At 51.0% G+C, this 69,387-nt stretch overlaps 2 protein-coding genes across 3 annotated transcripts; both read right to left on the reverse strand.

Annotated features, from left to right (window-relative positions):
- On the reverse strand, positions 389-29,096 carry VANGL2 (VANGL planar cell polarity protein 2). 2 transcript variants are annotated; one of them, XM_005663204.3, is made up of 8 exons: positions 28,793-29,096; positions 11,140-11,400; positions 10,921-11,041; positions 8,457-9,064; positions 7,563-7,699; positions 6,920-7,055; positions 4,740-4,971; positions 389-3,969 (listed from the first exon to the last, which is right to left on the reverse strand). In XM_005663204.3, exons 2-8 carry the CDS (start codon positions 11,208-11,210, stop codon positions 3,709-3,711), a joined length of 1,566 nt encoding a protein of 521 aa, XP_005663261.2. In that variant the 5' UTR covers positions 11,211-11,400; positions 28,793-29,096; the 3' UTR covers positions 389-3,708. The 2 variants fall into 2 exon arrangements, with proteins under 2 accessions (XP_005663261.2, XP_020945231.1); XM_021089572.1 differs by lacking the exon at positions 28,793-29,096 and adding an exon at positions 28,399-28,736.
- NHLH1 (nescient helix-loop-helix 1) lies at positions 55,638-64,463 on the reverse strand. Its single transcript, XM_021089573.1, has 2 exons — positions 61,427-64,463; positions 55,638-58,025 (listed from the first exon to the last, which is right to left on the reverse strand). The coding sequence occupies exon 2, from the start codon at positions 57,851-57,853 to the stop codon at positions 57,452-57,454; it is 402 nt and encodes a 133-aa protein (XP_020945232.1). The 5' UTR covers positions 57,854-58,025; positions 61,427-64,463; the 3' UTR covers positions 55,638-57,451.

The raw sequence follows: 69,387 nt of genomic DNA on the forward strand, positions 1-69,387 counted from the left end.
TTGAGCTGACAGCCACCCCTAGAGAATGGCTGAGTCCCCACATTCCCCAGTGTCTCTCTTCTTAGAATCAGGGTTGAGAACACACAATGTCCTTTTTCACAAATGCCAAGGAGTGGAGCTGTGATGAGCACTCACTGCCCCCTCCTGGTCCACCCACTGCCTAACAAGGAGCACGCATTCATTCTTCCCTCCTTTGGCCTTTGGCCCTATTACTCCTGAAAAAGGAGAGGAGAGAAGAGGAGAGAGGAGAGGGGAGGGGAGGGGAGGGGAGGAGAGGAGAGGAGAGGAAAAAGGAAAGGAAAGAGGAAAGGAAAGAGGAAAGGAAAGGAAAGAGGAAAGGAAAGAGGAAAGGAAAGGAAAGGAAAGGAAAAAACAACAGGATACCCCCACAAAAGTCAAATGTCTTTATTTTATATATAAAAAAAATTTGTACAGTTTTAGTTCCTATGTTTAAGAAAAAAAAAAATCCCTAAAATTGCCATAATGTTTAGATCCACTGCAAACTGTAAAAACAAGCTTTTTATATATTAAAAAAAGAATTTACATTTTACAATTTTCTACATGCATGCACAAGGTCTCAGCTCTGTAACCCAAAAAAAGAAAAAAAAAAATCTAGATCCAACAGTGGAAAATTCTACATTTACAATCTCACTTGGAAGGAACTCAGGCCCCTTCCTTTCACGCACAGAAGAAGAGATCACAACAATCACACACCAGGACCGAATCCATCAGCAGATACTGCCCTGTGGAGAGGGCAGAGGAAAGAGAAGACAGACAGACTGACGGACACCATGGAGGGGCAAGGGAGTGCATCCGGGCTCAATCGAAGGAGACAAGCACAAACTCTGGGAGACGGATGTTGGAGAAGGGATCCCAATGTCTCATCGCAGGTATGTGTCAGGGTTTGCAACGGGACTGAGGTGGGGCTGGAGAAGGGAAAAGGCAAGGGCTGGAATGAGGGGGACTGGAAGAAAAGAGGCAGGGCTGATGGAAAATAAACAAGGATAAAAAAGGAGAGCACGAAGAGTAGCTGAAGAGAAAGGGACCAACAGGGACAGCGGCAGAGCGGCGAGGTAGGCGAAGGACTGAGGCACAGCATTCTGGTGTGGAGGGCAGGAGGACCAGCCTTCCGAGGTGGTGAAAAGGAAGGCCTGGGAGGTATGGTAGGGGTGAGCCAGGATGCTGGGGAGGCAAAAACAAGAGCCCTGGAGAGACCCGGCCATGGTATCCCTGATGGTGATGGGTGGGTCGAGGTGGCGATAGGTGGGCACAGCCCCACGAGGGAAAATGAGAACATCCAGCGTGGGATGGGACAGGCAAAGGGGGGGACGCTGCTCAGAGGGACTGAGTCAGCAGTTCACAGCATGAAGACAACTTCCCGAACAAGAGAAGCAAAGACAAACACAGCCATACACTTGACAATTCATCCTGACAGTTTAAAAAATAATAACAACAATAATCAAAGGAGACAAAGATACCACAGTTCTGACGCAAAGGACCAAAACACTACCATTCTCAGTCACAGCCCTTAGTGCTTAGAGAGAGAGTTGGGGTTTTAAAAAAAAAAAAAATTGTTGTAGGAAAAAGGAATGAAAAAATCACAGTGATTAAAAACATGGCAGGTTCTTAAAATAAACACTCCCTTGCCCCTAACCTAGGGCAGCAATTAAGATCTCAAATACTGTCCCTCTCCCCACCCCAACTCTTCCTCAACCACACCGCACCCCCCTCCTGCCCACAAAGGCAGGGACCCCCATCACCATCCAGGCCCCGTTTTCCAGGATAGTGAGGTATTTAGAAATGTGACCCAGTAGGGATTCCTCTGAAACCAGGTCTTTGAAGAAATGTGGGGAAAAAAAAATACCTTCCCAGGACCCTCAGGACAGGATGTATTTCACTCAGGCTTGTTCCAAAACCCACAGCCCCAGCCCAAGGCGGACCCCCAGGCCCTGCCTAGGTTAGCCCCATGACCGCCTATGTGCAAACAAGGTTGGCAGCGGCCGACCAGCCCTTCTCTGGTAAGTAATATGTGGACAGATGTGCTTTTTCCGAAAGGACGGCAGGGGAAACCACCCCCAGGCTTCAGCATGTCCAGGGCCACTGCCCCACAGGGCACGCCTCCCTGGCAGCAAGGCAAGAACCAGTGAGTTTTCCAGGGGAAAGACGGGGGCACTGGGAGCTGTTTTGAGGGCTGGCCCAGGGACGGCTCCAGCCCAGCCATCAGAATGCCCCCGACATGGGTGCTGGCTAGAGGTATATGAGTACTGCTTAGTTCTATTCCCCTCGGCTAAAACTCCATAATTTAAGGGGGTCTGATTTAAAGGCTCAGATTGACAATGAAATTAAGTATTAGAAGGCCAGCAAATTTTGCTCAGAATGAAACCAAAACACTCAAGAATTTAGACTGGGTGCAAAGACTGTGGAGGCTAAATGGGGTGAGAGGCTAAGTACCCATCAAAGGCAGCAATCTCGGCCCTCACCCCAATACCGAGGGAGACCAGAGCCCAGAAAACCAGGCAGGGAGGGAATGGGAATTGGGGGTGGGGTGGGGGAGGACCCTGGCCGGCCAAGGAAAAGAGACCCCTGAGGCAAAGAAGTGGACTTAAGGCAGGGGATGAGGAGAAGCTGCTGGCTTCCCCCCAAACAAGAGATGAGGCTACAGGTCTCCGGAGCTGAGAGAGGAGACAGCAGGACATCGGGTGGTTGGTGAGAGAAAGAAGAACGTTTGTCTGAGGCCGCCAGCGTGGGCTGCGGTCTGCAAGCCACTAATTCTGTCCAGGAGTCTCCGTGGCATCCTTCACAGGGAAGGGGGAGGAGACTCATCCCACCACGCAGGCGCAGAGGGTAGGGGTCAGGGACGTCCGTGGGGCTCTCTCGTGCCCGTCCGCCAGGGACCGCCTAGGAAAGACCAATGAGAAGAAAGGTACTGCGCCCCAGGGCCTAGGAAAAGGGGTCACAGAGGGTTTCCGTCTCAGTTTGCCCGTGGTCACACGTGACCACACAAAGTCGAAGTGGAAGGCGGAGACTTCAGGGTAAAGGATGGGATCTTCCCTTTGCTCTGAGTGTGTGGATGGGGGGAGAGGCTCCAGCAGCTAGAAGCAAATATTCCTGGAGGGAGACCCCTGACTCTGGGGCCGTGTGGGAGCATCCTGGCCCGAGGACGCCCGGTCGGCTGCAGGTGGGTGAGTGGGCAGAAGATCCACCTGTCACCTGGAGGGTGCGGGCAGCGCTGCCCGGGGGGAGTTTGGCATCTCGGCCCTCTCGAGTCAGGTCAGCACCCCCACCACCCCGAGGAACCCTTTTAGGGGCCACTGGAGAGAACTGCTAGGAGAACCTGGGTTCAAGAGAGTCGGGCTCGAGTGGGCCCTGTGCCCTTTCAGAAGAGACGGTCGCCCAGAGAAAGGAGAGAGAGAGAGGCACTGATTTCTGCAGGGCCTGGCGAGATACAAAAGTGAGGAGGATGGGAGCAAAGAGAGGGACTTCCCGGGGACGGCTGACAGCAGAATGGTCTCTCCAGGTTCACACGGGGTCAACAAGGAAGAGGGGAGCAGACAGGTGGGGGGGCCAGTTCATTCAAGTAAAAAAAAACACTAGCGCAAGAGGAAGAAGGGTGGCAGCGGGAAGGTGGTAGCGCCTGAGAGCCGGGCCCCCACCACCACCCTCAGGAGCCCCCCCTCCGTGTCTCCCACTCCCCCTGCTGTTGCACAGTCACACTGAAGTCTCCGACTGCAGCCTCATGACAAACTTGTGCGACTTGGGATCCACAAATTCCTCGGAGAGTTTGAAGAACGGGACCTTCTTGGTGCTGACCACCAGGCTGAAGTCCTGGCGTTTCAAGAGGAAAACGATGCCGTCCTTGAGCCCGTTGGTCACCGGCTCCTCGCTCACCAGTGTCCACTGCTTGGCCAGCCAGCGTTCCTTGTGGTACTGGATGGTGGGTCCGGCCGCCAGGTACCGCTCCAGGAAGGCCTGAGGAAGGGAGAGGGGACGTCACAGGAAGCTCTCCCGTGCACCTACCATCCTTTACCCCCTGGCAGTACAGCTTCCAAAGACCACCAAGATGTCCCCAAGCCCACCCTCTGCATCCGGTCTCAGAGGGTGAGAGTGGGAAAGGGAGCACCTGCCTCAGACCCATTTCATAAAGGCGGGAGCGGAGCCCCCAGCAAGATCAGGACTGGGGCTTGGCTCTCCGGACCCCTCAGCCTCTGCTCTTCCCTGGCACCTGCCACGGCCCGGGCAAGCCCTCCCTCATCCACCCTCCCTCTTCCTTCTGCTCATATGGGCAGTGCCCAGCAGGTCTGCACCAGCTGAAAGCTGTCACAGTTGAACTGCAACTTCTTTCGTCACCTGTTCCCTACAGGTGGCTCAGAGGTTGGGATCCTAGGAAGCTGCCCGTGGAGCTGAAGGGCAGGAGTGGCTCAAAAAGAGTACAGAGCAGAGAGCATCTGCGGAGGTGAGGGAGGTAAAGTGGGACATTGGATCTGAAAATCCCAGAACGTCTACAGGTTGAGAAAGAGGTCTCGGCCATTCTCAAAATGGTCTCCCAACTCCTTCCTCTCCTTACACCTAAGGTGGGGTGGATGGAATACGGATGAAAGGAGAGACTATAAGGAGGTAGAGATGAGAGAGAGCAGGATGGAGGGGAAGGAAGGAAGGGAGAGAAGACAGGAGAAGGATGTGGAGAGGAAGGGGCCAGAACTGGGGGCAGACGAAGGCTGCCAGGGGCAGAGCCGGCCCACCTTGGGCGTCATGTCGTGCGTGATGCAGAACTCAAGGTGCTGCAGGATGCTTTCCATGGTGTGGTACGGCTGCTGCTTGGTGGTGCGAAGGTACTTCTGCATGGCACGGGCCATGGAGGCGAAGATGGCCTGGGCTGCCTCCCGGGGGTCCATCACCTCCCTGGGGTTCTTCTGCTCCTCTTCCTGCAGCCGCTTAATGTGAGTGAAGGCCTCCTCCACCGCCACCACAAGCCTGGGGGACACGAGGGGTGTGGGCCAGATGCCCACCTCTCACCTTCCCCTGCAGCTTCACCTTCCAGCAGCCTGGTGAGGTCAGGCCTTTGTGCTGAAGCAGTACACACCTGGCCGGAGCCAAGAACCGGGCTTCGGGGGCCGTGTGTGTGTGTGTGTGTGTGTGTGTGTGTGAGAGAGCACCTGTGTGTGCAGCTGGGGGAGGGGAGGGTCTCCCTCCTCCCCCAGCTAGAGCTAGAAAATAGTTTTAGAGCTCAGTGGGCTCAACCCAGAGACCCAAAGAGGGCAATCCAGTATCAAACCCAGAGAGACACCTATGGATCAAACCCCAGAAAAATGAACACACTCCTAATGAACACCCTCAAATTGCACTTCAGCACATGAAAAATTCATATAACCACATCAAAATGACAGATGTTTATTCAACCAGGATAGCGACCTTAACTAACACCTACAGTGGGCAGAGGTACTGCAAAAAAAAAAAAAAAAAAAAAAAAAAAAGTGCTACAAATCCAGAAGAAGAAGGTAAGAACAGCATAGAAAATGGGCAAAGAAGTGACCAAACAATTCATGACAGACCTGAGTGGCTGAGAAATAGATGAAGTCATGACTGTACTTAGAGAATTAAAGTGTTAATAAAATACAACTTACGTATCCAAATGGAAAAAATTAGGAAGATGACTATCATCCACATATTGGTCAGGATGTTGGGAATATTCTTTGAGTGAATGCAGCAATAAGATGCAATAAGCCAGATACATGGACGACAGCAAATCTCAAAACTAGAGCACGAAGGGGGAAGCAGGAAAAAGAAGCCAATTGACATCCAAAGCCTAGGGACACACAGGCTAGTATCTGGAAACCCAGGAAGCTGGGACTTCAAGCGGCTTAGGATGGGATTCTGGGCTAAGAAGTCAATGTGCGGATCTGTGTACACCTACGAGCCTCTGTTGACTCTCTAGCTTCCCCTCAGTGTCTCAGTAAAGTTCCTTTTGAAAAGATCCTTTTGTCCAAGGATCTGAACCAAAGGAAAAAGTTTTCTCCTGGTTACAACCAAAGCAGTGGGGGACGAAAGGGTCCAGTGGGTTAAGGATCTGGCGTTGCAGTGGCTGTGGCCGGCAGCTGTAGCTCTGATTCAACCCCTAGCTTGGGAACCTCCATATGCCACAGGTGTGGCTCTAAAAAGCCAAAAAAAAAAAAGAAGAAGAAGAAGTATGCACCAAGATTTGGGCACTAGAACCTCCTTTTTTGCAGGTAAAAGTGTACCCTCTGCTGAGCCAGCCTATAAGATCTACTGAAAGGAGGGCTGGTCCAGCCTCGGTCTCTGCTGTTGCCAAGTCCTTTGATGGCCCCTGTGCCACCGTGTGGACAGAATTCACGTGCCCTGTCCACCTCTACCAGATCCCCATCCCCTGGTCATTCAATCATCTGGGTCCATTTTGTAGATGTAATCAAAGTACCAAGTCAGTGGACTTTAACATAAGGAGATTATCCTGGCAAGTCTGATCTCATCCCCTGAGCCCTTTAAAAGCAGAGTTTTCTCGGGCTAGAGGTGAAGTCAGAGAGACATTGGTTGCTTCCGGCCTCGAGGAAAAAGCAAACTGCCTGCGGGCCCAGGTGACCAGGTACTGATTCTGCCAACAACCAGTGAGTTTGGAAGGGGACCCAGGCTCAAGTGAGAGTCGTCTTGACTTCAGCCCATGAGAGCTGAGTGGAGAGTCCAGCTCCCCACCCCCAACCCACAGGACTACGAGTCAGTAAGTGTGGATTGCTCTGTAGCGCTGCATTCATGGTGGTTTATTAAGATGGCAACAGAAAACGAAAGCACACAGCCTGCCCCTGTCACCACTGCTGTGTTGTTCAGCAGCAACGCAAGCCGGATGGTCTTCCTCTCCCCAGCCTACCCACAACAGCCCCCCCCAGCGCCCCCTCCTTCCCCAGGGACCCACCTGGCCCTCCGCTTGCGCACCCTCCGCTCGTGCTCGGCCTCCTCGTAGTAGTACTCATTGTGGCTGTTGTCCCTTCTCCGGGCCGCAGCTGCAATCACAGCCCGGGACTGGCCCGTGGAGTTGTTGGTGCTGTTTTCTGCACAGGAGCAGAGAGCGGGTGGTCACTTCAGAGCGTGACCTCGTTTCTCACTCCAGGACGCCTGGAGCCAGCCGCATGATGTGTCCAGGGGAAGCTGGGTCCACCCCCCAGCAGTACCGCCCATTCCCAACCCTCCTGGCGGCGGCGTCTGGGAGAGGCCCGAGGAAAGCAACCAGGAAGGGCCGGAGGGCAGGAGTCCTGCACGTGCTCCTCCGCAGTGCGGGAGGCTCTGGAGCTCAGCAAGCGAGGCCTTAGGCCAGAGCTGATGAGCTGACGCAGAGAAGCCGGATTAAGGGGACACACCGTAGCGTAAAGGGACAGTAAGCAGAATCAGCAGCTAAGACCAGCCACCTGGAGTCAAGGGAAATGACAGAACAGAAGGGGCTGGGATGCGGGCTGGGAAAGGAGAAAGCGAGGGAAGAAGGGAGAAAGAGGAACGGGAGGCAGGAGCTTGGGAGTCCTGCTTGGGAAGAGAGCAGGAGGCCGAGGAGCAGGGCCGCTCACCCTCTCCGAGGGAATACACCTTGAAGCCAGACACTTTCTTGGCCAGGACGGACTTGGGCAGGTTGAGGAGGGCAGGGTTGTAGACAGGGAAGTCATGGTAATACTTCTCCAGGATCCACACTGCCACGCGCTGGATGCTGTGGGGGAGACGGCAGGAGGGGGAGGGAGAAGGGACAGACAAGGGGCGCAGGGGGAGGGACACATCAGGGCAGGTTGGCAGGGCAGGAAAGGACACGGGACAGGGACAAGCTGCTTCCAAGAAGCCTGGCTCAGGGCCTGAGGTCTACTTACCAGGCTCCCAAGCCTTCCCCAGGGCTGGGCCTGCCAGTCCTTGCCTGCCGTGCTGAAGCCCGGGGGAGAAAGGGCATTGGGCCAGGATCCCACGCAAAGGGTCACCTCCTCCCCTCCAGCACTCCCCCCACGACATCCTACACGACCAGGAGGTACTACTGATACTCTGGATGGCCTGGGGAGGGGCATCCTGGCCCCAGGTTTAGGGGGCACTCAAGAACACTCCTCATTATCTTTTCCTCTGGGGGGGGGGTCCCACCCCTGGCCAGCTCATCTCAGTGACCACTCACTGAGTATCCTCAAGAGGCCACGCCTCCAAGAAAATGATTCCAAAAAGCCCCTGTTCATGCCCCATGCCTTTCTCCTCTTTGGTCCATCCCTCTCTAAGATCCTTCATCTCTGTCTGTTCATCTGTTTACTCCTGCACCATCTGGCTCCAGGACCCTGAGCATGACCGTTCCATCAAGCACCAAATGCTGTGCAGAGCACGCAACTCCTTCCCACACTGGCCCATCCCTACCAGCCCCACCATCACATGCTCCTGCCCTCCAGTGCCCTCAGCCTCTGCCCCAGGCCCGACCACCTGCTCCCACGTGTCCGTACCTGAGATGGCCCACATTGTAGAAGCGGCTGGCCCCGTCGGTGGAGCGCACGACCTTGAGTGTGAACTGAGGCTGGAGCTGGCGCAGCTCCAGCAGGACCACGGCCAGGTAGTGCACAAAAAGCAGGGCATCCACCAGCGACACGGCAAACTGCACCACGCCTTGGTAGCTGCGCTCGCGAGCGTCCAAGATGCGCACGCCGTAGAAGAGCCAGTAGGAGACGACAAGCAGGAAGACAAGCACCATGAGCAGCGCACGTAGCACAAAGACGCGAGGCAGGGAGGCCTTGGGCCGGCGGAAGAACAGGGCCCAGCTGCCCAGCAGCAAGATGAGCAGCTTGAAAGCCACGGAGATGAAGAGGCCCTCACAGGCTGTCCCGCATGGCTCCAGCTCCTCCCGCCACAGCAGCGGGGGCAGCAGCAGGAAAGCCAGCGGTGTGAGGAAAGAGAGCAGGGCCAGCGTGGCCCCCGCTGCCACACCCAGGTGCCGGGAGCAGTCCAGCGGGACGCTGTCCTCCATGTCCTTGGCGATGCGTGTGAGGTCATCGTGGGAGATGCTGTGCTCCGAGGTGCCCGTGACGACCGTGGTCGTCTCCCCCCAGTTGTCATCCTGCAGCAGGAAGGGCCACAGACACGGGGGAGGGGGAGAAGAGGAGGCAGAGGGGGAGGAGACACAAGAGAAAAGGTGAGGGGAGAGAAGACAGCACAGCAGGGAGACGAGAAAAGAAGGTAATCAGTGAACCTGCAGCCATCAAGGTATTTACTGAGTACCACTGCCCAAACCTGACCTCTTCAGGGAGGGACGGGACATCTGAGACCTGGGCCCTCAGGGAGCTTCTCGCCATCAACGAGATAGGAAAAAACTGCACGTGCGCCCTCAGAGCAGAGGGTACAAGAGAGGTGCCAGGGAGCTGCTCAGCCAAAGCAGGCTCAAGCAAGCCGCCTGCAAGGCCAGACTAAGCAGTAGGTACCTATCCTCCAGACGTTGAGAGCCTCTCAAAGTTTCTGGTTAAGACAGTGACCTGACAAAGGCAGCATGGTGAGGAGAGGATCCCAGGAGGAAGGGACAGGGAAGGTAAGGGACCAGTGCAGGGCACGCAGACTCAGGGTCACTCTGGGTCTCCAGTCTGCATCTGCCTGGCCGGCTTTGCTGGGCCATCTGAATGCCCACAACACTGGGGCTGCCTGGTCCTGGAGGCAAGTGTGTGGACAGGCTGAGGTCCCCAGGGGCCCTTCCGAGTGTGATCCACTCAAGCTGCTTCCCTGAAGTGGCTGGACGCCATCCTACAGATGAGCGCCAAGACCACCAGTGGCCATCAGTGTCCACACCCAGGGGATGGGGAATCACATCCTGACACCCAGGGGATTCGGCTGCAGGACTGAGACATGGGATGGGGGTGTAGGAGACTGCCTGGCAGGGTCAGCAACTGGGGGTGGAGAATCTTCCCCCAGGACAGAGGAATCTGACCTAAAGATGCAAAGTAGAGGCTCTGCCTGCTCTCAGCTCAGGGAACCCTCATGTGACCTGTAGCCACTCTGCCTACCCTCTCAAGCATAAGGGGCCTGGGCACTCGTCCTCACTAAGAGATGAGCTGATCATGTCTCAGGGTCACTTCAAGAACCCAGGAGGCCAGGTCTCCAAGAGAAGACGGGATTGGGAAGGAGGGAGAAAGAACATTTCCCTCAGGCACCAATCTGCTCCCAAAACCCAGAAATCCCCAGTGTCAGTCACAGGGATGCTGTGTGAAGTTTCCAGCTCCTAGTGTGCGCCCAAGAAGAAAGAATAGGAGGGGAATGAGGTTCCGGCAACCTCAGAGTCATCCCAAATCCTGCCTCTGCCCTCCTCCTACTCAGGTTCAGACTCCTGGCCTTCCTACCAGGTGTACACAGTGGGCCAGAGAGACTAGAGTTGGAGCAACCTGGTCACCCCTGCCCGGGAGAACTCTCTTCTGGGGACCCTCTGCGTCTCCCCAGGCTAACGCCTCCCTGCCCCTTCTCCCACACCTCCTCTAAGACAAGGAGGTGCTATTCTTCAGGCCAACACCAGAGAGCGCTAGAGTGCCCATGCCCTCAGGCCGAGGGAAAACTCAGGGCTGCCACACCCCCAGGCCCCACCCACCCACCACGGCCCTCCCACTCCAGATTCCCAGCACCCTAACTGGCCCGCAGGGGCCCAGGGGAACCAGGCAATTCCCATGGCTCAGCGCGGGTCACCCCACCTCTCTGGAGATAAAGATGGAAGAGGCTGCTGCTTCCAAAAGAATCTCTGCTGAAACTCCCTGAATTTTACTGAAATGGGGTCCTTCCTTGGGATGCTTAGAAGTAGGACACAAGACGCCTCCCTGACCTGACCTATGTCGGAAGAGGCCAGGTTTCCCCGCCCTTCCCCTTTCTGATGGAGCTCCAGCTTCTCTAAGGATCAGTCTGGAAACTACCTGGCCCAGACCCCATGCCCCTGATGCTCACCCGCTCATCCCCTCGCGTGGACTCGTTGTCCAGCAGGGGCTCCCCTGGGGCCTGGATCGTCACTGACTTGTCCCCGCGGCTCCCATCTCGGCTCTTGGAGCGGTGTCGGTCCCGGCGGTCCCTGCAGCAGGAGGCCAGGGAAACAGGGGCTCAAGGTCAAGGGGAGGACCCACTCCCACCCCTCCCAGCCACTTGCGTTGGCCTTCCGCGTACACCCACCTGTGCTTGCGGGAGCTGCGCGAGTGGCCCGACTTATAGGAATAGCCCGAGTACTGGGACTCGGTGTCCATGGCGTCGGAACGCCGAGCTTTGTAGCGCTCCAGGGCCACAGGCTGGGGCCTTTTGGGGGGCCCCACTGCCACCTCCTTCAGCACCGACTTCTTCAGGCCAAGGGGCACCTTCAGGAAATCAACTGTCACCCTGAGGGACTCTATTTTGCTGGACGGGTGGGCTTATCTCAGAGAAAATCAGGCGGCACTCCTAGGGAGAGGAAGCAGCTGGTCAGAGTTGGGCTGGAGCTCCCCTGGGAGGGGGGTTGGGGCAGAGAGGAGGGCCATTCCAAAAGGCAGCCACAGGAAGCTCAGGGGAGCCTCACTACTGAGAAGATTCCACCCGAGTTCCCATTCTGTCCAGTGGGCCCAGTTCCTCCTGCCCTGCCCCCTAGAAAGAGCACCTCCAGACTTTGCCAAGGACTAGGGAGAAGGGGTGGCCTGCAAAGGCCAGCCAGAATGACTCAACCCTGGACCCCCTGCAGGAGAGAAGCAGGCAATGCTTTCCTATTCTCAGCCAGGAAAACGATGACTTGGAGAAAGCAGGTTCTGGCCAGGCCAACAGTCTGGACCAGGGGAGATTTTAGCAGGAAGCAGCTGGTTTCGGCCCAGAGGCTACCCCAGGCCTCTCCTCCCCTCCCTTCATCTTCCCCCGACTCAAAACTTCTGAGTGGGCCCACAGGGGGCTGCCTATGGCTGCTTCTCTTGGCATCACGTCCCTAGCACCTACATCAGACAGACCTATGGTTCCTGCCAGGTCAAGCTAGCGGCTCTGCTTGAGGCTGTGTGCATGTCTGGGTGAAAGCAGGTGAGGCGGGGGGTGAAGGATGGAAACTGCAGATAATGTGGTGGGAGGCAGGAAGAGAAGGTGAGTAGAGAAACCACTCTCCGAAAACCAAACATCCTGAATTAGGCAAAGGCCTGAGCGTATCTGACTCTGTGTGGACCGAGGGGCAGTATCTTCCTTCTATACTTGCACTTTCTAGTTCTTCAGAAGAGAGGAACCTCTCCTTCTCCCCTCATCCCTCTCACCCAGACCCTGCTCGGTCTTCAGAAACCAGCCTCACCCCCTCACAAAAGCCCCCACCTACCCCTGCACCCACTGTCACGACCTCCCCTCGGACCCCGACCCCACCATCATCATCCCCATGCACTGAGCGGTCATTTCCTCTCTTCATTCACTGAGGCATCGTCTTGCTTAGGCCCCTTCTAGGAACCATGTACCCGGCTAGGCCCTGGAGACACAGGAGTGAATAAATCCCGAGTTCACAGTCCAGTGGAGCAGGTGCACACTAAACAAGTAAACAGGTGAATACAAACGACTTAACTACATCAGTGATGAAAGCAGAAGAACGAGGACAGTGCGACAGACAAGTCTGGGGAGCTGGACTACTTTAGAGTGAGTGGTTCTGGAAAGTCTGAGAAAATAACAGCCAAGCCTGAAGGAGCACAGGAGTTAAGCAGGCAGAACGGAAGGGAAAGCCTGCAGAGCAGAGAATCACCCGTGAAAGGCGGCAAAGACTTCAGTGGACTTAAAGAAACCGTGGAGCCGGAGCTGAGGAAGGGAGAGGGTGGCGGAAAGTGAGGCTGAAGAGGTGGCTGGGGCTGGGTTATTTGGCAAATGCCCAAGGGTCAGGCCAAGAGCTTGGGTTTTCTTCTAAAAGCAGTGGGAAGCCTGCAAAGGGTTTTGGCTATGCCCATATGGGCTGGCGGGAGACCACTGCAGCCGTGAGGCTTGGATGGGGCAGGGCAGGGAGGCAGGAAACAGTCATCTTTGCCACATATGTTGGTGACAGGACCGACAGGACCTAAGGGCGACTGTCTGCGGGGGAGGGCAGTGTCACGATCTCTGGCCATCACCAGGCAGGAAGACTGGGAGGAAGCAAGTCTGGGGAGGAAGTTAGTGAGTTCGGGTCCCAGCGTCCAGAGCCAGGCAGTGGAACAGGCAGCTGTTGTCAAAGGAGCTGGCTTCAGGCAAGTCTGAGCTGGTGCTATGGACAGTGTGCAGGGCCAAGGGAATGGATGGGATCACCTGGCCAGAGGGTTAAAGAAGGGGTTCCTGAGAACCCCAATATGTAAATATGTCCAAGGAAAGGGAGCAGGCAAAGGCGCTGGGAAGGCGAGGCCAGAGGGGCACGGAGGCAGAGGAGCCATGAATTAGCACACTTCCGAGTTAGGAATAAAATCAGCCAGTCAAGGAGTTACCATCGTGGCCCAGTGGTTAACGAATCCGACTAGGAACCATGAGGTTGAGGGTTCGATCCCTGCCCTTGCTCAGTGGGTTAAGGATCCGGCGTTGCCGTGAGCTGTGGTGTAGGTCGCAGATGCGGCTCGGATCCTGTGTTGCTGTGGCTCTGGTGTAGGCCGGTGGCTACAGCTCCGATTCAACCCCTAGCCTGGGAATCTCTGTATGCCGTGGGAGCGGCCCAAGAAATGGCAAAAAGACAAAAATAAATAAATAAATATAATAAAATAAAATAAAATCAGCCAGTCAAGTGCTGCCGTGGTCAAGTATGCTAAGAACTAAAATGAATCTGCTTTGTGTAGTTGTTAACTTTCCTCCAATTAAACTGACGCATCAGTAACTTGAGACTAAGAATTATGATTGATTTGATTGATACATACTTGTATCCACCACCCTCTCGTGGACACCCAGCAAGTAGCTGATACCCACCCAGTAAATGAAGACGCCTCTCTGACGCTCAGGGAAACTGCAATGACTGTGCGGAGATGAAATCCATACTAAATCCACTCACGGATCCTCCTAACAGAATGGTGCGGAGGCTCTTCATGGTCCAGTAATGTCTGTTGATATCCCCACGGCAAGGCAAATGTGTGACAGAGACACACTTAGGGGACAGAGCCATGATATCTTAACCTACCTGAAACCCTTCTAACCCTTTGCCACGAATAAGGCCCCACTCATGTCCTGGTCTGAAAATTACAGGTTGGGCTCCTCTACTCCACCTCTTGAGAACATTCTAGTGGTCTGGTCCCGATGCAGTTCCAGACATGTCACCTGTATCTCTCTTGCTATGGTTCAGCTTATTCTTTCTAGTCTGCCTCCTACAAACTGAATTGCACCAGGAGGTTCAAAGAGAATAAGTGGGTTACAGAGTGAAGGAGGTAGAGAAATAAAGAGGAAAAGCGCCGCCAGAGACACCAGAACCCAGACTCTCCATCTCCCCAGCCTGAACTCTCCTGTCTGCCAGGACCACAGCACAAAAAGAGCCTGTGATTTGCACCCAAAGATGTGAGCTCAAAACCTAACTCTCCCACTGACGAGCTGTGTGGCCATGTGCAAGTTACTTAACTTCTCTGTGCTTTGCAGACTGGCAGGCTCATCGGTAATATAGGGGAAATGATACACACCTCATGGGGTTGCTGTGAGGATTCTGGGGGTAAAAGAAGTACTTTAAGAAACTGCTCAGAGTTCCCGTCGTGGCGCAGTGGTTAACGAATCCGACTAGGAACCATGAGGTCGAGGGTTCGATCCCCGCCCTTGCTCAGTGGGTTAACGATCCGGTGTTGCCGTGAGCTGTGGTGTGGGTTGCAGACGCGGCTCAGATCCCTCGTTGCTGTGGCTCTGGCGTAGGCCAGGGGCTGCAGCTCCGATTCGACCCCTAGCCTGGGAACCTCCATATGCCGCAGGAGCGGCCCAAAGAAATAGCAAAAAAGACAAAAAAAAAAAAAAGAAAGAAAGAAACTGCTCGGCAAGTAATATGTTAAGCAATTAATACACTCTTGACTCCAAGATCACTCCTACTCAAATCTGCAGACACTTCCTCTGAGACTTGGGAAGGAGGTAGTATAAATAAATCCTGCTGCTTGTACAACTAAAGTCACACACACACACACACCCCAAAGCAGAACCACCACTTCAAACATACCCAGGAGGGAAGCTGATGCCATTGTGTTTCCCCTACAGATAAATTTCAAACCAGACGAGGGTGCCGGTCCCCTCCCAACCCTTTGTTCTGAACTGCGCCAGCCTAAAGCTCCCTACCTTCCTCCTAGCTATTTATTAAAGACCCAACATCAACCTGGCTCCCTTGGCCTGCCTCTCCACCCCTCCTAACCCAATTCAAGGTGCCCAGAAAGCACCAGGATATGCTCCTCCCTCTCGTACCAAACAGCAGGATCAAACCTGAACCCGATTTCTGAAACCCTTGCCAGCTGTCCCCTCACGTACCCCAGGGAACTAATCCAAGCACTGGCGAAGCTGTGGGGAGGGATGGGAGGTGAGCAAAGAGAAGGGCAGAAGTCCCCCTTGTTTAATCAGTCTCAGGAATCAGGGGTTTGGAGGGTCTCCCGGGTGGGCAGCGTTCCCAGGGAAGAGAGTGGGGGAGGGGACCCCTGGATGAGATCAACAAGTGGAAATGTGGGAGGCATGATGGGACGGGGCGGGAAGTCGGGACTTGGTGCAGGGCAGGGAGTGCCCTGGTCTGGGGAGCGGGAAGCTGTAAAAGGGACTGTGTGCCGCTGCTTTTCACCTTGCCCCCACCCCGTCCCAGACTCACAAACACACTCACCCAATCCCCTGCTCAAACCAACCATGGATTATCTGGGGTTAAAAAAAGGCCAGAGAGGAGAGAGGGAGGGAAGAAAGAGCTCGTCACAAAAAGGAGAACCTTCTCCCCTCCAAAGGCCTTTCAGAAATAAAATTAATGGAATGTGTCTCAGTATCATCCCAAGGGGACAGGGGGGAGGGCTGGGGGGAAAAATGTGGGGGCTTTTGTCCCTGCTGCCCAGCTTCTCTCACATTGATCACCATGGCAACCAAAGCCCCCTGTTGCCTAGGTGATGGCAGCCAGGTCCTGGAACCCATACCCGGCATCCAAAGCGAGAGAGGTTATGGAGGTGGGGGGGTGGGTAGGGACAGAGGGGGAGAGAATGGGGTTTCTCCTCTGGCGGGCCCCAGCTTTTGTATGAGCTCTGGGATCGGGTTTCTTCAGGAAACAATCGGAGGTTCCTGGAAAAAAATACACTCAGAACCTGGCAACAGGCAGAGGGAGCAAGGCCATGGGTGGGGCCAGTGTTAACCAAAAGGCAGACCAAGACTAGACCTACCCCACTGCCCTGCTCAGAGGAGCAGCTCAGGTAGACAAGGTCTTGGACACAGACTCAGGCACCCCCACGTGAGGCGGGGCTAAGGACCGATGACCAGAGGGCAGCCAGCTGCGGGCACCACCTCCTCCTGCTGCTTTAGCCCAGACCACCCCACCACCCGATCCCAGCCCCTTCAGGCCTCAGGTGGGAAAGAAAGCAGAGCAGAGACAAGGGCACAGGTGGGACTCGGGGAAAGCACTGTGGGAGCAGGGCAACCAGGCCGGAGAGGATGCTAGAGAGGGGATAGAACACAAACACACACTAAGGAAGGGCACCTGTCGCTCCTCATCCCTACCAAGAACATGGCTGGGAGTTTCAGACCAGCAGTGCAGCGGAGCGCACCTGCACTGGATTTCAGAAAGGACTTCCAGGAGTTCTCGTTGTGGCTCAGAGGTAACAAGCCAAGCTAGTATACATGAGGATGTGGGTTCGACCCCTGGCCTCACTCAGTGGATTAAGGATCCAGTGTTGCTGTGAGCTGTGGTGTAGGTAGCAGATGTGGCTCAGATCCTGTGTTGCTGTGGCTGTGATTAAGCTGGCAGCTACAGCTCCAATTCGACTCCTAGCCTGGCAACCTCCATATGCCACAGGTATGGTCCTAAAAAGCAAAAAAAAAAAAAAGGACTTCCAACTTGAGGGGGGAAGAGGATGAGAAAGAGGACAGGAAGCACAAAGTTTTCCTCCGACAGGGACAGTGCTCTGACAGGACCATTTTGTAAACAAACAGCCTTCCTCTCCTCAGGCCAGGATGAGAGAAGGGTGGTCCTGTCTGGACCCAAGGAAATGGGCATGGTCACCCCCTCAGATCCCTCCTGCAGAGGAGTCTGTAGACCCTTGCCCATTAAAGGTCCTGATTCCTATAATCTGCAAAAATACTGAATCATTACGTTGCACATCTGAAACTAAGACAATACTGTGAATCAACCATATTTCAATTGAAAAAAAAAAACTCGGAGTTCCCGTCATGGCGCAGTGGTTAACGAATCCGACTAGGAACCATGAGGTTGTGGGTTCGGTCCCTGCCCTTGCTCAGTGGGTTAAGGATCCAGTGTTGCCTTGAGCTGTGGTGTAGGTTGCAGACGCGGCTTGGATCCCGTGTTGCTGTGGCTCTGGCGTGGGCCGGCAGCTACAGCTCCGATTAGACCTCTAGCCTGGGAACCTCTATATGCCGTGGGAGCAGCCCAAGAAATAGCAAAAAAAAAAAAAAACTCTACTTCCTACACAAGAGTTTTTTTTTTTTTTTTTTTTGTCTTTTCTAGGGCCACTCCCACGGCATATGGAGGTTCCCAGGCTAGGGGTCTAATAGGAGCTGTAGACGCTGGCCTACGCCAGAGCCACAGCAACGCGGGATCCAAGCCGCGTCTGCAACCTACACCACAGCTCAAGGCAACACCGGATCCTTAACCCACTGAGTGAGGCCAGAGATCGAACCTGTAACCTCATGGTTCCTAGTCAGATTCATTAACCATTGCGCCACGACGGGAACTCCCCTACACAAGAGTCTTACTGCAGGTGCCCTGCACTCTCTTCCTCACTACAACCCAGCCCAAGGCTCCCTAAGCTTCATCCACCACAGCCCCAATGTCCAAGGACACTGATGTGAGTTCCGTCCAATGTCCTGAATGTTCTCCCCTCCCAGGTGACCCCAGGAGTCCCATCTCCCAGCCCAGTATCCAAGGAGCTAGAAGTCTGTCCAGAGACCGAGCGCCTCACCGAGACATCAGTGAGCATGGGGCAGGGCCAATTCCGAGTCACAGCTGACTGTCCCGCTTGGTTTTTCCTCTCTGCCACATCACTTTCCGAGTTTCAAGGATGTGCTCCATCCAGGTGCACTGTCAGACACGGTGGAGGCAGGAGGTGTCCGATGTGGGGGACAGTGCAGCCCCTAACACAGTCCCACGGAGAAGAGGACAGTGCCAGAACCTCTGACTGTACCCACATCATTCCCCACACTCCCCCCGCCTCCGAAGGAGGAGACGGTAAACTGACCTACCCAACTCTCAGCAGGTTCCAGCACTAAGTTAGATAAGGCCTTGAGCTGTAACCCCAAATTTTACAGATAAAGGCAGGGAGAGAAGGCTGCCAGTTCATAGTAGTACATCCAAGGCAGCCCTTTCTCCCTCCATTGTTAGAAAGACCTCACTAACACTGTGACTTTGGTTTTTGTTTTGTTGTTTTTTTTTTCTTAAGGCTGCACCTGCAGCATATGGATGTTCCAGGCTAGGGATCGAATCAGACCTACAGCTGCCAGCCTACACCACAGCCACAGCAACGCAGGATCCGAGCCACATCTGCGACCTACACCACAGCTCATGGCAACGGCGGACCTATAACCCACTGAGCGAGGCCAGAGATTGAACCCACATCCTCATGGATCCTAGTCAGGTTCTTAACCCATTGAGCCACAACAGGAACTCCACTAACACTGTGACTTTGAGGCGTGATCCTCTCAGAGTGAAACCAGGTTCTTCCATGATGCTCCTTCCAGACGCTGGTTCTTAGAGTAGCCTAGACTATGAGATGGCCAGGACAGGAGAGAATTCACTGGCTCCTGCCCTACTCCGGCTTCTCACCAGTGACAAAGGGACAGAGACTAGACAGGTCTACGCCTTTTGCGACAGTTGAGACCAAACAGCCCCTTCCCCTTCCCCTACAAGGGGTGGTCTCTGCTCCCGCCTATTCACCACTCCTGGCTGAGATCTCGAAGCTCCTTCACCATTGCCATCCCGCCTTGCGCCATGGACCAGCCTCCCATCCCACACTGGGTTCTCCCTAGCACAGAAAGAACTAAGGCACAGAGTGGGCCAGGACCAGCCCCAGACCCTGGACCAAAAGTGGGATGGAGATTCTGCCCCACCCTCATTCCTATACCCTGACGGAGGCCCCAGGATCCCTGGGTGATAGTGCTGTCCAGGCCACAGAGAACAGCTGGATGTCAGCAGGCTGAGGGAGAGGAAAGGGCCGGACCCGGGAGTCCAGGAGCTGGCACCAAGCCCCACCCCCGCGCTGCTAACCAGGTGCTCTCCCAGACGTGAGCTCACCATCCTTAAGCCCCGGGGCAGGGGGCAAGATCCCTCTCCCCACTGAGCTGCGCAGCAGGGGAAGGGCTGTGCTGGGGTCACCCAGACAGTCTATGCTTCCAGAGCAGCTGTTCACCACCAGACCCCACTGCAAGGAGCTGCAGGGGAGGGCCCCGGCCTGGGATCCCAGCCAGGACACCTGAGCTTGCGTTCTAACCTAAAAGGAGCCGGGGAAGCCAGAGCCAAGCCCGTCTCCACCTACTTCCTTCATTTTCCTCTATCTAAAGCTAGGGTGAGGCTGGGCACCCTCCAAATCCACAGACACGCACACAGGTACCCCCACACTCGTATTCCCCCTCTGGAACCTGGAACGGCTCTGCCTGCCCCACCCAGCTCCACCCGCCCCAGCCAGGCAGGTTCTGTAGAGACCTGCTCTGCTTTCTCTCTAGCACCCTCACCCCCACTCCAGCTCGCAGAACGTCCCTGCCCCCAGCACACTGCACACAAGTACACGCATGTTGCACACACACCAATATGCTTCACTCCCTGCCTCCCCCAGACCCATTCCCAGTCAGTCTGGAAGGGAACACTGGGCGGGAGGAAGGAGGGAGCTGTAGAAAGGGTGAGTAATCCCCTTGGCATCTGTCCCAGGTGGAGGCCAGAGGGAGACAGGACGCTAAGCTGGTGAGAAGGTAACCAGGGCTTCTAGATGCCTGGATGCTCTGTTTAATTTTCACTAATGAGCAGGCCCTGTGATTCCCACCCACCAGGCTCTGGCTTCTTCCTCCCTTGGCTGGGGCAAAGGACTGGCCCCTACCTGCCCACCAGGGGAGCTGTGGAAGAGCCAAGAAGGCAAGCAGGCACCTTGAACTGTCCTCGGGGACAGGAGGAGCTGGACAACAGGAAGTGGGCAAGCTGTGCTGACCCAGAGGCCAACTTCCTGTGTGCGCCACACTCCCACCCTCACGGAAAACAAAAATGCCTCTCCGTCTTCACGGCCTACTGTCCTAGGTAGGCCCCAACTGTCCCTGACCCCAAGGGCCCTTCAAAACCTGCTCACCCAGGCCCTGCCTTAGAAGAGAAACAAGTAGAAAGTAGCTCCCTGGGATGGGGAGTGTGCCTGGAGGACATGGGCAACAAAGCTGGTTTGAATGGGAAAGCAGGAGGGTGGGCCTAAGGGTGCGAGATACAGGGTGATTAGGGGTGCAGGTGGCAGCTTGTGTCTCTCTGGGTCTCCCCATTCTGCAAACCTCCTCCTCCTGCTTCAGTCCATGGCCTCAGATCTGGTACCTCAGCCAGTCTTCTCTAGGAAAACTGAGCCAGCTGAAAGGCCCAGGTACCAGCCAACCTTCACCATCTGGACACACCCACCACCTGAGGTTTCCGCTCTTTCTGAGGAGCCTCAACATTCCCCAAGCCTTCTTCCGTGTTCCATCCCAGTCCTAGAGTAAAGCAGGTGACAAAACACGTGTTGCCGTTCACACTTAGTTGTTTTTTTTAAGTTCACACCTCAGGCTCTGCACCTGTTCCTGTGCAACCCCCACTCACCCTAAAAAAGCCAGAGCCCCCACCCCCCAACCACCACCCTGGCCCAGATCCACACACAAAGGCACACTCTTTCTTCTAGCCAGACTAGGAGAGCCAGGAACTCTCTGGTGAAACTCTCTGGAGTCTGAAGGATATTATTAGGGGGTTGTTGGAAAACTACAGACAATGAGGGCCAGGGCCCTTTCAATCAACACAAGACTCCAGGGACTCCCCGTCGTGGCTCAGTGGTTAACAAATCCAACTAGGAACCATGATGTTGCAGGTTCAATCCCTGGCCTTGCTCAGTGGGTTAAGGATCCAGCATTGCCATGAGCTGTCATGTAGGTCAGAGATGAGGCTTGGATCCCGAGTTGCTGTGGCTATGGTGTAGGCTGGCGGCTACAGCTCTGATTCGACCCCTAGCCTGGGAACCTCCATATGCCACAGGTGCAGCCCTAGAAGAGACAAAAAGACAAAAACAAAAACAAAGAAAAAAAACACAACCCCACGGCTTATGGTGACCAGAGGCCCCATGGGTAAAGTGACCCAGCCAAGGAAGAGGCCAGCAGCCCCCAGGGTGGTTCTGCCCAGGTGGCAGTCCTGCCCAGGCTGTGACAATGAGGTCCTCCTCTTGGGAGACCCCATTTCTCCAGTGGACTGACCCCCTTCCTCAGGGGTAGACTTCACTACTCCTCAGGCTGACTCATATCTGCTTTTTAGGAGATAGAGAATTATTCAAGTTCAAGATTAAAGGCAATGAGCAAAACCTGAACTAAATGAAATGAGTAGAGGAGTTCCCGTCGTGGCGCAGTGGTTAACGAATCCGACTAGGAACCATGAGGTTGCGGGTTCGGTCCCTGCCCCTGCTCAGTGGGTTAACAATCCGGCGTTGCCGTGAGCTGTGGTGTAGGTTGCAGACGCGGCTCGGATCCCGCGTTGCTATGGCTCTGGCGTAGGCCGGTGGCTACAGCTCCGATTCGACCCCTAGCCTGGGAACCTCCATATGCCGCGGGAGCGGCCCAAAGAAATAGCAAAAAGACATAAATAAATAAATAAATAAATGAATGAATGAATGAATGAATGAAAGAAATGAGTAGGAAAAGATGGAAAGAGCACTTTGGGAAACAGAAGAGCAATCACCTCAGACAGACCTGGCACAGCCTCTCAGGAGCTATGTAATCTTAGATGAGTCGCTTGCTTTCTCTAAACCTCAGTTTTCTTATCTGCAAAATGGGGATAATGGAAATGAACTGAACTGCAGAACAGAAACAGACTCACAGACTTTGAAAAACTTATGGTTACCAAAGGGGACAGCCTGGTAGGGAGGGATGGCCTGGGGGCTGGGAATGGAAATATTCTAAAATTAGGTTGTGATGATGGCTGTACAACTATAAATACGATAAAATTCACAGGAGTTAAAAAAAAATGTAAAGGGGGATAATGGTGCCAACTTCAGAAGACTGTTCAATGAATAATGTATATAGACTATCACAGAGTCAGACACCTAACAGATGCTCAATAAAATGGTAGTTCCCACCTCTCTCTCCTATAGAGGGGGCAAGCCAATTCCCTTCACTCCCTGATCCTGTAACCTCACTGAGGGATGTAAGACCCCACCCAGAATCAGACAGTCCCAACACTCTGGCTTCTGTGTTGGCCCCAGCCCCTCTCTTAGACCACACCCAGGTCTGAGGGAGCAGCAAAAACCCCTCATCAGGGACCCCAGGATCCCTCCTACCCGGCACCTCCTTCCACAATTACAATGGAGCAGGGCCTGGGCTCTGAGCACCTCTTACTCTCCTGCAGGCGGCGCTAAGTCAGCTGTGTGCAGAGCAGCAGGGGAAGCGGGCTCCAAGCCTCCAGGCCCACTCCAGCCCCCCCACTTCTTCCCACCCTCCCCTCTCACTGCCCCACCCTGATTACAAGGATATCCTCAGCTCTGCTGATTCTAAGCCCGCTTCTCCCAAACCCATTCCCAGCTGTCATGTCTGTAATTACCAGCCTTGCCGGGGGCATCAGACTAGCACAGCAACACCTTATTTGCAAAGGTCTCCACCACATCAGGCCTCTGCCTCCTACTCTGTACAAGCAGGGTGGAGACAGGGCTGGAGAGTCTTCCTGAACCCCCTCATTTCCCTTCAGGTCACAAGAAGAAAGGTGACAGGAGGCTGCCCAAGTCAGATCAGCAGGAGCCAGGGTGAAAAGGGGGAAGACGGCTAGGGAACGAGTGAAAAGAGGGTTTCCTCCCAGGCCTTTTCCATCACCTCTGCTACCAAAACCTTCCTATGAACAGGGTTACCTCCCTGGAGACGATGAGAGAAATTTCAGGACAGTTCAGAAAGAACGGAAGTCAATGCCCAATGAAACAGGAAGACAGGCACCCACAGAGGTGAGGGGAGGTGCATACAGGAGGGAGCTGCCCAGGAAAGAGCAAGTATTTTATTTTATTTTATTTGTTACTTTATTTTATTTTATTTTATTTTTGTCTTTTAGGGCCGCACTAGCAACATATGGAGGTTCCCAGGCTAGGGGTGGAGTCGGAGCTGTGGCCACCAGCCTACGCCAGAGCCACAGCAGCTTGGGATCTGAGTCACGTCTGTGACCTACACCACAGCTCACGGCAATGCCAGATCTTTAACCCACTGATCGAGGCCAGGGATCAAACCCATGTCCTCATGGATGCTAGTCGGGTTCATTAACCACTGAGCCAGGACGGGAATTCCTATTTTATTTTTTTAATTAATTTATCTTTTTAAGATTTTTATTTTTTTCTAGTATGGTTGATTTACAATGTTCTGTTAATTTTTGCTGAACCGTAAAGTGACCCAGTCATATATATATAATATATATATATATATATTATATATATATTATACACACACACACATTCATTTTCTCACATTATGGAAAGAGCACATCTTAAAAAGCCCCATCCAAGGAGTTCCCATTGTGGCTCAGTAGGTTAAGAACCCAACTAGCATCCATGAGGATTCGGGTTCAATCCCTGGCCTTGCTCAGTGGGTTAAGGATCCGGCGTTGCAGTGAGCTGTGGTATAGGTTACAGACACGGCTCAGATCTGGTGTTGCTGTGGCTGTGGTGCAGGCTGGCAGTTGTAGCTCTGATTTGACCCCTAGCCTAGAAACTTCCGTATGCTGCAGGTGCAGCTCTAAAAAGACCAAAAAAAAAAGGCCCATCCTCAATCTAGACTTGGAGAAGAGGCAATTATAACCCACCCTCTCCTCTCCTTAGCACCTCCATCCCCACCAACCACAGAGGACTTTGTTACACAGACAGAGAAACTGAGGCCAAACCCCCAGTTAATACTTCAAGACCCAGGAACACCCAGCCACGTGTAGTTCAGCAGCACCCTTGCTCCCACTCGCCCAGGCTCAGCCTCCACCTGCTGCACCTCCTCAGTCCCCTCCCTGCCTGCCTACCTCATCCTTTAAACCCAGCTAAGACCAATCCACAAAGTGGAATATGATTCAGCCACAAAAAGGAGTGGAGTTCTGATGCTACAGTGTAGGTGAACCTTGAAAAAATTCTAAGTGAAGGAAGCCAGACACAAAAGGCCACACATTGTATAATTCCATTTACATGAAACACCCAGAATAGGTAAACCCATAGAGACAGTGGTTGCTGGTGCTGGGGGGAGGTAGGGAACAGGGAGCAGCAACTCCTTACTGGGTACAGGCTTCCTTTGGGGGTGATGAGAATGTTTTTTGATAGAGGCGGTGGTTGCACAACACTGCAGATGTATCAAGTGCCACTGTTCACTTACTTTTTATTATGTTTATCTCTCTCTCTCTCTTTTTTTTTTTTTTTTTTTTTTTTGCTTTTTAGGGCTGCACGTGGGGCATATGGAGGCTTCCAGTCTAGGGATCGAACCAGAGCTACAGCTGCTGGCCTACACCACAGCCACAGCGAAGCAGGATCCGAGCTGCGTCTGCGACCTACACCACAGCTCACTGCAATGCCGGATCCTTAACCCACTGAGCAAGGCCAGGGATCGAACTTGTATCCTCATGGATCCTAGTCGGGGTCGTTTCCCCCGAACCACAAAACGGGAACTCCCACTGTTCACTTTTGAATGGTTAATTTTATGTCACAGAAATTTCATCTCAGTTAAAAAACATCCAGGGAAAGGCACATCTCCTCCAGGAACCTTCCCTAACACCATGCCAGGACCAAGCATGCTCGCTCTATGCTCTAGTGGCCTCCTGAACACACCTCCATATATACTTACAGCGAATGGGCATGTTTCTGCACGTCTCCCCTGTGAAAGCCCTTCTTATTCACCCCTCACAGCCTGCACTTCACACAGCATCTGACAGGTAGTAGGCAGACAGTCTGCCAGAAGATGTGCAGAACCAAAGCCTCGCTCTCCCCCCAAACCCAGAACTCACTCCCTTAACAATCATCATTCAGAACCCCCACCATTCCAGAGGGCTTCCCAAGGGCCAGCGCTCGCTATATATTATTTCATTTAATCCTCATAAACCTAAAAGGGAGGGCCTATTATTAACTCCTTTGCAGGTGAGGCTTCAAAAAGTTCTCTCTCTGAGGTCTCAGAATTAAGAAGTGGCAAAGCCAGAATTTATGAGCAAGCTGCAACCCTGCGAAGGAGGCCGCTGGGGAGAAGTGGGGTTTGCAGAGGAAGGCCCAATCTGGGGTGGGTAGGGAGGAAGGATGATGTCTTAAGATACCTAAGACACTAGGGAATGAGTTTTAAGAACTTGCTCAATGTCACAACACCATTAAGTACTAATTGCAGTCAACTCTTTCGGACTCTTCCCTTTGGCCTCACAGTGTGGAGAGCTGCTCAGGGAGGAAGAGTAAAGAAGACTGGAGACCCTCAAACTCAAACTCAGGGAGGAGGGGCTCCAGGATCTTGTCCCTGTTCCCCTCAAAGCTTCTGTAAGTCAAGTTCACACCCCCTCAAACTGAAAGAACCTCCTGCAAACCAAATGAGCAATTGAAGTCTGTCTTGTTCTAGGGCCAGAGAAGGGGGCTCTTCCTCAGATCTCGAAGGAGCAGAACACTGGGGGCACACAGAGAGGCTGGCCCCGGGAGAAACAGGGAAAAGAGAGGGCGCGGCAGAACCCAGACAATGGCGGAGGAGGAGCCAATGTGGCCACTAGCTCCAGTCTGAGGTACTTTCAGAGGCGGCCTTTCCTAATGTCTGACCACACATCCTCCTCCTTGGAAGAGCTCCTCCCTCACCCCGTACCAGGAAAACGTCACACATGAAGTGAGAGGACAGGAGTGAACAAGGTACCCCAGGAGGCCAGAGCACACCATCCCAGATGCAAGTGCCTCGCTCACCCTGGGAACCCTACCCATCAGTAAAGCCACGTTTGGAGCAGTCACGTTTTCTTTTCTTTTCTTTTTTTTGGTCTTTTTTTAGGGCCACACCTGCAGCATATGGAAGCTCCCAGGCTAGGGGTTGAATCAGAGCTATAGCTGCCGGCCTACGCCCCAGCCACAGCATCGGAGGAAGGTCCCAGCCGGATCCTTAACCCACTGAGCGGTGCCAGGGTTCAAACCCAAATCCTCACAGACGCTGGTCAAGTTCATTCTGCTGAGCTATGATGGTTACTCCATCATGCATTTTTTTTTAAGCCAGTCTTTCCCTCCTCTGCCCCATCCCTAGTCCCAATATTCTCTAACTCCTACTGCTCTTATAATCCTGGGGGCTTAGGAGAGGTGGGGATCCCTGAGGGCTAAAGAGGAGACATTCCAATTACACGTGCCCAATAGGATCTCCCATTAGTGAATTACCCAGGGACCCAAATGGGCCTGTGCATTCAGAGCCTCAGCTCCTAAAACAGGGTGCCCCAACCTAATCTCTGGCAGCAAGAGGAAAACAGCTGAGAGTGATATGGGCAAGCAAGGCAGCATCCCAAAAATGGCGAGTCCCTTCCCTTCATCCCAAAAGAGAAAGGATGACAGGCACATGGTGGGAGTGGGTGGGGGGGGTGCAGGGAGAGAAAGAGAACACAGGCTCTGACCCTCCTCTGGGGACAGATACATCCACATCCCACCACACTATTCATGATGGTGAGTGTCGCCCTCGATGGATGTCTGTCCCTTCCCCCAACAGATGGATAACTGCCCTCCCGGCAAGCTCAGCCCCTATCCCTCACCCTGAGACCTGGACCCAGATCACAGCTCCATCCCAATCATGTTTCTCAACAGGAAAAAGTGCAACCGTGTGGTAAACCACACAGACAGACTTGCAGAAACACCTGAAGAAACACCCTCCACTGCTCTCCCCAGAGCTCCCATGCCACCTTCTTAACCCTGTGCCCCAGGGAACCCAGATGTTCTGTACCAGCCTCAATCCTCCAAGCATGGCCCTTCCTCCTGCTTCCATTCCCTACCAAAGCCCCCAGACTCCTCCCAAACTGCAGCGTAGAGCTAGTGGGCTCTGAAGCAGCAAGCTCCAAGACGGCTTTGCAAGACAACTGTGGCCTGAGGGGGCTGAACTTAGGCTGGGAGGCCAAGAAGGTGGCCTCTCCGAGCGCTACAACACAGCCTATGAAGATGGGGCTCTTATTCTTCTCCCTGATCCCTCCAATCCCTTAGATTCCTCTAGGGCTACAACCTGAATCCTTGTTCCCTATTTCCCACAAAACACACCCTTGTCTAGAAGAGCCCACCTCCCAAAACAGGCACCGCATAAGATGGCCCACTCACTCCCACCCATAGGTCTCAGACACTACAAGGTGCTACCCTCAAACCAGGGCAGGGCCATCCAAGAAGCCTCAGAATCCTCCAGACAGCCCTCCCTTTGGGCTCTCTGCCAGGAAAATCCGCCTGCAGAGGCAAGTGGCAGTACCCCCTAAAACCACACTCAGAAATACACGCGCCACCTAAGGCAGGTACACGCTGGCAGGTTACACACAAGAGAACACAGATTCACTCACACTCCTTTGCATTACACAGGTGCACACGCACCTACCCAGGTATGCCCCATTTTGCTCTTACACACCCACCTTCCTCAGTCCCTGTGTATCTTTCCCATAAGCCCCTCCCCAGTTCACACACACAGACACACAGCCCTCCCCCAGAGGATACACATAAATACACATCCAAACACACACCGCAGATACATGGCCAGCTGCTCCTTGGTTGCGCACACACTTGGGCACAGAAAAACACCTACATCTCCAAACCCAGGGGCCCACCTGCAGGAACACACAGCACTTAAAGGCGTGCACGCACACGCACACGCACACACACACACACAAAGAATCATGCACACTGATGCTCCACCAAACCTTTAAAACTCACCAATGCAAAACCCGCAGCCCCTCCAATGGGTAAATATGAGAGGGGAGATAGATGCCGGCGCCTGTCCCCTGGGCCCCACACACAGCTCCCGGGTCTCTGGCCTCCAGCCCCATCCTCGAGCTGCACACACGCCCCCCAATACTCTCCTCCGGCGGCTCCCCAGTCTCCATATCACACCCCGAACGCATACCTGACCCTGTCCCTCCCCATGCTCCTGAGTTGTGTATGCACCCTAAACACCCTCGCCTTCCAATACCTCCAGACTCCGATCTTTCCGCTGCCTCTCCCCCCACCTCCAACACACACTCCCAATCTCCAGCTTCAACCAGTTCCCCTGGGAACCTTAAGGCCCCCGCCCGGCCCCGGGCCCAGGAAAGTCCCCGGCTCTCCAGGCCCGGGCTCCGCCCCCTCCCCACGCGCCCCTTCCTCTACTCAAAGTTGGGGGGGGCACTCCGCTGTGCAGTGGGGGAATAGACCGGAAGGGGGTTGCCCCGCGTCCCCCTTCCCCCTTAAGCCGTTCTGCTCGTTCGGGGGGCCCGGCACCCCCTGGCCCTTTGCATGATTGTCCCCCTTTCTGTTTCTTTTTTTTCTTTCTTTTTTTTTTTTTTTTTTTGCAAACTTTGCCCGCACCCCCGCAGCCCGGCACTCACCCGCCGCTGCGAATGGTCCGGTGGGCTCGGCCGGCGCCCCACACGGCCCAGCGTCTTTGTATCCGCAGCGTTCCGGGTCGCTCCGAACTCCGCGCTCCCCGACGGGAAGCGCGGACGATGCGAGGGTGTAGAGGGGCTACTGAGTCTGGTCGCCCCCTCGTCGTCCCAGACCGCTGCCTCTTTCCCCCTCAGGGCCCCGGGGGCTGGGGACCAGGGGGGAGTGGGGGGCGCTCAGGCTCCCATGGCGGGACCAAGGATCAAGGAATCAGGGATCAGGAATCAGATCGGGAGCCGGCGGAGGAGGGGGGAGGGGGCGGAGGGGGAGGGGACGAAAGCCGAGGGGGGGCGGGGGGCGGGGGAGCGCGCGCTCCCGGGTGCCGCCTCCCGGCTGTTCTTGCAGCCGCCGCCTCTCCCGCCGCCGCGTCCATTGTCTGCGGCCCCGCTCTTCCCCGAGTCGCTGCCCCGCCCCCAGCCCTTCGTCGCCAGATGCCCAGCGGCCCTCTTGGATCCTGGGAATCGCCGGCGGGGATGCGACCCCGGCCCTGAACTATGATCTGGGGGGATTGCCTTGATTCCTGGCCTGGGCCCAGCCTGCAGCCCCTCCTGGGTCTGTTTTCCTCAACCTGCCTGTCGGAGATCGAGCCCCCAGACCCACGGGTATAGCCGTGTCCAATTCTTTAGAGCCATAGAAATACACGAATCCAAGGGAATCTGGGAGGCGAAAAGATTGATTTATCCCCCCCTAGGGCTGCGGAAAGAAAAAGTCATTCCTGATTTTAATTAGCGGTGAGAAATCCTCCCTGCTGCCCATGCATACGGGGATTTCCCTGACACAGTCACCATCATATTCCCCCCCCCCGACCCCTCGCCGCAGCCCCACGCTTCCAAAAATAATTTAATTACTTGGTGCTCTCGCTGCGAGCCGCGACCGCCCAGTCAGTCTGGGACGCTCCCTCATTAACACTTTTTTCCTCCCCTCTGGTTTGAGCGTTAGGATTAATTACAAAGGGAACCTGCCCTGGGGGAGTGGAGGAGGGGGAGACTACGAGGGCGCTAGGACTTTGGATGACGGAAGAGAGAGATCCTTCTCCCAGGAAACCTGCAAGTGTAAAATGCGTGGGCCTAGGGGGTCAGATAGGGCTCTCGGCCCCAGGGGTTTCGGATGGTACTAAGCAAGGACTGTGGGAGTATCACAAATATTCCACATAATCGGCTATTTCAGCCTTAGAGTAGGCCAAGAAACCAGCTGAGGTTCACGAAATGGGACCGTAGCTTTTAACCCACCAAGATTGACCCCCACTATAAATGTCTGGGCTTGTGGAGTTCCCTAGTGTCAGAGCGGATAGGGACTCCGAGTTATCACTGCTGTGGCTCAGGTTCTATCCCTGATGGAGGAATCTGCCAAAAAGAAAAAGAAAAAGTCCGGGCTTGTGAGAAGTACATATACCCCTTGGAGTGAGTAAAAGTATTATCATAATATCATTAGTATTATGTACAACCCACACTTAACTAGAACAGTCATACTTCAAAAGTACCTTTGCACACTTCTCAGGCAGGGCAAGTCCCTCTTAACATCTCAACAGCCTCCAGCTTCCAATCCTGATGCCTTCTCTCACCCAACCCTGTGATTAGAAGATCTCAGGGAATGAGACTCGTTTGGAGATTTTTCTCCTCTCTGATGAAAAATTTTTTTCTGAGACTTAATCTCATCCTTTTTGGTCCTCCATTCTAACCTGACCAAAGATGAGGGCAGAGCCATATTCCTCCATCCTGTGACCATTCCCATATGTCATTTTTTTAGGTCTTAAGAGAATCTTGGGACACCTTCCCTCCTTCACCCAAACCCTTGCCTCTGCTCTTACTGTCTCCCCACATCATGGGTCAGCAAGTGAGTCAGCACGGAGACTGCATGAACTATGCAGAATCATCATTTCAGGTACCCAAGTCCATGCACGCATTCAGGGGCTCGCTTGCTTGATGCCTATCATATGCCAGGCACTGGGCTGCACTGGAGGTCCTGGGGGTGACCATGACCAGCTGTATGGCGGACAGTTGGCAGGAGAGCTGGGGAAGGGTAAAAGGAGATAGAGCGGGCTTAGGGTGCTCCCAGCTCTGCCCAAGGCACACCCCCAGTGCTGGGCAACAAGTGTATAATTTGACACAATGCTGGGGCTGCCTTAACTGCCACAGCTCGGGCTGACCTAATCCAGCAGGTTTACTCTGAATTGCATTCACATGATGGCAGGCTGTTTCACAGACCTTAAACTCAAGACTAGAAAATGTGGTTTCTTTTCTCTCTTTTTTTCTGCCTTTTTTTTTTTTTTTTTTTTTTTTTTTTTTTGCTTTTTAGGGCCACACCCGTGGCATATGGAAGTTCCCAGGTTAGGGGTCAAATCAGAGCTGCAGCTGCCAGCCTACACCACAGCCACAGCAACACCAGATCCGAGCCTGTCTGTGACCTACACCACAGCTCACGGCAACACCAGATCCTTAACCTGCTGAGTGAGGCAAGAGATCGAACCCGCAACCTCACGGTTCCTGGTCAGATTCGTTTCCGCTGCACCACAGCAGGGAACTGTGGAAACCCAGTTTCTTTTTTTTTTTTTTTTTTTTTTTTTTTGTCTTTTTGTCTTTTGTTGTTGTTGTTGTTGTTGTTGTTGTTGTTGCTATTTCTTGGGCCGCTCCCGCGGCATATGGAGGTTCCCAGGCTAGGGGTCCAATCGGAGCTGTAGCCACCGGCCTACGCCAGAGCCACAGCAGCGCGGGATCCGAGCCGCGTCTGCAACCTACACCACAGCTCACGGCAACGCCGGATCGTTACCTACTGAGCAAGGGCAGGGACCGAACCCGCAACCTCATGGTTCCTAGTCGGATTCCTTAACCACTGCGCCACGACGGGAACTCCGGAAACCCAGTTTCTGATGTCAGAATTAATGATTGTTCTGTAGACGGTCCCCACCTAAAGCTCCAACCCTAAATCCAATGTCAACAATTGAAGCTTCAGGATTAACAGAAATTAGGCATCGAACTGGAGTGAAAGCCATCTCTCCCTTCTCTCTCTGAGGGTGAGATTGGGGGCTTTGGATTATATGTCTGGAAAAAAAATGCTGGATTACAGAGGAGAGATCCGACATGAAATCTGATTGCTGTGGCATGTCCCATGCAGATTTTCTCTGGACTGTCCTCCACCCTCACCCTTAGGGTGAACTTCACACACCCTTAATTTACAGAGTGAGGAAACGAAGACCCACAGAAGAGGCCTGTGTGCCCTAGGGCCCAAGGGAACTGGTCTCATTCTTCAGGAGGAAGGAGAATGTTGAGATGACATCCAACCATGATTTTCCCAAAGAGACCAACCTGCAGCGGCAGAGGGAGGTCAGGAACCTGAAAGACCACTGAGCAAAACAGGTTGAACTTCAAATTCACAGCTCCCAGGGGTTGCCATTGCGGCTCAGCAGTAACAAATCCAACTATCCATGAGGATGCAGGTTCGATCCCCGGCCTCCATCCGTGGGTTAAGGATCTGGCATTGCCATGAGCTGCGGTATAGCTCACAGATGCGGCTCGGATCTGGCGTTGCTGTGGCTGTGGTGTAGGCCAGTCACTGCAGCTTTGATTCGACCCCTAGTCTGGGAACTTCCATGTACCGCAGGTATGGCCCTAAAACTAAAATAAAAAATAAAAAAAAATCTCAGGTCCTAGCTTGGACCACATGGGCAAGTTTCTTAATTTCTTCAAGCCTCGATTCGTCCAAATAATAACAGAAGGCACCCCCTCAGCATACCCACAGTGCCCTCGTCAGTTCCCAAGTAAATTTCCCTTCTCTGATGTGTGCCTTGGGGATTCCTGGTGCTTTGGGGGCTCTTGCTCAAGAAAGGGGGAGCCCAGCCAAAAGCCAGGGTTCTCAAGAAAAGCACTTTCAGGAGTTGCCGTCGTGGCGCAGTGGTTAGCGAATCCAACTAGGAACCATGAGGTTGAGGGTTCGATCCCTGCCCTTGCTCAGTGGGTTAACTATCCGGCATTGCCGTGAGCTGTGGTGTAGGTTGCTGACGCGGCTCGGATCCCGCATTGCTGTGGCTCTGGCGTAGGCCGGTGGCTACAGCTCCGATTAGACCCCTAGCCAAAAAAAAAAAAGAAAAGCACTTTCAACTCCTCACTAGCTCATGGGCCTGAGAAAGCAGGAATAGTTCTCAACCTTGACTGCAGTTTTTGTTTGGTTTGGTTTGGTTTTTTTCTTCTTAGGGCCACACTCACTGAATTAGAGCTACAGCTGCCACCCTACACCACAGCCACAGCAACTCGGAACCCTAGCCGTGTCTGCAACTTACATCACAGCTCACAGCAACACCGGATCCCTGGACCACTGAGCAACGCCTCATGGATACTAGTCAGGTTCATTTCCTTTGTGCCACAACAGGAACTCCCTTGCCTGCAGATTTTAATCATCTGAGAAGCTCTGAAATCATACCAGTACCCAGAATCCATGCCAGACTAATTAAACCGGAAACTTCCAAGTTGTGGCCCAGCTGTCAGCATTTTGTTGTTGTTGTTTATTTGTTTGGGGCCATGCCTGTGGCATGAGGAAGTTCCAGGGCCAGGGATCCAATCCAAGCCACAGCAGCAACCTGAACCATAGCAGCGACAATGCCCGGTTCTTAATCCACGAGCCACCAGGAAACTCCAGCATTTATTTTTGTTACCTCAGTGATTCTAATGTGAGAACCACTAAATCAAACTTTTTTTTTAGCTGCAGGCTGCAGAAGCTCCCAGGCCAGTGATCAGACTGAACCTAAGTCGCAGCAGTAACCCGAGCACAGCAATGTCAATGCCAAGTCCTTAACCACCAGGCCATCAGGGAACTCCCAGATCAAACTCTTTTTGATTCCTTTCCACCTTTCTTGGCAGAATAACGTCCCACCTCCCTTGCCCAGGATTAATCCCTCCAGGTTTTATTAGATCCCGTCCTTTCATTGTCCCCAATCTCTCCTGTATCTAACTTCAAACCTTCCAACAAAATAAGACACCTCCCTCCGCCCTGCAGCCTCCTCTTGCTTCAGCCCTGTCTTTTCTTTCCTTATCATCTGACCTTCTCAAGAGAATAGGTTCCTCACCGCCATCCTTCACTCCTCAGCCCCTTACAACCCAGCCATCCTCTCATCCTCTTTCCTTTTCCTGACTTCGAATATCAGTTCTTCCCAGAATCCACCTTTGGCCTCTTTACTCCTCACTCAGCATGCTCCCCCGGAGTAATGCCATTCTCTCCTTCAGCTTCAGTCTGTACATACGTATTAATACTCCTAAATCCCGATGTCTCTTCTGGAGTTCCCATCGTGGCACAGCGGAAACAAATCCAACTAGAACCTTGAGGTTGTGGGTTCGATCCCTGGCCTTGCTCAGTGGGTTAAGGATCTGGCGTGGCCGTGAGCTGTGGTGTAGGTCACAGACACAGCTCGGATCTGATGTTGCTGTGGCTGTGGTGTAGGCTGGCAGTTACAGCTCCAATTCGACCCTGAGCCCAGGAACGTTCATATGCCCCAGGTGCAACCCTAAAAAGCAAAAACAAACAAACAAACCAGATGTTTCTTCTGAGCATCACACTCATACTTCCAGCTTCCTACTGGATGTTTTTCTTTTCTTTTTCGGCTGCCCTGGGGCATATGGAGTTCCCTGGAGAGCCGCAGTTGTGACCTACACTGCAGCTGCAGCAAATACAGGATCCTTAACCCACTGTACCAGGCCAGGGTCAAACCTGCATCCCAGTGCTGCAGAGATGTCTCTAATCCCGTTGTGCCACAGCAGGAACTCCCCTACGGGACATTTTTTTTTTTTTTAACCTTTTTACTGCCAGGCTAGGGGTCATATCGGAGCTGCCGCTGCCAGCCTATGCCACAGCCACACCAGCGCCAGACCCGAACCCCATCCTCAACCTATGCCACAGCTTGCAGCAGCACTGGATCCTTAACTCACTGAACAAGGGCACCGTGTTGTGTTCTTAACCTGCTGAAGAACAACGGGAACTCCCCTATTGGACATTTATTTTAACTTGGCTATTCTTTGGGTACTCTAAACAGAGTAGGTTTAAAGGGAACACATTATCTTCCCTCCCCATCACCTTACGCATTTCCAAATCTGTTATCATTCCCTTCCAATCTTTCTTTCTGTTGCCAGAATGATTTTTCTGAAAGAGAAATCAGACAATCCTTCCATTGCCTAAAACAATTCAGTGACTCCCCGATGTCTACAAGATGAAGTCACACTGTGTAAGGACCTTAAGTTTCCCCCTCCAGCTTATCTTCTATCAAAACCCAGGCATGGAACACACATACATTCTAACTATTTCCATTTACTGGGTTTGTCCTTTTTTTTTTTTTTTTTTTTTTTTTTTGCCTTTTCTAGACCCATTCTCGTGGCATATGGAGATTCCCAGGCTAGGGGTCTAATTGGAGCCGTAGCCGCCAGCCTACACCAGAGCCACAGCAACGCTGGATCCGAGCTGCGTCTGCAACCTACACCACAGCTCATGGCAACGCTGGATCCTTAACCCACTGAGCAAGGCCAGGGATCGAACCCGAAACCTTATGGTTCCTAGTCGGATTCATTAACCACTGTGCCGCGACGGGAACTCCTTACTGGTTGTTTTGTCAACTTAGGCCTTTGTTACAGCCTCTGCATTTACTCGGTGTTTTCTTTGCCTAAAATCCCATCCCCCTCCTCTCTGCCTAGAAAATTCTGTGCATCCTTCAAGACTTATCTGTGGTCTCCTCTTTGACCCCTCCCTGACTTTCCAAAGCGACGTTAGAATGCTCCCTCCCCAGAGATCCTTCTTTGTGCTCCCAGAGCTGTGCATTTTGTGTCATTGTATGGTAATTTCTTATTTACATATCTGTCTGCCCAGCTGGTCTGTGAGCTTCTGAAGTGGAAGAATCAGTGCTTTATGCATCTATCTATACGCAGAACTTAGCTCAGTTAGTGGGACACAACAGTAAATGTTTGGGGAAACAGAACAGAGGAGAAAAGACTGAGAGGAGATAAACTGGAATATTTGATGTTAAAGGAAATTTTCTCTATTTTACAGATAAGGGAACGGGTGAAGCAGGTAACTCATTGCCCCCAAATCATACAGCTAATTAACTGCACTTAACTGGCAATATCAAAACTAGAACCGAGGTCTCCTGATTTCTGGTTCAGTAGCCTGTCTACTTGTTCCACTTGAAATGAAGATACCGGGCAGTGGCTCTTCACTTTTTGTGGACTGGTGCTCTCTTTGAGACGCTGTTAAAAGCAATAGGCTCTCTCCAGAAAAATGCACATAGAATTTCACATCCAATTTTCAGGAGGTCCAGGGAGTTAGTGATGGAGTGAGGGAAGGTTTGAAGGAAGAAGAATCTAGAAATGGAGAGACTCGTGAGAAGTCTAATGCAGTAGTTGAGAGAGAGACAGAGTCAGCAGGCTCCAAGAATAGGGGGATGGAAAAGAAAGTTCAAATTTCGGAAGTGACCTGCAGGAGGAATGAATAAAGTTAAGGAACAAGGAGGCATTTAAGATGCCTCAGGTTTCTGGTATAAATAATAAGGAATGTGGTGATGCCACACATCAAATTAGGGGCTACTGAGAGATGGTAGATTTGAAGGGTGGATCATGTCTTTGACTTTACAGGTGTCTTAGATGTCTGCAGGCCATGAGGGATGTCCATAGGAAGCTAGCAACATCACAGGTACCTTCCACATCTCTTGTCACTCTTCCTCAGGCCATCTGGATAATCTTTTTTCCCCTGAACCAAATACATATTTCCCTTCCTCCATCCCCTTGGTTCATCCCAGTCCCTCTAAATGCTGTGCCTTACATTTACCACCTTTTTCTTTTTTTTCTTTCTTTTTTCTTTTCTTTTGTCTTTTTTAGGGCCTCACCCACGGCACATGGAAGTTCCCTGTCTAGGGGTCTAATCAGAGCTACAGCTGCCAACCTAGGTCACAGCCATAGCAACACCAGATCCGAGCTGAGTCTTTGACCTACACCACATCTCACGGCAATGCCAGATCCTTAACCCACTGAGCGAGGCCAGGGATTGAACCCACAACCTCGTGGCTCCTAGTCAGACTCGTTTCCTCTGCACCACGATGGGAACTCCACATTTACCATCATTCTTATCCAGAATATTTCAAGGTCCAGTTCAGTTCTTATTCCTGACACCACCAATTTGACCAGTTTAATCTCTCCTATCTATAAAATCCCCATTTTTCTCTGAACTTCTCTTACCATATTTTATATTTTGAATTTCAGTTATTTGTGTTACTGAGAAAAAAGCAGAAAAGGGGGGGGGGAGCAAAGGACAGATGGTACAAATAGGTGACAAATAGCAAGATGGAATATTTAAACCCAGCTATATCAGTAATCACATTAAATGTAAATGGTCTAAACACACCAATTAAAAGGCAGCATTTGTCTCATTTAATTACAAAAGTAATATCTAACTATACTGCCTACGAGAAACCCTTTCAAGTATGAGGACATGAATAGGCTAAAGGTAAAAGGATGGGAAAATATATGCCATTCCAACACTAATCAAAATAAAGTAGGAATGGCTATTTTAAGGCTAAATAAAGTAGACGTCAGGGCAGTATTTCCAGGAATAAAGAGGGTCGCTTCATAATGATAAAGAGGCCAATTTATCAAAAACAATAGCAATTCTAAACATTTATGTTCCTGTTAACAGAGACTCAAAGCACAAGAAGCAAACTCTGATGGAACTGCAATGAGAAATCGACAAATCCACAGTTATAATCAGAAATGTCAATACCCATCTCTCAACTGATAGGACAAGTAGACAGAAAATCAGTAAAGATATAAAGGACTTGACCATCACTATCAACTAACTTGACCTAATTGACATTTATAGACCATTCCACTCAACAACATCAGAATGCGCAGTCTTTTCAAGAGCACATGGAACATTACCAAGATAGATCATATCTTGGGCCATAAAAGTAGCCTTGATAAATTTAAAAGTCATCCGATCATACAAAATAAATTCTCTGACTATGATGGTATTAAATTATATATCAATTATAGAAAGATACCTGGAAAAGCTCCACATATTTGGAAACTAAATAGTACAATATTTAGTACAATAAAATTTAATAAATACAATACAATAAATAAATAAAAATACAATACAATAAAATTTAGCACAATAGTACAGTTCTAAATAATTCATGGATAAAAGAAGAAATCAATAGGGAAATTAAAATTTTTGAACTGAATGAAAATAGGAACATAACATAATAAAATCTATGAGATGTATCTAAAGCAGTAATGAAAGAGAAATTTACAGTTCTAACAGCCTGTGGTGGAAAAGACAGTCTCAAGTCAAAGATATCAGCTTCCACTTTACAAAATTAGGGGGAAAGTGCAAATTAAACCCTAAATAAGTAAAAGAAAAGAAGTAATAAAGATCATGCAGAGATCAATGAAAGAGAAAAAAGAAAATTAATAGAGAAAAACCAGTGAAACCACCAGCTAACCCATGAAAAACCAGTGAAACTAACAGTTCTCTGAGAAAATAGGAAGAATAGATAAATCTATCCAGACTGATCAGAAAAATAAGAAAAGAAATAAACATTACTAATATCGGTAATGAGAAAGGTAACATCACTATAGATTCTAAAGATACTAAAGGAATAATAGAAAAATATTATGAACAGCTTTATGTCAAGAAATCTGACAATTTAACTGAATGTTAAAATCTCTTGAAAGTAGCAAAATGTCAGACTTACTCAAGAAGAAATAGATAATCTGAACCACCCTGTAACTATCTATTGAGTTGTAGTTAAAAACCTTCTCACAAAGAAAACATCAAGGCGAAATGGCTTTACTGGTGACTTCTACCAAATATTTAAGAAAGAAATAATACCAATTTTATACAAACTCTTCCAGAAAATTGAAGCACAGGGAATACTTCCCAAGTCATTATGTAAAGCTATAATTTCTCTGACACCCAAATAAGACAAAGAAATTACACAAAGGAGTTCCAGTTGTGGTGCAGTGGAAACAAATCTGACTAGTATCCGATACAGCCCCTAGCCTGGGAACTTCCATATGCCCCAGGTGGGGCCCTAAAAAGAAAAAAAAAAAAAAGAAAGAAAAAAAGAAAAAGAAAAGAAATTGACAAAAGTTTGATATCCACTTCTGATTTAAAAAAGACTTTCAGGAGTTCCCATCATGGCGCTATGGAAATGAATCCAACTAGGAACCATGAGGTTTCGGGTTCTATCCCTGGCCTCGCTCAGTGGGTCAAGGATCTGGCATTGCCATGAGCTGTGGTGTAGGTGGCAGATGCTCAGATATGGCATTGCTGTGGCTGTGGCAACAGCTCCAATTCAGCCCCTAGCCTGGGAACCTCCATTAGCCACAGGTGTGGCCCCAAAAAGACAAAAGACAAAATAAATAAATAAAATAAAAGTAAAAAAAGATTCTATAGAATTTTCCCTAAAGATGTTTATGTCATTTATGAATAAAAGAATACATTTCCGATGTTCCACAGTGGGAACTCCTGGAATCTTTCTTTAAAAGTTACTAGGGGAATTCCCTGATTGCCTGGTGATTAAGGATCTGGTGTCGTCACTGCTGTGGCTCAAGTCACTGCTGTGGCACATGTTTGATCCCTGGCCCAGGAACTTCCACATGCTGTGGGCACAGTTAAAAAAATTTAAAAAATTATTAGAATGAATAACTGAGTTTAGCAAGTTTTCAAGATGCAAGATCAGGAGTTCCCGTCATGGCTCAGTGGTTAACGAATCCGACTAGGAACCATGAGGTTGTGGGTTCGATCCCTGGCCTTGCTCAGTGGGTTAAGGATCCAGCATTGCCATGAGCAGTGATGTAGGAGGTCGAAGACGCGGCTCGGATCCAGCATTGCTGTGGCTCTGGTGTAGGCCGGCAGCTACAGCTCTGATTGGACCCCTAGCCTGGGAACCTCCATATGCCTCGGAAGCGGCCCTAGAAAAGGCAAAAAGACCAAAAAAAAAAAAAAAAAAAAAAAAAAAAGATGCAAGATCAATATGCAAAAATCAATTCTATTTCTACATACCAGCTATGTTAGTTGCCTGTGGCTGCCATAACAAAGGATAACAAACTAGGATGGTTTAAAACAGCAGAAATGTATTCTTTCGTGGTTCTGGAGGCTAGAGGTCTGATATCAAGGTGTTGACACACCATCCTTCCTCTGGAGGAGAATCCTTCCTTACCTTTTTAAAATTCTGTTGTTTCCTAGTAAGCCATATGTCCTTTGGCTTGTAAATGCACCACTCCAATCTCTACCTCCATTGTCACAGAGCCATCTGTTCCCTGTGGGTTTTTTACATCATCTTCCCTCTCTACTTGTCTGTGTCCAAATATTCCTCTTCTTATAAGGACAGCAATCATATTGGATTAAAGGCCCACACTACTTAAGTATGACCTCATCTTGGAGTTCCTCTTGTGGCTCAGTGGTTAACACACCTGACTAGCAACTGTGAGGACATGGGTTCAATCCCTGGCCTCACTCACTGGGTTAAGGATCTGGTGTTGCCATGACCTGTGGTATAGGTAGCAGATGCAACTTGGATCTGGCATTACTGTGGCTGTGGTGTAGGCCAGTAGCTGCAGCTCCAATTTGACCCCTAACCTGGGAACTCTATGCTGCGGGTGTGGCCCTAAAAAGACAAAACACACAAACGAACAAATAAACTTTATGCCCTCATCTTAACTCTAACTACATCCGCAAAGACCCTGTTTCCAAATAAGTTCACATTCATAGGTACTGCGGCTTAGAATTTTAGCATATCTCTTAGGGCAGGGAATTGGGACCCAATTTAACCCATAACATTAGCAATGAAGATTCAAAAAATTAATTTTAAAAATACCATTTATAATAGCATCAAAACTATAAAATACGTAAGATAAACCTGACAAAAGATGTGCACTGGAAACTACAAAACTTCGCCCAGATGACTTAAAGAAACCTAAATAAATGGGAAGATACACATTGTTCGTAGATCAAAACATTCAATATTGCTACGATTTCAGTTCTCCCAAAATTGATCTAAAGATTCAATGGAATCCCAAAGAAAATCACAGCAATCTTTTTTTTTAGAAATTGACAATCTGATTCTAAACTTGATGTGAAAATGCAAAACACCTAGAACAGCCAAAACAACTTTGAAAAAGGAGACTATATTATGTAAATTCAAGATTTACATAAATCTCCAGTCAACAAGATAGTACAGTAGGCATAAAAAAAGATAGATAGATTAATAGAACAGCATAGGGAGTTCATACGTAGATCCACATACCTGTAGTCAACCGATTGCTGACAAATGTGCAAAGGAAGTGCCATAGGAAAAGGACAGTCTTTTAAATATAGAACAGCTGGATATCTACACACCCAGGAAAAGAACATCAATCCATATGTTGCATCATACACAAAAATTAACTCAAAACTGACCGAAAAACGAAATGGAAAACATAAAACGTCCAAAAGAAAACAAAAGAGAAAATCTTCATGACTTTTGGTTAGAAAAAATCTCTTTGGGAGTTCCCATTGTGGTTCAGCAGGTTAAGAACCTGACTAGTATCCATGAGGATGCAGGTTCCATCCCTGGACTTGCTCAGTGGGTTAAGGATCGGGCACTGCCACAAGCTGCGGTGTAGGTGGCAGATGCAGTTTGGATCCCAGCTTTGCTGTGGCTGTGGCATAGGCCAGCAGCTTCAGCTCAGAGTCAACCCCTAGCCCAGGAACTTCTATATACTATGGGTGCAGCCCTAAAGAGCAAAAAAAAACAAAACTCTTAGTCCCTGGTGGTCTAGTGTTAGTATCCAGAACTCTCTTATTTATTTATTTATTATTTTATTTTATTTTTTTTGTCTTTTTGCCTTTCCTAGTGCCACTCCCACGGCATGTGGAAATTCCCAGGCTAGGGTCTAATCAGAGCTGTAGCTGCTGGCCTACGCCAGAGCCACAGCAATTTAGAATCCGAGCTGCGTTTGCGACCTACACCACAGCTCCCGGCAACACCAGATCCTCAACCCACTGAGCAAGGCCAAGGATCGAACCCACAACCTCATGGTTCCTAGTCGGATTTGTTAACCACTGAGCCACGATGGGAACTCCTCAGAGCTCTCTTAGATATGACATTAAAAGCATGGTCCATAAAAAGATATTTATAATAGACTAAAATTTACCAAAATTTAAACTTGTGCTCTCAAAAGACAGTTTTAAGAAGTGAAAAGGCAAGTCATGGATGGGGACAAGGGGGGTATTTACAAACTACATATTTGATAAAGAAATTGTATCCTGATTATATAAAGAACTCTCAAAAAAGGAAGTAATACAGAAAAACATTGCAAAGGAAAAAATATAATTGACCTTTTAATTTTTTTAAAAAATGGAGGAGTTCCCTGGTGTCTCAGCAGGTCAAGGATCTGGCATCATCACTGCTGTGGCTCGATTTGATTGCTGGCCCTGGGAACTTCTACATGCTGTGGATGCCAGGGTGGGGGTTGGGAGGGGAGAAGATGGATTGTTCAATAAGTGGTATTAGAATAATTGGATAACCATTGAGACAATGGTTGGATTCCTACCTCATTTCTTATAGCTAATGAAATGCAGATAGATCAAAGGGCCAAAGGTAAACGACACCACCAAAACAATAATAATATAATATTAGGAGAAAGCACTGGAGTTTCTTATTTTTGTCTTACGATATTGGAGCAGGAAAGGCCAAGGCCCAGAATATCCATAGAAGAAAATAACTATGTAGTTGATTAAATAAAAATGTTCTGGAATTCTCTTGTGGTACAGTACATTATGGATCCAATGTTGTCACTGCAGTGGCTCAGATCACTACTACGGCATGAGTTTGACCCCTGGCCTGGGAGCTTCTGCATGCCACATGCACAGACAAAAAAAAAAAAAAAAAAATTATGCAAGGCAAAAAATTAGTATCCATGTTTACAATCCTGTAATCCTACAATCCTAGAGATCCTATAATGATTGGAAAATTCCCAACAATCAAATAAAACAGGAAGAGAATATTTGTTACTTTACTTCAACTCAAACAGCAAAATTTCAAAGGTGGGGAGCTCCCTGGTGGCTCAGTGGATTAAGAATGCTGCATTGTCACTACTGAGGTGTGGGTTCAGTTCCTGCCCCAGAACTTCTGCATGCCAAGGGTGAGGCCAAAATAAATAAATAAATACATAAAATTTCATTATCATCAAGTGCTGGTGAGATGGTAGGAAACAGAGACTATTACAAGCTGTTGGTGTGAAGATGAGTTGATGTGTTTTGTAGCACAATCTAGAAGTGTCATAAAACTGAATATGTGTATAGTCTATAAACCAGTTGCATTCCTAGGAATATATCACAAAAAATGACCCTGCAAAGGAGTTCCTGTCATGGCTCAGCAGAAACGAATCTGGAGTTCCTTGGTGGCTCACAGGGCTAAGGATCCAACCCAGTGTTGTCACTGTCCTGGCACAGGTTCAATCCCTGACCTAGGAACTTTCACATGTCACAGGGGCAGCCAAAAAAATAAAAGGTTAAGACAGCAGAAATGAATCTGACTAGCATCTATGAGGACACAGCTTCGATCCCTGGCCTTGTTCAATGGGTTAAGGATCTGAAGTTGCCATGAGGTGTGGTGTATGTCACAGATGCAACTCAGATTCTGCATTGCTGTGGCTACAGCATTAGGCCAGTGGCTACAGCTCCAATTTGACCCCTAGCCTGGGAAACTCCATATGCCACGAGTGTGGCCCTAAAAAGCAAAAAAAAAAAAAAAAAAAAAAAAAAAAAAAAAGACTCTACAGGGAGTTCCCATATGGAATCAGGTGTCTTCACTGCAGTGGCTTTGGTCCCTGCTGTGGCGTGGGTTTGATCCCTGGCCCAGGAACTTCCACATGCTCCCAGCCCAATCAAAAAGAAAAAAATTACCCTGCAAAGGCAAAATAAATTGATACATTCAAGGAGTTCACACTGTGGTGCAGTGGGTTAAGAATCCTAAGCCACAGCTCTGGTCTCTGTGAATATGCAGGTTCAATCTCTGGCCCAGGACAGTGGGTGAAAGGATCCAGCATAGCCATAGCTGAGGCGTAGGACAGAGCTGTGGCTCAGAGTCACTCCCAGGCTGGGGAACTTCCATATGCTGCAAGTGCAGTCATAAATTCTTTTTCAAAAAATTGAGATATTCAAGAATCTTATATAGTAAATGCATGGTAGAATGTGCATATGATATATGCAGATAAAAAAAGAACTAGTTCACCATTTAAATGTTTTAAATTCCATCTCATTTATACAAGCAGAATAGAATTTTGAAATGCCATGTTCAGTGGGAGGAAAAAGAAAAAGTAAAAGAAACAGAATGAAATGTATACCACAATATTGTCCTGAAATATAAAAACATGCAAAATAATGTAATGTATTGATCATGGATACATCCATGTGTCAATCAAGGGGTGAAAGGGAGATTCAAAGACATGCACCAAGAAAATGAGTAGATTCCTATGGGAGGGGTGGCAAGGAAAATAGGGCCAAGGATGGGAAGAGAGGAAGCAACAAAAAGGGAAGCATGGATGAATTTTTAGTGTGCCACAAACTGAGGAATTTAATTGATTATAGCAGCTGAACAAAAGAACAAAGATATTTTTGTTTTACTTAAAATCAATTGCAGGCTTTTTTCTTTTTTTTTTTTTTTTTGATCTCTTTAGAACCACGCCGACAACTTATGGACATTCCCAGGCTGGGGTTGAATTGGAGCTGTAGCCACTGGCCTAAGCTGCAGCCACAGCAATACAGAATCTGAGCCACATCTTTGACCTACACCACAGCTCACAGCAACGCTGGATCCTTAAACCACTGAGCAAGGCCAGGGATTGAACCTGCAAACTCATGGTTCCTAGTTGGATTCGTTAACTGCTGAGTCATGATAGGAACTCTGCCCAATTGCAGTTTTTTGTTGTTTTTTTTTTGTCTTTTTGCTATTTCTTTGGGCCGCTCCTGCGGCATATGGAGGTTCCCAGGCTAGGGGTCTAATTGGAGCTGTAGCTGCCGGCCTACGCCAGAGCCACAGCAACGCCAGATCCGAGCCGCGTCTGCAACCTACACTACAGCTCACGGCAATGCCGGATCGTTAACCCACTGAGCAAGGCCAGGGATCAAACCCGCAACCTCATGGTTCCTAGTCGGATTCGTTAACCACTGCGCCACGACGGGAACTCCCCAATTGCAGTTTTTAAAGGAAAAAAATATGGCACAAAATTGAAAAAATGAGTTAAACAATTTTTTTCAGTAGGCCAGTGATATGAAAAAATAATTCACAGAATAAATACAAATATCTAATAAGCATATGAAATTATTATCATCCTCAAATAAAAGAAGTTCTTAAAGAAAAATTTGATATTTCTTTTGCCCATAAAATTGGAAAAAATAAAAAAAGACTGATAATACCTATTGCTATGAAGGGTATGAAGAAATGTAGACTCTCACGTGCGACTGGAAATAATGCAGGGTGATAAAAACTTTCTGGAGGACCATTTGGAAGTATCAGGATTTTAAATGTACATTCTCTCTCTCTTTCTTCTTTTTGGCTGCACCAGTGGCATGTAAAATTTCCTAAGCCAGGGATTGAACCTGTGCTGCAGCAGGGACCCAAGCCACTGCAGTGACAATACTGGATCTTTAACCCACTGGGCCATAAGGGAACTCCTACTTCTAAGCCTATGTATTTTAGTATTATTTGAATTTGTTGCAATAGACATATATGACTTTGGTAATTTTTAAAATGCTTTTTAAAAATAAGTAATCCAATGGCTTCCAGTGGAATGAAAAGATAAGATGCAGCTTCTGGAGGAAAATAACTTGTGAGAATCCCATCTGAAATGTCAAATGGACTAGAATATATGACTATGTCTTCTCAAGGTGGATGGCAACAGGTGGATATTGGGATAACACAGCAAATTGAAGTGGAAAGTGGAGTTCCCATCGTGGCTCAGTGGTTAACAAATTCGACTAGGAACCATGAGGTTGTGGGCTCGATTCCTGGCCTTGCTCAGTGGGTTAAGGATCCAGCATTACCATGAGCTTTGGTGTAGGTTGCAGAAACAGCTCAGATCCCACATTACTGTAGCTATGGTGTAGGCTGGTAGTTGCAGCTCCAATTTGACCCCTAGCCTGGGAACTTACATATGCCCCAGGGGGTGGCCCTAAAAAAACAAACAACCACCCCCCCAAAAAAACACTGTTACTTGATCTTGGTTATGCACTGGTATGGGGCAAAGAGCCTCACATGTTATCTCTAATAAGAAAATAGACGCTGTTCAGAAATTTCAAGGAACTTGCCCCAGGTCACACTAAAACCCGTATATAGTAGGTAGAAGATATCGATGCAATTCAATGCAGGGAGGGCAGTCATAGAGATATGCACATATCACAGAGATATGCTAAGGGGGTGCAGGAGGAGCCAAGCTTGGGGCTATAAGCAGGTGCCTGGAAGAAGTGACAACTATGTATTCTTGAAGGATGAGTAAGATCTACATAGGTGAAGAAGGAGAAGGAAATCCATAATCAAAGGCACAGAAGTCAGGAACAATCCGAAATGTTCCAGAGAGCTTTGAGCACCTTAGAACTTTTAGAGCACAAAGAGCAAAGGCTGGAATAGCCGTTGGTGTGGAAAGATTTGCAGGAGCTGCACCCTGAGGGGAAGTTCGTGCCGTTTTGAAGAATTTGGATTTAATTCTAGAAATAAGGAGGAGCCATTAAAATGATTTGAGTCTAGAACTGTCCTTATTTGTATTGGGGGGGGGTGTTACTCTAAAGGCAGTCTGGAGGGTGGATTTAAGGAGAGGAAGCCAAGAAGCAGAGAGACAGCTTGACAACTGTGATAGTCTAGGTGAAGGAAAATAGGGTGGAAATAGAGAAGCTATTCTGTCTTGTTTAGAAAGCAAAATGGATAGAGGTTGATGATGGATCGGAGATGGGAGCGGAGCGAAAGAAAGGTGTGATAGCCAGGGCAGGTGAATGCTGCTGGTGCCCTTTATTCACACCAGGACTACCAGGGAAAAGTTGGGTTGAGGGATGGGAGAATTAGGGATGCCAGTTTGGGGATGTGGAGTTGGAGATTTCCGGGAGGTGTCCTAGTAAAGAGGTCCCCTCTCCAGCCACAAACCCAAAGGGATAAATTTCTTCTGGACAGCTCCATGGGAAGACTCCGCAACAGCTCTTGTTCAACGTGTCCTTAGGACATCACCACTCTTGTCACGTCCGCTACAGACTTTCTCCTGTGTGGTCCATTTTGGAAGCTAATACCACTGTTCAACCAGGCTCCCAAGCCAGAAACCTGGGAGTTCTCGTCTAGCCTACCACATGAAATACATCTCCAAGTCCTGTTGAATCTACCTTTAAACAGCTCTCCTAAATCTATCCTCTCTTCCCCGTTCATTTCTACTGACATCTCTAGGAGTTCCCTCTGTGGTTCAGTGGGTTAAGGATGTGGCATTGCTGCAGTTGTGGTGTAGGTTGCAACAGCAGCTTGGATTCCATCCCTGGCCCAGAAAATTCCATATGCCCAGGGTGCAGCCAAAAAAGAAGGGGGAAAGAAGGACATTTCTAAAATGTAAACTTGACTGCATTTATCTACCCCACTAGACAACATTTGTTGGTTTCCCATCACTATGTGGCAAAGTACAAGCTCCCCAGCATAACATACACGTTCCCCCCAGTTGGCCACTGCTTATCTCTCCAGCTGATCTTTTTCTTTTTTTGTTATTACAGTTGATTCATCATGTTGTGTCAATTTCCGCTGTGCAACAGTGACCCAGTCATGTATATATATATATATATATATATATATATATATATATACAGAATATATATATATTCTTTTTCTCACATTATCTTCCATCATGTTCCACATAAGTGACTAGATATAGTTCCCTGTGCTATACAACTGGATCTCATTGCTTATCCACTCCAAATGCAATAGTTTGCATCTATTAACCCGAAACTCCCAGTCCATCCCACTACCTCCCCCTCTCCCTTGGCAACCACAAGTCTGTTCTCCATGACCATGAGTTTGTTTTTTTTCCAAAGATATGTTCATTTGTGCCATATATTAGATTCCAGATATGAGATATCAAATTGTATTTGTCTTTCTCTTTCTGACTTACCTCACTTAGTATGAGAGTCTCTAGTTCCATCCATGTTGCTGCAAATGGCATTATTTTGTTCTTTTTTATGTTTTAGTAGTATTCCATTGTGTATATATACCATATCTTCTTAATCCATTCATCTGTCAATAGACATTTAGGTTGTGTCCATGTCTTGGTTATTGCGAACAGTGCCAGTATGAACACAGTGGTGTATGTACGTTTTTCAGTGAAAGTTTTGTCCAGATATATGCCCAGGGGTGGGATTGCTGGGTCATATGGTAGTTCTATATTTAGTTTTCTTAGATACCTCCATACTGTTTTTCACAGTAGTTGTGCAACTTCTCCAGCTGTTCTGCAAGTCTCTCCTGTCCACCAGCAGCATATGGAAGTTCCCAGGCTAGGGGTCTAATTGGAGCTGCAGCTGCTGGCCTACGCCACAGCCACAGCAACATGGAATCAGAGATGAATCTGTGACCTACACCCCAGCTTGCCATAATGCAAGATCCTTAACCCACTAAGACAGGCAAGGGACTGTATCCGAGTCCTCATGGATATGAGTCAGGTATTGGGAACTCCAGCCCTTTGTATTTTAATGCCCTAACAAAATCAAACTGTTCAGAGTGTGCTCCTGCTCAAAACTGCTCTTCATGCCTCCATACCTTTGTATCTACAGCGCCTTCTACCCGGAATATCACTGTCTCAGGTAGGGTTCCCTGGGAAAGAGATTCTTACACGCTGAGGTGTATGCAGGAGGGAGCTTTCAGGAGAGCAATACCTGCTAGGTGTGAAGGAGGTTGGATTAACCAGAGGTCGAAGCTGAAGTGCAATGCGATTGCAGCAGAGGCCCCCAGCAATCTGGTGAGGGATCTCCAGCTGGCACCAGCCCTTCAAGGTTGCCCCTGGAATGGGGCTGTGTAACCCCATACCAACCAGTCCTTGCATGTATACTGCCTAGGGAGGGAGTGCAACTTTAAGCAAGGCAGCTTTCCTCCTTCAAAGGCAATTCCTGCGGAAAGACTCGGCTGTGAGTCAACACTCCTGCACCTGGGGAAGTGAATGCTCTGTCCAGTGAAGGAGGAAATTTGCAAAGGGGGTTTCTGGCAGCACATTGCCGAATTCACTGCAAACACCTTTACAGATCTGGCAAACCCCTATCAGCCATTGAAGCCCAGCTCAGGTGTTACCCGCTTCCTTCCTCACCAACACTGCCTCTGAGTTATTCCTGACTTCTATTCCTTTCATTTTCTTAATTTTTTAAATTAAAGTATAGTTGATTTACAGTGTTGTGTCAATTTCTGCTGTACAGCAGGGTGACCCAGCCATACGTATATAAACATTCTTTTTCTCATATTATCTTCTATCATGTTCTACCACAAGAGATTGGATATAGTTCCCCGTGCTATGCAGTAGGACCTCGCTGCTTATCCATTCTGAATGTAACTGACTTTGTGGTGACTCAGCAGTAACAACACCAACCAGTATCCATGAGGATGCAGGTTCGATCCCAGGGCCCACTCAGTAGGTTAAGGATTTGCATTGCCTTGAGCTGCCATGTATGTCACAGATGCAGCTCTGATCTGGCATTGCTGTGCTGTGGTGTAGGCCAGCAGCTGCAGTTCTGATTTGACCCCTAGCCTGGGAACTTCCATATGCAGCAGGTACAGCCCTAAAAAGTCATAAATAAATAAATAAATAAATAAACAAACAAACAAACAAACAAACATATTTCTTGAACATATATATATATATTTTTTTCTTTTCTCTTCAGAGCTGCACTCAAGGTGTATGGAGCTTCTCAGGCGAGGGGTTGAATTGGAGCTGTAGCTGCTGGCCTACACCACAGCCACAGCAATGCAGGATCCAAGCCACATCTGCGACCTACACCATAGCTCATAGCAATGCCAGATCCTTCACCCACTGAGCAAAGCCAGGAATCGAACTTGCATCCTCAGAACATACTTTTCATGGTCAGTAGTTGATGTGTTTCCGTGTCTGTTTCCCCAGTAGATAGTGAGGAGAGCCTGGGCCGTATTTCAGAACCTAGAACAGTGTCTGGCACCCACTGGGTAGTTAATAAATGTATGGTGCATTGAATAAATAAATGAGATTGACTAGTGAAGGAAACAGCTAGCAGGTTATGAAAAGAGAAGCCTGGAGTTTAAATGCTAGTAAGAGTGGCAAAGAGGCTCTGATCTCAGGGTCCTCCCTCTCTTCTCACTTCACTTGGGAACCAGGCTAGAGGCCCTGCTTGGGAGGCCTAGCAGTCCCAGGTTAGAGCCAAACAAGGCTCTAAGTTTAGAATGATCAAAGTAGGGCAGGAGCCAGCAAAAGACTGTCACTTGTAAATAGCCAGGTGGCTGATGGAACTGGAAGGCAGAGTAAAACCTAGAGGGAAGCAGAGAAGTTAAACGGTTTCAGGCCTCTGTGCCATACCTGACAGTTGCCACTCAGATTCCAATGTGAAAAAGGAAACAAACAAGCACACCAGTGTATGCAGCCACAGCAGCCACAGCAGCAGACAAACATCCCCAGAGACAGAAAACACACACTCACAACAAATGAAATGGACACAGAGGGGGAAAAAAAAAAATCCCAATCTGAACATTAGAGACCATTAACATGTAATTGAAACACCTATGAATTCTGATCTTTATTCCTACAGGGCAATTAACCCTCCTTCACCTTCCAAAAACCTCTGACAATAATAGAAGTTCAGAGTTCCCACTGTGGCTCAGCAGGCTAAGAACCTGACTAGTATCCATGAGGACACAGGTTTGATCCCTGGCCTCACTCAGTGGGTTAAGGATCCAGTCGTCGTGAGCTGTGTTGTAGGTTGCAGACGCAGCTCGGATCAAGCATTGCTGTGGCTGTGGTGTGGGCCACAGCTGCAGCTCCGGTTGTACCCCCAGCCTGGGAACCTCTGTCCGCCACAGGTGCGGCCCTAAAAAGACCAGAAAAAGAAAAGGAAGGAAGGAAAATAAGTTCCGATTGTGGGTCCCACCACTTCTCCTTCACCCTTTGTCACCAGTCTAGTATAGCTTTTCCCTCTCCCTCTCTCTCTCTTTTAATTTTATTGTGGTAGAGTTGATTTACAACCTAGTATGTTCTCTTTCACCCCCGCTTAGCACCTCCCCACAGAGAGGAGGAAGCGTGAGAACGTATCTGCTCGCAGCCAGCAGAGGGCAGTGCTCAACAAGCAATAATCAGACCTGACTTAAACTTGCTACAGGGAGGGAACAGAGGAAGAGGAGGAGCCAGAAAAGTCCTTAGACCCACACAACGTTCTGATCCTATTTCCCGACCCAGGTTTCCCTCCTTTTCTGCTTCTTGGGCACCCAGACTCCTCTCCTCCTCAGCGCGATGTGTCCATCCTCAGTTGAGCAGATTTCAGAGTTTGGCCCTAACTTCCCACAGAAGTCTGGGCCAAGAGATCTCCCCCTCTGGCTTCCCCACAGCCCCTTGTCCCCTCCCACTGTATCTTGTTTTCCTGAATTTGGGGTTGGACTCCTGACTGATGCCCAGGATCCCCCACAAGGGGCTTGATTCCAAGGCCACCTCTCAGAGGATGTATGTATGCATCCTCACTGGTACCAGCACAACTCTCCTCTGCTGGAGCAAGGTCTCACAATCAGGCCCCTTCACTGCCCTGGCCTGGCACATTGTACGGCCCATAGACGGTGCAATAGTACAGGTTAGCCCTTTGCCATACTGCTCCTAGGGTATCATCCGTGAGCACTTACCATGCCAAGCGCTGCCAGGATGATCTCATTTAATCTTCCTAACACCCCTGTAAGGCAGGTCTTGTTATCTCCCCCATTTTGCAGATGAGGAAGTGGAGACCCAGGGAGGCATATGTTTTGCTCGCTATGGCACAAAGGATAAATGTTGAGTATGGAGCTGGGATGCAGGTCATCAGGGCATTGCTGCTTCTGCTGCGTCCACCACTGCCCCCCTTCTCCCCAACTCCAACTCTGCTCTCTTCCTTCTTTTCTCTGGCCAGCCAGCAGTCAGGGACTGTGACCTTCCTGTTAGCTTCTTTCTTCTGTCCCTAATCCTCGCCCAGTCAGATTTCAAGAGCTTCGGAATGGACACAAGAAAACAAGAAAGAGTCAGAAAGATGAAGGAGGGGGGGCTAAGGGGCCTTCCAGAAAGAGGAAGAAGCGAAGCAAAGGCGAGGCAGGCACTACGCTGGGGATGGAGGAGGAAGGAAGGAAGGTGGGTGAAATGAGTGAGAGGAGCCTCATGCCCAGACTGGGAAGGGGCACCAGCAGGGCCTCCATTGTGTGGGCACAAAGGGGCCATATGCCTGGCAGCCTGCCGTGTGTGCGTGTGTGTGTGTGTGTGTGTGTGTGTGTGTGTGTGTGTGTGTGTGTAAGGGAGGAGGGGGAGGAGTGGCTAAAAGTCCCCCCCTCTACTTGCTCAACCGCCTGGGGCCCTGCTGTCTGCTCTGTCACTGGGGGTGGGGTTTGCTGAGAAAAGGGGCAGAGGGGAGCAATTATGACAGACCACACTGGAGGGTCAAGGCATGTTATAAGCAGGGATGGAAGAGGGCAGGGAAAGCTCGATGGGGCATGATGGGAAGGCACTGGAGGAGGATGGGAGGGGTGAGGTGCCAGAGCCCCACCCCCCAGGTGCTCCCAAACTGCCCCTCCCCCACCCAACTGCCCACCTGCAGGGTTTCAGAGGTTGGGGAATGAGGGCCCCCAGATGCATCCTCTTCTAACCTTCCATTCCTCCCTCCTCCCTGAGTGTTAGCCCTGAGCGCTCCCTTTTGCCTCATCCGGGACTTCGGGCTCCCTGACAGTCTCCTCTCCCAGGGCCTGGTCCCCTGCTCCCTTCCCCCTCCTACTCTGTTTCTCCTTCTTCTCCTGTCCTGTGGAGCAGAGCGGCAGCCGAGGCCAATTGATTATCTGAAGAAATTCGGAGCTAGCAGTAGAACAGCTGCAGCTGCCCCCTCTCACCACCCCCAGGCCCTAAGGGATCCCTGAAGGGAGGGGGCCAGTAACCCCTTCTGCTTTCCAGCCGGCAAAGGGCTGAGAGGCAGGCATGGGGCTCAGAGGACTGAAGCTGCTGTGCAGGGAAGACACAAAGCGCTCAGGGTCAGGAATGGCAGACACGGGTTCTAACCTCTGTCCGCCACTGTGGGTGAGTCCCATCACCGTTGTGGACAGCATTTTACCTGCCTTTAGAACAAAGCTGTTGGGGAGTTCCCTGGTGGCCTAGTGGGTTAAGGATCACTGCTGTGGCATGGGTTTGATACCTAGCCTGGAAACTTCGGCACACCACAGGTGTTCTGTGCTCCTTTCCAGTCCTAGCCCCACGGTAGTCCTCAGATTCTCCCTGGTCTCTGTTCAGTCCTCCCTCTTGCCTGGCTCTCAGCAAAGTACATTTCATCTAAATCATATGGGGAAGGGATGGTGGTCCCGTCATACCTCACTGGTAACCGACTAGCATCCATGAGGACACAGGTTCCATACCTGGCATCGTCCAATGGATTAAGGATCCGACATTGCTGTGAGCTGTGATGTAGGTTGCAGATGCGGCTCAGATCTGGCGTTGCTGTAGCTGTGGTGTAGGCCAGCAGCTGCAGCTCTGATTCAACCCGTAGCCTGGGAACTTCCATATGTCCCAGTATGGCCCTAAAATAAAGAAATAAATAGAAATCAAAATAAATAATGAATAAATCATGTGGGGAAGGGAAGCTGTCAACCTCTTCCAGTATGGGAGTTCCTCCCCAAGTCTAACACAAACCCCTCTTGCTGCTAATGTCATTCGTGGCCCATCAGAGATGAAAACAGCACCCTTGAGAGACTGAAGGACATCTCAGCATTTTCCTCCCAGCATGGGTCTTCAGCCTTCTCAGATGACCTTAAGTTTGGAAAGGATCTTCGAGTTTACGTAGCCAGTGTTTCATCTAGGCAGGAATGGCTCCCTGGTAATTCTGCCTATGGTGACCTCTCCAGCCGGTCTACTTGGACTCCCTCTCCTTGAGGCAGGTGCTTCCACTGGTGGACAGCTCCAGATGTTGCAAAGGTTTTTGGAGTTAAAATCTGTTTCTCATCACTTCCACCCTGTTCTGCTTCCTGGGGCCACGCAGAATGTCAGTTTTTCTCTTTTCTTTCAATAGTTGAAAATGGGTATCATACGTCCCTAAGTCTACTCTTTTTTTTTTTTTTTTTTTTTTTTTTTTTGTCTTTTTAGGGCTGCGCCTGCGGCATATGGAAGTTCCTAGGCTAGGAGTCTAATGGGAACTGTAGCTGCCAGCCTACGCCAGAGCCACAGCAATGCCAGATCCAAGCGGCGTCTGCAACCCACACCACAGCTCATGGCAATGCCAGATCCTTAACCCACTGAGCAAGGCCAGAGATCGAACCCTCAACCTCATGGTTCCTACTCAGATTCGTTAACCACTGAGCCATGACGGGAACTCCTCTAAGTCTACTCTTGCAAAGACACATATCCTCAGTTTTTCAACTCTTCCTCCTGTGAAGTCATCTCCACCTTTTTGCCTTCTTGGACCCACAGCTCTGAATACTCTCTAGTTTATCAAAGTTTCTGTTCAAACCGGAAGTTCAGGGAGTTCCCAGTGTGGCTCAGAGGTAACAAACCTGATTAGTATCCATGAGGACACAGGTTCGATCCCTGGCCTCGCTCAGTGGGTCAAGGATCCAGCGTTGCCATGAGCTGTGCTGTAGGTCGCAGACACGGCTTAGATCTGGTGTTGCTCTGGCTGTGGTGTAGGCCAAAAGCTACAGCTCCAGTTCAACCCCTAGCCCAGGAACTTCCATATGCCATGGGTGTGGCCTTAAAAAGACCAAATAAAATAAAATAAAATAAAATAAAATAAAATAAAATGGTAACTCCATTGAGTACCACCTGTCAGGCCATGTCATTCCAGGGAAGCAGAAGGGCATCGGCAATATAGGACAAAAAAACCTGGGTTTAGACTTTTTAAAAATTTTTCTTTTTAGGGCAACACCTGCAACATATGGAAGTTCCCAGGCTAGGGGTCAAATCGGAACCTGCAGCTGCCGGCCTATACCACAGCCACATCCTGAACTTTCTCTCTGCCCCTAACAAGCTCTGTGACTTTGAGCAATGCCCTTCTCCTCTCTGGGCTCTAGTTCCTCATCCATAAATTGATATTAGTGTCCCCTCCAGGATGCTGTGATATCCCTTCTGCACTCCTTTTTATCTTTTTCCTATTCCTCTCTTAATCCTAGGTTTTCACCATGTTCTCTCCAGTATCCTAAGGTTAGGGAACACAAATGGGCCAAGAATTGTTTTTGCAAGGAATTTTGACTCACTTCAGAGACAGTAACGGGGAAGGTCCTATTTCATAGCCATGGCATGAAATGTTTTGTAAACCAGCAGCATGGACCCACAGACACATGTTTAACTTGAGTTCCACTGGGACACTCAGCTCTTTCTCTGATCCAGAGAGAGCAGGAGCAGAAGCACAGCATCAGAGGGGTCAGAAGGTGTCAGTCAATGGGTGCCAAGAGGGGGCTACATGGGAGTTTAGGTGAAGAGGCCCGGGACCTGTGTGTTACACCTTCCATTGCACCTCTTTACCCTGTGACCCCTTCTCCTCTGTTTTCATTTGTCCACCACTGCGATCTCTCATGACCCCATCAGAAGAGCCTTCAAAGCTTCCGACCCTCAATGACTGCCCTACCAGAGACTACAACCCAGCTTTCCAACTCAATAGAATGATCCACAGTCGAACCTGGTGCTAGAACGAGGTCACTTTAATTTTTCTTTTTGTATGAAACCAAAAACACAACAGGAGGGAAACACAGGACACAGGACACAGACCCCTAGGGCCTACTGTTGAGGGATCTTAGGAAGAAGTGAGGATTCACGGGGGAGGGCTCGAGAGAGAAAAGAAGCAGGCAGGACTGGAGTGGGATTGTCTGGGGATGGAGGGAGCAGGAGGAAGGATCCAGGAGCCCTGGAAGTGGGGGAGGGGTGCCATCCCAGAGGACCAGGGTGTCAGGACAGGTAGATCCCAGGAAGGGATGTGGGTGTGGGGAACAAGAGTGATCTCCTCACACACTGGAAGTTGCAAAAGGAGCAAGAAAGGGAGGAGAATAACCAGGGAGGAAGCAAGAGAGATCTGGCTAGGGCTGCCAGAAGCTCTCTCACTCGACCCCAAAGTGCACAACTCGGCAATAAATAGTAATATTTATAAATAAATAAGTAAATAAATAGATGCATAAATAAATAAATACATAAATAAATAATATCCTTGCAGAGCTAGGAGTTTGGTGCTAGGGAGGCAGGAGCATGGGAAGTGCGGTGAGTTCATCTCTTCTACACAGGTCCTGGGGCCCTTCTCCCACTGCCCCTGGGCTGTAGTGAGCTGGTGGGCTCAGCAGCATGGTGCGGGGTGCAGAGAGCCTTGAGGTGGGGTAGGATGGGGTTAGGGTCTCTTTCCTTGCTCGAGCAGCACAAGGAAGGAGAAAAAAAAATGGAGTAAAGACGTCCTAGGTCCAGGAGGGCTGAGCTTTCCCAGCGGGCATTAATAGGACACCCCCCTGCATCCGAGGGAGAAGCCGGTACCGGTTTTGCACATTTGCATGGTGGGCTGGGATGGACGGACCGGAGCAGACGTGAGAGCTGGCCGACCCATGGCCGACCCTTTCGCAGATACTCTGGGTGGAGTTTGGGGAACCCCACCCCAAGACCGAGGATTCTCCTCTAGCTGCACACTGGGAGGGAGTCGAGTGGGATAGTTGGGTGGGAGGGCACAGGGAGAGTGCCAAATAGCTCAGAGAGGGCAAGGCACGCACTACGGAGTAAGATCTGAGGTCTGTATGTGTTTGCCTCAGGAACGTGATAGAAAACGGAGTTTTTCCATCATTCCCAGCTACCGAGAGTCCCCTCACAGGAGTTACCTCGCCATGCCTCTGCTCCCAAGGGCCGGCCCATCCACCAAGCATGGCTAGACTGAGACCTCCGAGGGAAAAACCAACAGGACGCTAAGCCTGGCCTTTCCCCTTCCTGTTCCCATGCCCCTCCCTCCCAAGGGCAGGAGAAGCTGGAACAAGGTGGAAAGAGGGCCAGGGGCAGAGTCCAAGTGTGTGTGTATGTGGCGGGGGGGGGGGGGGGGGTAGGGGGTGTCTCTGAAACTTTGGACACAAGGGTGGAAGAGGCAGCAGCCCATGAGCGAGCTAGGGGTCACGCGGAGACTGTATACCCACCACCCAAGCAAACATTTCTAACCAATTGGGCCCCAGCCACAAACTAGAGAAGGTACCCATGAGAAGGTACCCTCCGGGTGCCTGGGTGAATGAAAGAAAGTCGCCTCCACGACCGACCGGTGGGCACTATGGCTGGGCCAGGGGGCCTGTGGGTACATGCCATGCCAAGGAACAGGGGCTCAGGGGGGAGAGGCTGTCCTAAGCAGTGAGAAGGGACCCCAGCGAGGGCCCCCGGAAGAGGGGTGAATCCAGGGCGGGAGGCCGGCCTCGTTCAGACGTCCAGCACGTGGTTCAGGTAGGAGATGTAGCAGATGGCCAGGCGCAGGATCTCAATCTTGGAAAGCTTCTTGTCCGGGGGCAGCGTGGGCAGCAGCTTGCGCAGCTCCGCGAAGGCCAGGTTGAAGGCTTCCACGCGGATTCGCTCCCGCGTGGCGTGGGCCGTGCGGTACTTGGCTGTGGCGCGCCGCCGGCGCCGCCGCTCCTCCCGGCTCAGGTGCTGCAGGTCTTTCCGGCCGGGCTCTCCCGGCTCAAGGCCCCGAGCCTGGCCCCCTCCGGGTCCCCCGGGCCCCGCCCCGTCCGGGCCCGCCCCGCCCCCACAGTCGCTGAAGCCTGACTCGGTCTCAGAGTGGGTGGGAGGCAGGTCCAGCTCCATGGTGTCTGAGTTGAGCATCATGATGGACGCCTCCCGCCCTGAGAGATCAGGATCCCCTCCCCACCCCTCCCTCTGGGAGCCTGAAAGCTGGTTGCGGGAGGGGCAGGAAGGGCCTGGGATGCTGGGGTCTGCCACTGAGCTCGGGAAGTCAGAGCCCCTTCAGGGTTCCATGGTCAGTGTTCCAGTTAGGAGCCTGGAAGAGAGAAGGGGAAATTGATGGGGTCAGAGGGAGGAAGGAGGGAACAGCTCAGAGATGGGGACGGGTGGGGAAGGTTTGAGGTGCGCTGGGAGAGGGGAGGTACTGTAAGCTTAGAGGAAGAAGGCAGAAACAGGGGGAGGGCTGGCAGGAGAGACAGGCAGGTGGCCGCAGTATAAAGAATAAAAAGAAAGAGAGATGGGAGGAGAATTCAAAAAGTGGGCAACAGGAAAGATGAAGAAGCGATGAGAAGGACATAGGGCAGGATCAAACTGAGCAAGAGGATTACAGACCTAAATGTAAAACCTAAAACTAGAGCTCCTAGAAGAAAGCACAGGGGTAAAACTTCATGACACTGGACTTGGCAGTGATTTCTTGGATATGACACCAAAAGCACAGACAACAAAAGCAAAAATAGACAAATGGGACTACATCAAAGTTTAAAACTTTTGTACATCAAAGGATACAATCAACAGAGTGAAAAGACAATGGGAGAAAATATTTGCAAGTCGTATCGATGATAAGGGGTTACTATCCAGAATATTATAAGAACCTCTACAACTCAACAACAAAAAATCAAATAACTTGATGAAAAATGGGAGAAGAAAAAAAGGGGGGGAGTTCCTGCTGTAGTGCAATGGGATTGGCAGCACCGCTGCTGTGCCAGGACAAGGGCTCGATCCCCGCCCAGCACACTGGGTTAAAGGATCCAGCATTGCTAGCAGCTGCAGAATAGGTCGCAGTTGTGGCTCTGATTTGATCCCTGGCCCGGGAAGGGCAGCCAAAAAAGGGGGAAAAAATGAGCAAAGGATTTGAAAACATTTCTCCAAAGCTGATATACAAATAGTCAACAAATAGATGAAAAGATGCTCAACATCACTAATCGTCAGAGAAATGGAACTCAGAATCACAATGAGGGAGTTCACTGGTGGCCCAGCAAGTTAAGGATCTGGTGTTGTCACTGGTATGGTGCCAATTCGATCCCTACCCCGGGAACTTCCGCACGCCACAGGCGCAGCCTCTCCAAAAAAGTCGCAATGAGATTTGACCTCACATCCATTAGCATAGTTACTATAAAACAACAACAACAAAACCTAGAAAGCAAGTGCTGGTGCGGACGGAGAGAGATTGGGACCCCAACCCTGGTTGGTGGGATTGTAAAATGGTGCAATTGTTGCGGAAACAGTATAGAGTTTCCTTTAAAAATTAAAAGTAGGATTACCGTACCACCTATCACTGCCACGTCTGTCTATATGTCCAAGAGAATTGAAATCTGGATGCTGAAGAGATGGCTGTACCCCCACGTTCACTGCATCATTATTCACAATAGCCAAGACATGGAAACAATCCGAATGCTCATCAATAGCTGCGTGGATCAAGAAGATGCAGCATATGCATCCAACGGAATACTACTCAGCCTCATAAAGGAAGAAAATCTTGTCACATGCTACAACATGGATGATCCTTGAGGACACTATGCTAAGTGAAATAAGCCCGTCCCCAAACCACAAATATTGTTTGACTCCACTTATAAACACAAATATTGTATGATTCCACTAATATGATGTATCTAAGTAGACAACTTCATAGCAGCAGAAAGTAGAATGGTGGTTCCCAGAGTCTGAGGGGAGGTGGGAAGAGAGGAGGTGTGTTTCAAAGGATGTAGAGTTTCAGATTTAAAAGAGGAACAGTTCTGGGAGATCTGTTTCATAACGATGCGAAGATACCTAACGCTACTGAACGCTACGCTTAAAATGGTGAGGTTCATGTTATTTATTTTATCACAATAAAAAGTTTTAATAATTAAAAAAAGGCCTTGGTGCTGACCGAGACTGGAGCCACAGCTCCGAGAGAGATGGGCTGTGGCTCTAAACCTTTCCTGGTTGTGAGGGGAGAATTATAAGCCTTGATCCTGTGAGCCCCTCCCTCCCAGGGTCCCTCTCCACCCTTGCTGCTTCTGTATGCGTGTATGAGGAGAGGGGGTGATAAACACGCAGACTGCCCTTTGTAGAGTGGACCGTGGGACGCACAGAGCTTGGCACAGCTGCCCAGGCTCAGTCCTTCCCAGCCCCTGCACCCACCAGGGGACCCCTGCAGACACCAGAGCCTCCCACCTGGACCACCAGAATCAGGGGGACGTATTTCTTCTGACCACAGTCTCCCTGCTCGGGAGAGCCCCTTCCTCCTGCTCTGTCCTCAAACCTTCAAACCTTGCCATCCCCTAGCCCTTTTGGCAACTCTGCAAAGACTGGGGAAAGGGAACATAATCCAGCTTTATGCTTCATCCTCCCACAGCCCAAGGCCAGTTCAGAGGTGACCTGCAGGGCAGGATGTGGACAGCGATGGGGGGGGGTGGCCACTCTTTGGAGGCTTAGCTAAGGTTTACTTGTCCCTGGGACCAGAGGAAATCAGGGAGAGGTTGCAGGAACATGGTCTGGGAAAGGTTGGGGATGGGGCTTTGCTCTGGGGTGGGGAGTGTTAAATGGGAATGGTGGACTACTCTGTGAGCTCAGCCAGGACTGAACGACCAGAAACAGGCACAGAACCTCCTTCACAATCCCCCTCTCCCCCTCCTCGTCAGCCCGCCCGGGTGCTCCTGCCTGACAGACACATTCACAGGGATCAGGACTCCCCAGCATCGCTCTGCCCCAGCACGCAGAAAACAAGCTCAACTGAGTACTCCACTAACACCAGCTCTGAGGGTTGGAGGTGCAAGATCATCAACATCTAACGGCACGTACACACATGGCCATAACACAAAACTGAAGGTGTTGGGTTCCCAAATTTAGAACACACTCTGTATTCTGGGGTCCAAAGGAACAAGAAGAGATGGATGGTGATAGCATGGGAGATCCCAAAGTCAGCAGCTCCCAGTACCTGTCTGGTGCCCCAACTCCCCACCCCCATGCTTCAGGAGTTCGGCTGTGGGGTTCTCGGCACATCCATCACAGCCCGATTCTCCCTCTGCCTGGTCCGCACGTTCCTTCATTCCTGATCGCTTCCCCTTCCCTTCTCCCTATGCGCTCCCAATCTGACCCCAGTCCCATTTCCACCTGGTCCCCCTGTTCTCCTCAGCTCCAGTCCTGGCAGCCGCTTCTATTTACCCGTGGAGTCAGTCCTCACCCCCAAATCCACTTCTGGTCTCAAAGTTCCAGGCTCCTCCGAGGATCAGCAATTCCAAGCATCCAGGGAAGGACTTCCCACCCCACCTCTGCCATCCCTAACCCGACAGAGAATAGACAGGCACAAAGAATCAAAGAGACGTGGGGAAGAGGGAGGTGGGGGAGACAGAGAGACAGCTCAGGAGCGAGAACTAGAGGGAGGCTCTGGGAGGGGACTTGAGCCAGAGAGTGGGAGGGCCACGCCCACCCCTCCCCAGCCCATGGTTCCCCCTTTACCTAGGAGGACCCTGCAAGGGAATCCAAGCTGGCAGGACAGGGGGGCAGCGTTGACAGCCCCAGTCTCCTCTGGCTGCTCAGAGCTCATCCGTCTGCAAAGTTTGTGACCAGCTTTCTAGACCTCTCCGGGGCAGCGTGGCGTGGCTGTACAGGCTCCGGGGCAGATGAGAGGGGTACACATGTTGGGAATATAGAGCCCAGGTGGTTGGGGTGGGCTTGGCCAGGTACTGGGGCCACCCACACTCACACAGGCTCGCGTACACACACACTCACAGGCACATACACACCTGAGCTGGCCCAGCCCTATGTATATATATGGAGATACACACACACACCCCCAGCTCCCCATTGGCTGGCCCGGCCCCCCTCCCTCATCAATATTAAACAGCCAGGCCAGGCAGCCATTGGCGGAGGGATCTGGGAACCCCCTGGGAGCTGGGGGCGGGGGTTGGCCCTGGGGGGGCGGGGAGTGGGGGAGCAGGGACATCTGTTCTCCATGCATATTTCATAAGCAAGAAATGGAGAGCTGGGGAAGGGGTGGGGCTGGGGCTGGAGCCAGGGCAGGATCACAGATGAACCCCCTCAGCCTCCCACACCAGAGGCAAGCAGGGACAGAGGCCCCCAGCAAGCCAGGTTTCAATGCCACGGTCCCATTCTGAGTCCCCGCTGGACTTTGACAGCCCTTCCCATGTCTCCTTTTCCCTGGGAAAAAGGCTTTCCAAGGTACTAACAGAGAAACCTAGGAAAGGGCAAGCAGACAGTACTAAAATGCAGAAGAGAACCCTAGCATCCTTGCCCTCACCAAGCTCTCATCCTTCCTAATGCTGGTTCCCATCAGCCCCCTGCTAGGCTGCCTGGGGCTACTGTTCAGGCTCCTGCCCCTATCACCTTGGGATTCAGTCACCCCACACACCATCTTATCCCAGCCTCCAGCCTCCCACCTACCCCATCACTGGGACGGGGAGCAGATTCCTGACACTGGTTCCACAAGGCGTTTTTCTAGGCTGGCCAGCCCAACCTGACCCATTGGGAATTGCAGGGGGGGCGGCTCTCAGGAGTAAAGAGTAAGGGCTAAAAGGAACAGAGTGCAGGAGTGCTGAGAGAGGAGGAGCCAGGGTTGGAAGGACCCCGTGGGAGGAGGGCAGGGCACCCAGGCACTTCAAGCACACTGGGGCATCAAATGAGTCATAAGAAAATTAGCTATAAAATCATATGCAAATGGACATTGATTAAGTTCACATCAATAACTCAGCTGCCTCCAGCCTGTGTGTGCATGTATGTGTGTGCATGTGTGTGAGTGTGTGATGCAGGGTGGCAGGAGCAGGGAGCAAGAGATGCACAGAGAGGCAGAGGGCTACGTTTCCGTATCCACAGTTCTCTTTCTCACTCAGCTGTTGAATGCTGTCACTGAACCTTTGTGAGTATCCAAAATGAACCATGGCTGGGCAGACTCCAGAGACAGCGTGCTACAGTGAAGAGAGCACGGTCGGCTGTGTGACCTTGGACGAGTAACTTAACCCCTCGACGAGCCTCAACCTTCCTTTTCTGTAAAATGGCATTAACTATAGCTGCCACTTGGGCTGCTGCAGAGATTAAGTGAGATAACGCGTGTAATGGGCCTGGGCCTTAGGAGGAACACACCCCACCTTCAGGCTGTTGGAAGCATTTGCCATTTCCCTGTTGCTGATCAACTTTTTCTGGGCTTCCTCCAGGGTAAGGCATTCCCTAAAGGGAGTCCTATAATTCTTCCCCAAGCTTCCCTCCCCCTCCCTCCCCCCACGTCTGGGAGGTGCCAACTCCCACCTGGGCAGGCCCAGACAGGTGCCCAGGCGCCAGCAGATGGGCTGAGCTGGAGGGGAAAGGAGGCTTGAGGAGGGGGGCTGGGGGCGAGCAGGGGATCAGGTGGCATCTCAGTTCTTGCATCATCATTGCCATGGTGCTGATTAAAAACCAATCTCTACCTAATGAGCCCCCAGCAACAACAATTCTACCTCCCCCACCCTCCTGCCCTCCACCCCATCCAAGAAATTGGGAGACAGAGAGACTCAGGAGAGAGTGCCGGGGAGGAGAGGAGAGATATAGAACAAATGGGAGATGGAGAGGGAGCAGAGGAGATGGAGGGAGAGACATGGGGAGATATTGAGACCCAGGGAGAGAAAAAGGATTAAGAAAACAGGATCATTAGGTGACAGACAAGGGGAAGATGTAGAGACTCGGGAAGACGCGTCACAGAGAGATGGAGATGTAGGGAGATAGAGAGATAAAAGGGAGGATGGGAGCAGACTTGGCAGTTGCCAAGGCCTTGTGGAAGACTCGGGGATGCAAGATACAGGGGGATAGAGATGTAGGGAGAGACTTGAAAAGAGGAGATGGTGAGGGAGACACAGACCAGGGGGGATTTATGGATGTGGAGAAACACAGATGTTCGGGGGTGGACAGATAGTGACACTGGGAGATTCCCGAGGGAGACCCCAAGGCAGGGTGGGTCATATAGACCTGGGGGAGCCAGAGTGCGCACTTGTGAGGAAACCAAAAAATATTGGAGATAAAGACAAGGTGGAGAGTCAGGATGAACACAGCTACAGAGACGCGGGCCTGTCACTGAAATGGCAGAGTCCGGCTTCCCAAGGGTGAGACATTGAGCAAAACAGACTCAGGACCTGGAGAGACCCTAGCAGAAGGGAACCATGGTGGGGTGGAGGGGGCGGAGGCAGGAGAGAGGAACCAAGGTCCTTCCTGGCCTCCCTTCTTTTAGGCAGTTGGGCTTTCCATCCTTGATGCACCAGCCCAGGCTGTCCCCAGTGCAAGCTGAGGTTAGATGGTAGGGGCGGGGGGGGGTGGGGGGGTGCTCTGGACCACCTCTGCCTCCCCTGCTTCTGTCATTCCTGGACTCTTCAGCCCTCAGCCCCAGTCTTCACTCGGGGGTTTGGTTTTGCTCCTCAGGGGAATAGCTAAAAAGAACAAAGGGGGGCCGCGGAAACGAATCCGACTAGGAACCATGAGGATGCGGGCTCTATCCCTGGCCTCGCTCAGTGGGTTAAGGATCCAGCGTTGCCATGACCTGTGGCATAGGTCTCAGATGCAGCTCAGATGGCTCAGATCTGATGCTGTTGTGGCTATGGTGTAGGCTGGCAGCTATAGCTCCAACTGGACCCCTAGCCTGGGAACTTCTTTTTTTTTTTCCGTCTTTTTGTCTTTTTAGGGCTGCACCCACGCCATATGGACGTTCCCAGGCTAGGGGTCAAATTGGAGCTGTAGCCACTGGATCCTTAACCCACTGAGCGTGGCCGGGGATTGAACCTGCAACCTCATGGTTCCTAGTCGGATTCGTTTCCACTGCACCATGACGGGAACTCCTGCCTGGGAACTTCCATATGCCTCAAGTGTGGCCCTGAAAAGTGCAAAAAAAAAAAAAGAACGAAGAACATAAGCATGTGATAAAGAGGAGGAGATTAAAGCATGGAATGGTGGGAAGAACTACTAATTCTACTACTGACCTTGGGGCCAATAGATCTGGGTCCAAGTCGTGGTGACCTGGGATGCATCATTAACCTCGACTGAACTTATTTTGTCACCTGTGAAGAGGTGGAAAATACTGTTGTCCTCAGAGGGCTTTTGTCCCACTGCACATAGGAAACTGCGAGATACCCCAACCCCTTACATTTTTGCAATGATTCAGAGATGGCAAGAAGTTCCATCCACGCATTTATAGGAGGGAGGCTGGGGAGAGCGCTGAGGCCAACTCAGGTTGCCAGCAGTCTCAGGCTCCAAGCAAGGAGGAGAAGCCTGGGGTCTTTGCTGTGGAGGGCAGGAGGTGCAGGGCCTGGGGAGGGGGTAGGAGGATGTGTGTGGCTCTGGCTTAAGGTTGTTTTGCATTTTACAGGCGTTTGCTTTTTCAGACTGCTACTCACCATTTCTTCTCATCTCCACACTGCCTGCCTTCGAGGTAGTTGGTGGGGGAGGGAGGTTGGGGTGTGGGGAAGACACGGGGGCAGGGGCCGCTGCTTGAGGGTGGGGGCAGGGCCTGGAGGAGCCAGGAAGCAATGGGTTTGGCAGGAGAGGGGGTGACATATGTGGGGAGCCCTGGGGACCCAACCAGGCAAGCGGCTGGCAGGGAGAGCAGACGGCGTTAACCCTCTCGGTGCCACGTTGCCTGACCCTTCCCCAGGAGTGGCCCGTGGGGTGGGGGGTGCTGTCAGGTGGGAGACTGCGCATGTTCTGGGTCACAGGAGCTCCTGGGCGGGAGCTGTTTGTGCTCCCGAGAAGCAGCGGCAGGTCTGTCTTGGACCTTCTTCCCTCTGTGAGGCTCCCTCCTGTGGTCTCCCTCAGTCTCTCTCCCACTCTCCACCTCTCTGTGCCTCTAGGTGACAGCGGGTCTCCACTCTGGCTAACACACAATCTGTCCCCCTGTGTGCTGCCAGCCCGGCTGGAAGCCCCCTTTGCAGTGCCGGGCCCCCGAGCCCTCTCTCACCCTGGCCCCCTAGGCCTTTGTCTCCTAAGGCGGCCTCTCCTTTCTTCTCTCCTCTCCGCTCACCTCTCCCCAGCTCCAGCCCATCTCCAATCTCATTACGGCCTCCTCCGACCACTGCCCCCCCCCAGCCTCTCGTCCTCCCTCCCCCATCCATCTGTCTCCCCCGAAGCCCTCCTCTTTGTGTCCACCCATCTGTCACCACCAGCTCTGGGCCCACTCCCTCGGCCACGCCCGCCTGGCCTCTCTCCCCTCGGGCTCAGCTCCATCAACGCACTCCCGGCCTCCCTTCCCTCCTTCAGCCCAACCAGCATCCTACTTCTAGGAGCTTCCTTCGCTCCTTTATTCTTTTCCCAGATACCCTCTTTCATCTGTTTTCCCCTCCAGTTTCTCCAGCTCCTCCTCGTTGGATGAGGGGAGAGAGAGGGGACTCCAGGGTCCCGGCCTCCAGCCCCCAAGCAGCCGGAGCCAGAAGCTGGTAACATTTACTCACAGTTGCATCATCTCCTTAGGGCTCCTGAGATGCCCCCTTGGCTCCTGCCCCAGGGGCTCAAGCTGCCCCTCTCCATAGCAGGAGTGCGGGGACCCCCTCTGTCTTCTGAGTATGGCCCCAAGAAGGAACCAAAATCTGACCTGAGGCCCACTCGGGCTTCCCAAGCAGCACCTGCCAAGCTTTTTTTGAGGATGGGATGCTGTTTCAGGATTGCTTTTTTTTTTTTTTTGTCTCTTTAGGGCTGTGCCCATGGCATATGGAAATTCCCAGGCTAGGGGTCGAATTGGAGCTGTAGCCGCCAGCCTATGCCACAGCCACATGGGATCCAAGCTGCGCCTGTGACCTACAGCACAGATCATGGCAACACTGGGATCCTTAACCACTGAGCGAGGCCAGGGATGAACCCACATCCTCATGGATCCTAGTTGGGTTCATTACCATTGAGCCACGATGGAAACTCCCAGGATCACTTTTCTACCATATTATACTACCCCCCCTCTCAAATTCCTACTGTCCCCTGGGCTAGAGGGCAGTAAGGGCCCCTTAGGCCTCCCTCTCCAGAGGGAGAACTTTCTGACTACCTTAGAAAGCTCATCCACCCCCTGCCCTGAGGGGTTTACAGTGAAAGGGAGAAGGGAAGAGGCTGTCAGAGCAGGGCGGGGCTTCAGACAGCAGCCTGGTCTGACTCCACCTTGTGCAGAAGAGAACACTGGGGACCAGAGAGGGGAGGCCCCTTCCAGAGTCACCCAGAGCTCTGGAGGCACTCCAGAAAACCTGGTCTCCAGCTCTTCCCACAAGATGAAGCTCCTCCTACGGGCCCCACCCAAAGCAAACTCCACCCTTGGGTACAGCCTGTTTACAGCACTGATTTTTGCCTGGAGCATATGCCGCCTGCCTGGTTATTTATCTTGTGTCAAGTCCCACCCTGCCATCTAGACTCTGGATCCTAAGTCTCTAAGGGAAGATGCTGTATCTCATACCCTTTTACGATGCTGGGACAGAGTGCCTTGCCCACAGCCAGGCTCCATAAATGTTTATTACTGCCGTAGCTGCCAGTGCAGATATAAGAAATGTTCCAGTCTCAGCTCTAACATGCTGTGTAACCTTGAACAAGCCATGTCACTCCTCTGGATTACTGTTTCCTCCATCTAGCAAATGGGTTAGACCACACACACAATTTCTAAGGTCTTATTACACGGTCCCTTGAAGAAACGAAGTCCTATCATATGGGGGGGGGGGCGGTTCCTGGTACAGAACGCTAGACTCTAGATGAAAATATCTCCTTTCAGGATGTACCTCTGGGGGCAGTGACCTAGATGTGGAAAACAGACAAGAGTCAACTCTTTACTCAGAGAAGCTGGGGAAGAGACACCGGCTAAGGGGAGAGCCTTTGGTGTTAGTCTCAAGGGACCCAGTGTCACAAGAGGTAGAGACGGGACAGACTGGGTTCTGGAGCAGGATGTTCTGTTACTCAACGGTCGGGTGGAAGAGGAGGTGCGGGGTGAGCTAGCAATGGGTAGGAGCAGGGAGGGAGGAAAGCTCTGTAGGGAGGGGAGCAGCTGGAAAACGACAAGTTTTCGGAAGGCACAGGGGTGAGCAGGGCCTGGAGCAAGTGGGAAAAGGGAGGCTAAGCAGTTCAAGTCTGTGGCCCCAAGATACTGCCAGCCAGTCCTGTTCAGTCTCTGGGACACCACAGGCTGTGGTGTCAGGAAGGGGACCCCAGTGGGTTATCTGGGGGTCTGTGCCTCTTCCACAGAGAGAGGCCTCCCCAAGAGCCATGCAAAGAACCCAGTCTTTCGGTTTGTAACTTTCAGGGTGGAGGGTGAGGTGGGGGTGGCGGGGACAAGCTGGTGCTGCGGATCCTCCTGAGGCCCTCGGCCTGTACGCTCCCCTCTTGCTCACCCTGTCTCCTTGCTCCTGCCCAACCCCCTGCTTCCCTGCTCAGCCCCCTCACTGGTTCTCAGCCACTTCCCCGCTTCCCGAGGCTGCCAGCAGGATGAGGGAGCTTAGTGCTCTGTCCGCTGGGAGACCTGTTGGCCGAGGGAGGCATGGAGTGGGCCCAGGCGATGGTGGCAGCTGTGCTCAGCTCCCGCCAGCTCAGTGCACAGCTTCTCCAGCTCAAACTGGGAGGGGTGCTGGGGGAGCGGGGAAGCAGCAGGGTATATTTCCACATCCCAGAACCCCAAAACACGCCCCTTGAGGGAACTTGGAAGGAAACCTTGAGAAAAATCACCTCCTCTCAGCAGCATCTGAAAGGTAAACAGCCCAATCAGGAAACTAAGAGGAGTCCTTGGGACTCTGAAAATGGCCAGTTCTTTTCCATCTCTGCTGTCTTGAGGCGCATTGGGGATGGGCTCTTGGCCAGCAGTGAGGGGAGAAGGCCGGCTTTGGGCATCACTCCTGCCAGTCCTCTCCCGGCCTCAGCAGACTCAGCCCCTGCCCACCAGTACTCAGCAGTCCTGCTGTACTCCAGAATCCTGCCTCTATGAAGACGCAGGGAATCAGGGCGTTGCCAAACGGCAGAGATTCGTTCTAGAAGAGACCAAAACCATTCTTGGTTTTGATTGACAAAATGCCCATTACCGAGAGAAAGCCCAAACTGCTTAGGCTGCCACCAAGGCCCTCTGTGACCTGGCCACAGCTTCATTTCCTGCTGATCGTTATGGCTCAGGCACACTGAACACCGTACTGTCCTCAAGCGTGGCCCCCGCCTCTTCTTGGCTCTGTGCTTCCACACCTGTGAACTCCCAGTCGCTGCTCCAAGGCCTCCTCCTCTGTGCAGCCCTTCTAAATGCCACCCCCCTGCCCCAAATCCTTCCGTGCCCCACCAGAGCCCTCTGGACGTGCTGTGACTTCTCCATTGATTACGCCTAGCTCTGAGTATCAGCTCTGCCTCCCCTCACCTCAAATGTGAACTACCCAAGGGTCAGGACTTCAGTCCCTTTATCTCCACACCCCAGCCCAGGGATCAGAGCAAGAAAGAAATGTCGGCCAACTACA

This window comes from Sus scrofa, chromosome 4, assembly GCF_000003025.6.
Source record: "Sus scrofa isolate TJ Tabasco breed Duroc chromosome 4, Sscrofa11.1, whole genome shotgun sequence".
Lineage (NCBI taxonomy): Eukaryota > Metazoa > Chordata > Mammalia > Artiodactyla > Suidae > Sus > Sus scrofa.

Coding starts and splice junctions, on each gene's coding strand:
- VANGL2 (XM_005663204.3), bottom strand. CDS start 11,210: ATGGACACCGAGTCCCAGTACTCGGGCTATTCCTATAAGTCGGGCCAC. Junction 7,056..7,562: donor GGTGTATTCCCTCGGAGAGG/GTGAGCGGCCCT, acceptor GCTCCTGTGCAG/AAAACAGCACCAACAACTCC. Junction 4,972..6,919: donor GTGCGCAAGCGGAGGGCCAG/GTGGGTCCCTGG, acceptor CGTGTCCCCCAG/GCTTGTGGTGGCGGTGGAGG.
- NHLH1 (XM_021089573.1), bottom strand. CDS start 57,853: ATGATGCTCAACTCAGACACCATGGAGCTGGACCTGCCTCCCACCCAC.